The 72089-nt window shown below is 36.8% G+C and overlaps 1 protein-coding gene across 1 annotated transcript; it reads left to right on the forward strand.

Moving 5' to 3' along the window:
* Positions 1–42593: 42593 nt before the first annotated feature.
* On the forward strand, positions 42594–49893 carry LOC145568882 (uncharacterized). Its single transcript, XM_081628259.1, has 5 exons — positions 42594–42647; positions 45417–45947; positions 47197–48432; positions 48509–48579; positions 49529–49893. Exons 1-5 carry the CDS (start codon positions 42612–42614, stop codon positions 49800–49802), a joined length of 2148 nt encoding a protein of 715 aa, XP_081484385.1. The 5' UTR covers positions 42594–42611; the 3' UTR covers positions 49803–49893.
* Positions 49894–72089: the final 22196 nt, after the last annotated feature.

Consider the following 72089-nt stretch of genomic DNA (forward strand, 5'->3'; position numbering starts at 1 on the left):
AATGAGGAGAAAAATTCTCCTAATTGGTGTAAGTGCTCTTATTAGGCATTTTGGGGTGAGGATTGAAGGAAGTATCCTCGATCAAGCATAACAATTACTAAATATAAAATAAGATTAATTATGGAAATTATTAATTCGGTTATTTTAGGGGTCGTAGTGTTTTGCTAGAAACCAACTACGGTCTATAAGCGTATTGTGTAATGGGCTTGCTACTAATTATATCTGAATCCTATAAGGTCATACATATAAACTCGGGTTGGGTCGTATATACACTAAGCCCAAAATGGAGCATGGTGATGGGTGTAGACATCTACTTTTGGCCTCCTGTCCCGACTGGAAGTGTTATGACAATAAATAAAATCATTTTTGTGTTGGATCAACGTGAAGGATACTTATGAACTAGTGATTAAGTCATAAAAATACAAAACAACTAACCTAACCCAAAACGAAATGAACCAAAGTCCAATTAACTAAGCCCGATCAATAATTAGGTTTAAACCCAAAGTTAAAACCTAATTTTGATGGACTTAGGGGCGCCTAGGTAAAAAATTGAAGCTACCGTAGGAAAATTCGCGCCATCGCAACAAGTCGTGCTGGTCTGACATGCGCAACTCATTTGGTTTTGCGTGACACCAGCGGAGCCTCCAGTGATGTGCTCATGGAAGATTAAGAATTTCATAAATATACTGAATCGAATCTTACCATAATATCGCACTCATGAATATTAGTTGCGCTGCCCCTAGCAGAGCATCCAAATCACTTGCGCGCAGCAGGCGCACGCAACCCTCTGAGATGCGCATGCCACCTGCTGCACCAGGATGCTCAAAACCCTAAAAGGCATTCATTCCTTATAAATAGGGGCTTAATACGAAGCTTAAAGACACAGAAATTAACCTAAAAAGCTGGCAGGAACTTTGTGAACCTGTGTACTACCAACCCTCTTGTCCTAAACACTCACCCCTCTTATTACTTGTCCTTACGGTGGAGGTTCCCGAACAAGAAGGAGTCCATAAGTGTTCTAAATGAAGATCTAGCAAAGAAAAGTGGTTAGTTTCCCGAGCACTTAAATAAATCACCCTTTTTTTTATTTGTTTAAATAACTTTAATCAATTAATTAGTGTTGTTTGATCACTTTAAATAAACTTTTAATTAATGGACTTAACATAACTTCTTGCGTTAATCAAGATTAGAACTGGAATAAATAATTGTTATTTTATCACCTAAGTCATGGCGAATCTTGTTTATTGTTTCTTTTCATGAACTTGAATTAAATAAAGAATAACGACTTTGTAATGTAATTCCTACGTGATTAGTGCTTGTAAATAAAATCAACTAACTTAGTTTTAGGTATCACGTTTTATGTATTGTTTGGTGATGAAATTGTGAAAAAGGAAGAGTTAGTAGAGGCCGCACTAGGGCTAGAATAACGATTCCCCCCTAAAAGGAACGTTATTTTAGTACCCTCGCTCCCGAAATCATTTTGGTACAAGTAGAACAATTTGGGCATGGGTAAACTTATGATTCATGCTAAATATCCATTGAACTCTACTTGGGAGAAAGGCATGAATGAGGTTTATGAGTTTTCCTAAAACTCATTGGCGACTCCTTACTAGTTTCTTACGAAAAAGCGTAATGATAGGATCAACTCTTATTCAAGGTCCCCCAAACAGTCAGGAATTCAAATCCTAATACACCCTAATAAGTGTAAAATCCTAGGCTTTTAAAGGGCCATGAGCATAAAAGAGAAGGATCCCCTACGACGGGCACACCCTCCTTACAGTTCCACTGGGGACTTAGAGGTTACAAGATTAGTTTTTAGTTATGGTCCAAGGTTTCCAACACTAGATTGCCTATGGGTTATAACGGAAAATAACTTGGATAATCTCTAGTTAGTGTGCGAGACTTGAATGCATAATATCTTCCTTTTTCACGAAAGTGAAAACTAAACACGCAACATTGCATCATGCATAATCATAGCACTCTATAACCCTTGGGGATTGGCTCATTGACTAGGGGGTGCCAACACTAGGCTTCTATCTCGAAATCAATAACAATCATCCCATCCATATGTCTAACAAAATGTTGGGAGGACTATACCATGAGTTAACACGTTGAGTGATTGATTTGTGCATCGTTTCTTAATATATGGTACCTTTGGAGACCCAAGCTTCCACTTTAGAAAAGCATTATGTGGATCAATGGCTTTATAGTATGCTTACATGATTACATGACTATTTGTGATGTGCTTAGGATAGCTTTCTAATTTTGATTTAGGTTCCCGATTGCGAAGTTGTCCTTTCGTAATTTTGAGTCCCATTCGAAGAATATCATAAAAAGTAATATAAAACAAATCGTAAAAAATAAGAGACACAAAAAAAATTGTTCGACAAAAGAAAAACTGCACGAACAGGTGGCCCGCGTAACTCACTTAGTTGCGCGACCACACCCAGTGCAAGAACCAGGGCAGCGCGCGCCATCCATGCGCAACCTAGTCTCTTGCGCGCGCCTTCTGTTACGAGACCACTTTGATTCTTCGTAGACAATTGGCTCGTGCAAATAATATCATCATTATTAATGAATTGTTAAAAGGTGATGTTATCCTTTCGAATGTATTTTGTGTCTTTTTCTTCTTCTTCTTTTTCTAAAAAATAAACAAGCGTATCGATTTTCTTAACTCTTTGCACTTCCTTTAGGGCTGGTTTCCAAGATTGGGAACGAAGAATCCCGGGCGCTCGCATTCTACGTTTACCATCAAACAATTAACCTCTTTCAAACCATCTCCCTTTGAAAACTCATTCTAGTCCAACAACAATGTCAACCATAGAACAACTCCAAGAAGAAATTGTTTGCATGAGAGAGGAGAAGGCTCAAGAGGCTGAAGAGAGGAGAATCAAGAAACTAGAAAAAACTAAGAGGAAAAATGCCGAGGCTTTGGCTTTGCAACAAAAGATGGATGAATTATCCATACGAGTGAAGTTGTTAGAGAAGCTTGTTCTTCGTGCTACAATGGGAAATAATTACTTTGACGCAGAAAAGTTTGCTCCTCTTATAGGACTCACTTTACCAGAAAAGTTCGTAGCTACGGACTTACCAATATTCTAGGTGACCAATAATCCAAAGAACCATTTATTTAATGAGTTTTACTGGCACCATGGCTTTAAAGAGAGTTGATCCTAAGCTTTATGCTTTGACATTTTCTTAGTCTCTAGACCCAACCGCGAGAGAGTGGTATTATGGGCTAGATGCCAAATTCAAAAGCACATGGGAAGATGTAGTCCCGGATTTCATTACCCAATACGAGAGTAACGTAGAGTTCAAATCAACTTTACATGAACTTAAAATGCTTAAGCAAGGTGACGACCTTTTTGCTTTCTATGGTAGATGGCGAGAAAAGGCGGCCCATCTTGCTCAAAGGCCACCAGAACTAGAATGGGTACAAATATTCATTGACAATTGTCATGAAAAGTACAACAAACTTCTACGCTACCTTGTTTCAGACACTTTTCAAAAGGTCTATTCTGTGGCTACTAGGATTGAAGATGACCTTGCTAAAGAAAAGGCAAATAAGCCTCATCATCATCAACCTAAGAATAACTACAAAAAGGGGAATGATAACTGTAGGGAATATTTCAAGCATCCCACACTTGAGCCCTACTGTGATCATTCACTTAAGCATGGTGGCGCCCAAAGGGAAGGAAACTAGAGCAAAAGAGTCGCCAACAAGTTTTAGGAACTTGTAAACCGTTCACAGGGGAAGGTTACACCCCGTCACGATCCATGAGATTTCTAACTCCACAGTGATCTAGAGCCATGACTGGATATTCGGGCATGAAGGTACAAATCCAACCTAAAAGAGATTGAACCTGCCCTAAAAATAGGCCTCTACTTTATTCTTCTCATATTCATGTGCGCTTTATAACTAACATACAATCAATATATTAATCCTAAACCTGTTTAATCTATGTTGATTGAATATTAATGCACAAACAAAACTATTATTGGCGATCACTTGAATTAAGATCACATTAACCTAAACAAGATTATTAATTATCTTATTAAGCGTGATTACAAGTACAAGTTCCCTCAATCCTGCAAGGGAGGGCGTGATCAAGCAATAACATAATAATATCAAGCAACATAATAATATTGATAAATCATTATCATAATAATAATATTCTCATCAAAGCATAATAATATTAGCAAGATCCTAGGCATGATACTAACAAGATTAATAACAAATCCTAGCATGTCACTAAACAATAAAGATCAAATCTTTATCCTTAACATGATACTAACATGATAGAAGAAATAGAAAGCAACCTATGCATAATGCAGTGAACAACATCCTAACATGATACAAGGAATTAATATAAAATAAGGAACATGATTTCTATATCAAAAGAATAATTAAGCAATCAAATTACTTACTTTGATGACTCGTACCTCTTTCTATCAAAACAATACACACGTTAGTAACTTCAAGGAAAATATTAAATCAAACAATTAATTTAAATAATTAAAATAGGGATTTGGGACCAAACCCTTAGAAATTATCAACCTTTCATGTTTAGGGCGAAGGCAACTTCGTGCTTGGCTAGGTGTGTCTAGAACTCGTGAATGCGGTATTGTGTTTGAAAAGGGAAGGCTTAGAAAGAGGGAGAAAGAATAAGCTATTGCTTAAGAGAGAAGAGAAAGATGATTGTTGATTATTGTGAATGATTGTTGATGATTAAAAACGGGGAAATACGACCCTATTTATAGAGAAAATAGCCCAGAAACGATAAAAAAAAAGACCGAATCCCATTAGGAGTAAAACTGCCTCTGTCGCAAAACGACAGAGTCCAGCGCGATGCAACAGACCTGTCGCTGTGCGACAGGCTTGTCGTTCAGCGCCAGCTTTGTCGTTCCGCGCCGATTCACGTGTTTTCTTATAAACTTGCACGGAATCCTTAATCTAATTAAATTAGACTAACAATGTCCGTACTTATCTTTCAAAATCAGATTTAATCTTTTGAAAAAACACTTGTTTTAATCCAAATAGAATTCTTTATTTTCATAAAAAATATAATTATTATTCCTCATTTCATTAGAACTCAAAACAACCTTCTAGATTATTCTAGAAGATTAAAATCAATCCTAATAATTTTAGGAATATTAATTAATGGGTCCTCCACTAGATCATTGGGCCATAAAACCATTTCAGGCCCAATTTAGTATTTTTGCCATAACTTCCTCATTATTCATCGGAATTGGGTTTATAATATATCGTTGGAAAGCTCTTTTTGAGCCCAATGCAACTACACTATTAATGGACCCTTATCATGAAACAAACCAAATTGGACTGGACATTTTCATAAATAAAGTACATTTTCGAAAATAAAAAGAAGAGTTATTTTTATTAAAACAACCGTATCACAAGACTTTTCACACTTTCACCTCATTCGATAATCAAATGACGTGAAAGGTACTCATCACTGGGTTTGGTTTTGGGGATACACAATTAGGTGTCTACAGAAGCCCCCACTTTGACTGAGTTTGGAGAACCGCATGTTTCAAAAACGAAAGTCAAAGTAGCGATAGGGACAGAGAATGATTCAGAACGTTCTGCGATCCTAAATCATTCTTGTAATGCCGATACCTGCAAACTATCATTAGTTAAACATATAAAAGAGTCGAGAAATGCGTATCTTGCACTGTCGAGCACACGTCTCCGGGGTAACCGATTTTTTTGCTGCATTTTTGTTGTGACGATCTTCCTCAAGCCAGAGGACATCGCCTGAAGACCGCTCTGCTTGTAGTTGCCTTCAATTTTCGCTGTGACAGTCTTCCACATCTTAGGGAACACTATCGAAGATTACTCTGCTTGTAGCATTCTTCTGCCGTTTTGTGACCATCTTCCGCAAGCCAGGGAACATAGTCGAAGATAACTTTGCTTGTAGCCATCTTCCGCTTTTATGACAACTTCCGTCTTCGAAGGTGATTCTGTTTGTAGTCATCTTCAGTTGTTTGTGACAACCCTCCACATAATAGGGAACGATGTCGAAAACTATTCTGCTTGTAACGATCCTCAGTTTTGCGTGATAACTTTCTTAGGAAAGTTATAGAATATCACTGCTTGTTGATCCTCAGTTTGCTGGTGCTTTGTTGGAATGCTTGCTGTGCTGATGCTTTGGGGGTGATGACAATCCTCTCTTCTTTAGGACTAGTTGCCAACATAACTCTTGAGTGATGTACGACAATCCGATTTAAGGAAAGTTATCAATGCCACGTAACAGTCCATCCTAGGAAATGTTGCCACGATGAAGCGAAAATTCGTATCTCGAAAATTTTGCCAAAGTCCAATTTTGGGAAAAGTTGCCAATGCTTCGTAACAATCTGTCATAAGAACCTTGCTATGATCGACAATCCACGTCTTGGATTATAACTCTTGAAAGCAATCCACCTTGGAAATTTGCCAATGTTATACGACAATCCTTTCGGGAAAATATTGCCACAATTGACAATCCGCGTCTTGGAACATTTTGCAAAAAAGAGTCGATCGACAATCCCCTTCAGGAAAACTTGCCACTTACCGAAACGAATGACAATCCACGTAAGGGAACCTTTGCCGAAATCTTAAGATGAATAGAGACCTACGACAATCCTTTGGGAAATTTTGCCATGGGGAATTGGGTGTATGACAATCCAATCTCGGATAAATTGCTGAGGTTTCTATGAATATATGACAATCCGAACTTGGAAAAATTTGCCAAACAGAGAAGGAGTTCGAAAATCCACGCTTGGAAACTTTGCCAGAGGTGACAATCCAATCTTGGAAAAATTGTCGTTGAAGAAGATGTACGACAATCCACTCTTGGAAATATTGTCAGTTTGAGATGACAATTCAAACTTGGAAAATTGTCGTATAGGTGATGTGCTTGCTTTTGGACCAATGCCTCGGTGCTTGTAATGAGCCAATGTTTAGGCGCTTAAGCTAAGTGAGATGATCGTCGTCAGGCCGATCACTGATTGTGATTGTAATCGAGTCGACTACTAATCATGTCAATTTGCTTACAAGTGCTAACTGGCATACCAAGGAAGCCAATCAATCAATATGACCGTCGTCAGGCCGATCATCAATCAAATATGATTGCAATCAGGCTGACTCCAGTTGATTTGCTAAGTTGTTTGCGTCCTTTTGCTTCAAATTTTTTGTAAAGGTTACTCGTCCATCGGGGACTTAGTGTAACTGCATCTATATTTTGGACTATAGGAATTTGCTCATGTTTTTATGGTTGACCTAAGGTTTAGTGTACTTAACTCTTGTGTGACTTAATGTGTTTTGACACATGTGTTAGACTCAACTCGATGTGATATGACACGACATGACTCAATGTGCATGACTTGTGTGCATTGTAATGTGATTGTGCGACTCGAAAATCCAAAAAAGCAAAAATTTTCCGTCATTTTTGTGGAGGGTACCGACTTTCTCCCAAAAAAGAAAGACACAAAAAAGAACTGAAATGAGTGTTTGAGTGTTTGAGGTGCATGTTGAATGTATGTGTCGACGGTGTATCTCATAGTGCAAGGATTAATTCATCCTAGGCTATCTCAATTGTTGACTCGATGATGAAAGTATTTGGGTAACTTAGGCGCAGAGGCTAAGTACTTCATACTTTGTGATGCAATGATGTTTATGAGTGATTTTGATATGGCAAGGCATGCTTCAATGTTGTGTTAAGATTTCATGACAAAGGGTTCCTAAGGGAAGGATTATTTGTCATCTATTTGTGATGTGTGTGAAAGTGACGCTAAAGTTAGGCCGCAAAGGCTAATGGTGTGGAAATATATTGAAAAGAGTCAAATAATGGTGACCCTTAGGCTGGGTAGGCTAATGATGTAAGGATAAAGCCCCCAAGTCTAGCTCTAAGTGGATAGGGATGAACATTGGAGATCCCTTGATATGATTATGTATGAATGTGAATGTGAATGAATGCATTTTTATTACGGCCGCACCCCAATGTGAGGTTGCCTACGTTTCCGTTAGGAATCAGGCCAAATGTAGCTCTAGCCGAACCTGGCACTAGTATTTGTATACCTCAAAGAGGTCTTTTAAGGGTTGTAACGTGATTAGGCTAAAGGTTTAAAGAAGAAGGGGATAAAGGCTCAAGAGCCTAGATAAGCCCCCAAGGTGTGCGACCTTGCATTTGAATCTTTATATCTGTATGCTCAAGATTTCTCACTTTAAAATTCTCTTTTGTTCATATTTTTGCCCTCTTTTTTTGGTTTCATCATTTTTTTTTATTTTGATAAGTGTGGGCAATCCCGATCATGCGGTCTATCACTCACTTGGCATCCATGTTTCTCAGGCACGGTACCAAGCACTCGATAAGAGACGCAATCTAAGACGTGTTCTCATCAAAGATATGTTTATATCAATGCCATTGGAATACTTTCCCTTTTGTACAATTTTATTATTTTTTGCTTTTTTGAATTTTTGAGATCTAGGTAAAATCACCCAAGCTTTTGTATTTAGAATTTGCATAAGTTGCACACTATCCCATCGCAAGGTTAGGTAAATGTGGGTTGAAAAAAGAAAGATCTATCATTAGACGAGGCTCAAAGTGGTTTATCAAGAAACGATTTATACTTTTAAAGGGTGAAAGTGATATGATATGGCTACAAGGGTGCCTCGAATCATTAGTATACCTTGTGCTTAGTTCGGCATGGATTTTTTTTAATGCAATGCGATGATCATATGCAAGAAAAGAAATGCTCATTTTATTAAAGGAAAAGGAAAAACCTATGGAATAAACATAAGGAAAACAGAAGGTGCCTATGCTAGACTTATTGGGGAAGGGAAAATCAAAAAGAAGAAAAGAAGTCACGAAATCTTGTTGTTGAAGCTCGTCTTGTGTCTTTTGCTTTATCATCACCTGGTCTTCTTTCTAGCTAGAGGCAATGGGATCTTGTTTGCTTCTATGAGATCTTGAATGAGATTTTGAAATTTGTAACATTCATCCGTGGTATGACCATTTCCTCGATGGTACTTGCAATAAGAGTTGGGATTCTATCTCGAAGATCGTCTTTCCGGAGTTAGATCTTCAATAGGGCCAATAGGTTTGATTAATCCTCGATCGTGGAGACGATCGAAAGCAACATCATAGGTCATTCCAATGGGTGTGAATTCCCTTTTAGGTTTCTTTTTAGATCCTTGATTATCCATGGCTAAGACGTCGTTAAGGTCAAAGGTACTAACATTGTTACTAGAGTAGGTGTTTTCGGAAGAAGAAGGATTGTCGTTCTTCTTTCCTTTCCAGCCGTTGTTATTACTATTGTTAGTAGCTTTCTGTTTTGCAAGGTCATCTTCAATGTCAATGCCAATGTCATAGACAGCCTTGAAAGTATTCAAGTTGTGTTGATATTTCAAGTGCTTTGAATACTTTTCTTGGAGGTTCTTGATGAACATCCTTACAGACTCCTTTTCAGTAGGAACCTCTACCATATTAGTGGAAGTCTCCCTCCACTTGTTGAAGAAAAAGGTAAATCCTTCGTTTTCTTTTTGCTTTAACATCTCAAGTTGTCTATGGTCCGTGTCGACTTGGATGTTGCATTTATATCTATCTATGAAAGCGTTTATTATGGCATCCTAAGAAGAGGTCTCCTTCTTTTCAAGGGAAATTTCAAGGGAAAAGAACCATTGTTGACAAACGGTTTCTAAAGATACTGAAAACAACAAGTGGAAAGCCTTCTTATTAATTCCCTTAATATTCATTATAGTTTCGAAAGCTCTCAAATGGAAGTAAGGGTTGTCTATTGGCTTGAATTTAGGGATGTCATTGGCATTGACCTTCGGCGGAAGAAGTTCCTTATCCACCGACACCCCTTGTGAGCTAATCCCCTGGAACTTATGGTCATTGGAGAGCTTGCCCAAGCTTTCCTCCATTCGCTCCATTTGTTGTTGTTTCGCAGGGTCATTAACTTGAAGAGCAAGGGTCTTCATCATCTCGGTCAGACTAGCAAGGTTTTGCCTAAGCTCATCAACTTCTTGTTGGGTTACCATTAGTATGAACTTTTTTCTGTGTCTGATGGGCTTATCGAAAAGTAGGACTTGAACAAAGGTGTTGTCCTTGATTAAGTGACCTTCTATTCTTGACCAAGTACTGTGAAAAAGGGAGTCATGGATGTTTATTATTAATTATCTGACTCTAACTCGGTCCAACATGCATATAAAAGATCATGGAAGAATGAGGAGAATGATATGTATGGAGAAAATATGTAAGAAGAAGGAAAGTGAATGTAGAAAGTGTTTAAGAAGGAAAGTGTGAGATATGTATGGAAAGGTGATGTAGATGGAGAGATATGGAAAAATTAGGAATAGAGTGGACCCAAACTCAAATGACGGAAAGAACGACTCATGCATGAACCTAAGACATGGTCATGGTGTTAAAAGAGTATGTGCAAAGTGTGTGAATACTTGTGAGTGTAAGTGATATGTTCGAGACTCATGTCATGACCATGCGACTAGACTATGTGACTAGACTCAAACAAAGACTAAGTTAAGACTTGTGTAAGACCATAGGGCTATGTGCTTAGACTCAATTAAGGACTAAATACGGTCTTTATCATTAATAAACTAATTAATTAGACTCGGTGTGAGGACTCAATCAGAAAACTGGACCATCACTCAATCGATGGAACTGTCGCGATGCGTCAGCTCTATTGCAGTGTGACATTGCTGTCGCGTTGCGCTGGACACTAGCGTGTCGCGCCACAGGCCAAACTTCGGCGTCACTGCTGAAACATTAGTCTGGGTCTGTTTCCAGAGTTCTACCTTAGAGAAAAATCCTACAGACATACTAAGTCAGGTTCGATCAATTTATTTAGACTTTAAAAACTCATATTAATCGATTAATTAATTAAGCAAAGTCCTTTAGTCATTAATTAGTTTATTTAGACTCAAACACAAGTCAAACAAACGGTTAGTGTAAATATGCACAAACAAGAGATGCCTCAAGTAAGCACAATATGATGCAATGAGTTTGCAACCTAACAATGGCTCTAGTTCTCTAAAGTTCAAGGACAAGGGTTAGTAAAAAAGGGTCCATGGTTATGAGTCCGGATGCACCATGCGGAAGCCTTACCTTTGGAAGGGTTAGCACGTATGGATGGGACCCCACAAGTTAAACTTGCTTCCATGGTTTGGTGAATTCACAAACTCGGATGTACCCATCGTTGCCATGAGCGTTCGATTGGGTAGATGGAGCGTGAATTCCTAGAGGGTTATGGCCATATGTAGAACACATATGGGTTCAGAAAAGTGAGAAAAACTCAATTAGGAAGTAGAATCGAGCAAGCAGTACTAGAACTGGTCAAAGCAAGAAGGTAGATTTCTGGCTCGGTATTGGAAGAACTTAGCGCGAGACAACAGAGCCTGTCGCAAGACGATGACTCTTTCGCCACGCGACATTGCTGCCGCACTGCGACGGGCACTGTTTTCTCAGCGCCAGTTCCTACATGCCTCAGCAGCTTTCTGTTCTTAGAATTTTCCAGTGTTTCGTAGCGTTATTTCGATCCTAGTTGTGAAAGATATTTCCCAAATTTCCTACATGTAAAAATCCTATGTTTTTGACGCATTACGGATGGTCTATCCAATGCGGACCTTTTTAATGCTTATGCCAATAATGTCAATCAAAATTACGCACATGAATATTTAGAACGTTTTGAGTCTCATCCACTCATTCTAAATCATTGCCAAAATAAATTTTAGGAATTAAAATAGAAATCCTCCCTTGTAGAGTCGCCAAAAAACTGTAGGGAATATTTCAAGCATCCCACACTTGAGCCCCACTGTGGTCATACACTTAAGCATGGTGGCGTCCAAAGGGAAGGAAGCTAGAGCAAAAGAGTCGCCAACAAGTTTTAGGAACTCGTAAACCGTTCATAGGGGAAGGTTACACCCCTTCACGATCCATGAGATCGCTAACTCCACAGTGATCTAGAACCATGACTGGATATTCGGGGATGAAGGTACAAATCAAACCTAAAAGAGATTGAACCTGCCCTAAAAATAGGCCTCTTTTTTATTCTTCTCATATTCATGTGCGCTTTCTGACTAACATACAATCAATATATTAATCCTAAACCTGTTTAATCTATGTTGGTTGAATATTAATGCACGAACAAAACTGTTATTGGCGATCACTTGAATTAAAATCACATTAACCTAAACAAGATTATTAATTATCTTATTAAGCGTGATTACAAGTACAAGTTCCCTTTAATCCTGCAAGGGAGGGCGTGATCAAGCAATAACATAATAATATCAAGCAACATAATAATATTTATAAATCATCATCATAATAATAATATTCTCATCAAAGCATAATAATATTAGTGTAGGGAATATTTCAAGCATTATCCCAAACTTGAACCCCACTGTGATCATACACTTAAGCATGGTGGCGTCCAAAGGGAAGGAAGCTAGAGAAAAAGAGTCGCCAACAAGTTTTAGGAACTTGTAAACCGTTCACAGGGTGAAGGTTACACCCTTAACGATCTAGGAGATCGTCAACTCCAATAGGTCTGGAACCATGACTGGTGTTCGGGGATGAAGGTACAAATCCAAACTAAAAGAGATTGAACCTGCCCTAATAATAGGCCTCTACTTTATTCTTCTCGTATTCATGTGCGCTTTCTGACTAACATGAAATCATTAGATTAACCCTAAACCTGTTTAATCTATGTCGGTTGAATATTAATGCACAAATAAAACTATTATTGGCGATCACTTGAATTATAATCAAATTAACCTTAAATAAGATTATTAACTATCTTATTAAGCGTGATTACAAGTACACATTCCCTTTAAACATGCATAAAAGGCATGATCAAGCAACAAAAACAATAATAAAGTATATCAAGCAACATAATAATAATAAAAATAATAATAATCATTATAACAATCATAATAATCATAATTGAAATAATCATGTTAAAAATAAAGCATAATATTATTAGCAAGATCCTAGGCATGATACTAACAAGATTAATAACAAACCCTAACATGTCACTAAACAATAAAAATCAAAGCTTTAGCCCTAACATGATACTAGCATGATATTAGGAAAGAAAATAGGAAGCATCCTAGTAATCATAATTGATATAAGCAAATCACCCTAAATATCATACTAAGGAAAGCATCCTAACACGATACTAGGAACCAAAATAACAATCTTAACATGATTTCTATATCATAAGATCAATTAAACAATTAAAGCACTTACTTGGATGCCTCGTACCTCTTTCTAATAACAAAATACACACGCTAGTAACTTTAAGGAAAATAATAAATCAAACAATTAAATCAAATAATGGAAATAGAGATTAGGGACCAAACCCTCAGAAATATCAAACCTTTCACGTCTAGGGCAAATGCAACTTCGAACTGGGCTAGGTGTGTCTAGAGCTAATGTATGAGGAATTTTGTAAGAGGGAAGGTTTAGAAAAAGAATAGAGAGAGAGAAAGCTTCTAGCTTTAGAGAGAGAAAGTATCAAGAAATTCTTGATGAGAGTTGGTTGTGGATGACTGAAAAAAGGGGAGATATGACCTCTATTTATAGGAAAAAAGATAGTCGAAGAATAAGAAAAGAATCCGAATTCGAATCGAAATAAAACTCGTCGGTCAGCAGTTTTTGCGAATTTTGTTTTTATCATAACTTTTGATCTAGAAGGCCAAATAAGTCACATAATATGTCGTTGGAAAGCTCTTGAAGTCTAATTTCCAAAACAATTAGAATCAGATTAAAATATTTTGTAGATAAAAAGATATGGCCGAAATAGTGGGACAGTGTCAGTTTTGGATAGAGTTTCGTATTCCTTTCATATCTTTTTCGTTATAGCTCGGAATTAATAATATAATATATCATTGGAAAGGTAATTTCAAGATCTATCCAACCATATAAGATCTGGATAAAGATTATGAGACACAAAAATAATATATGACTGTCTTTGAACATCTTTAAATTCGAATAGAATTAGGACTTAAAAAAGGAAAGTTTTAAAAAAGGAAAGTTTTTATTCAATTTCAAATTCTATGATCTTATCTTTTCAAAAAGGATAATTAAAGTCTTTTAGAAACTTATGGAAGCTTCTAATTAAATCCTAATTAGTTTAGGAATAGGATTAAACCTTTGGACCCTCCACATGATCATTGGGTCGTAGGTAAAATCCGGTTTGGGCCCGGTTTAGTATTTTAGCCATAACTTCCTCATTATTCATCGGAATTGGACTTATAATATATCGTTGGAAAGGTCTTTTCAAGACCCATCCAACTACACCATTATTGGACCCTTATCATGGACCAAAATAAACTGGACTGGACGTTTTCATAAATAGAGTAAGAAAAGAAATATTTTTGAAAACAAAAAGAGAGATATTTTAATAAAAACAACCACATCACTAGACTTTCCACACTTTCACCTCGTTCGATAATCAAATGACGTGAAAGGTATTCATCACCGGGTTTGGTTTTGGGGAAACACATTTGGGTGTCTACAATTAGCAAGATCCTAGGCATGATACTAACAAGATTAATAACAAATCCTAGCATGTCACTAAACAATAAAGATCAAATCTTTATCCTTAGCACGATACTAACATGATAGAAGAAATAGAAAGCAACCTAAGCATAATACTAGAAAGCAATAAAAAACATCCTAACATGATACAAGGAATTAATATAAAATAAGGAACATGATTTCTATAACAAAAGAATAATTAAGCAATCTAATTACTTACTTTGATGCCTCGTACCTCTTTCTATCAAAACAATACACACGTTAGTAACTTCAAGGAAAATATTAAATCAAACAATTAATTTAAATAATTGAAATAGGGATTTGGGACCAAACCCTCAGAAATTATCAATCTTTCACGTCTAGGGCGAAGGCAACTTCGAGCTTGACTAGGTGTGTCTAGAACTCGTGAATGCGGTATTGTGTTTGAAAAGGGAAGGCTTAGAAAGAGAGAGAAAGAATAAGCTATTGCTTGAGAGAGAAGAGAAAGATGATTATTGATTATTGTGAATGATTGTTGATGATTAAAAACGGGGAAATACGACCCTATTTATAAAGAAAATAGCCCGAAAACTATCAGAAAAAGACCGAATCCCATTAGGAGTAAAGCTGCCTCTGTCGCAGAACGACAGAGTCCAGCGCGATGCAACAGACCTGTCGCTGTGCGACAGGCTTGTCATTCAGCGCCAGCTTTGTCGTTCTGTGCCGATTCACGCGTTTTCTTAAAATCTTGCACGGAATCCTTAATCTAATTAAATTAGACAAACAATGTCCGTACTTATCTTTAAAAATCAGATTTAATCTTTTGAAAAAACACTTGTTTTAATCCAAATAGAATTCTTTATGTTCATAAAAGATATAATTATTATTCCTCATCTCATTAGAACTCAAAACAACCTTCTAGATTATTTTAGAAGATTAAAATCAATCCTAATAATTTTAGGAATATTAATTAATGGGCCCTCCACTGGATCATTGGGCCATAAAACCATTTCAGGCCCAATTTAGTATTTTGGTCATAACTTCCTCATTATTCATCGGAATTAGGTTTATAATATATTGTTGGAAAGCTCTTTTCGAGCCCAATCCAACAACACTATTAATGGACCCTTATCATGGAACAAAACAAATTGGACTGGACATTTTCATAAATAAAGTATATTTTCAAAAATAGAAAGAAGAGTTATTTTTATTAAAACAACCGCATCACAAGACTTTTCACACTTTCACCTCATTCGATAATCAAATGACGTGAAAGGTACTCATCATTGGGTTTGGTTTTGGGGAGACACAATTAGGTGTCTACAATAACACTTCATCCTCTATTGACGTATTTACGACTTCCACGCAATATAATAATAATGACCCTCGAAAAAGGTGGTTAAGAGAAAGAAGATTTACGCAATTTCCTGTGAGCTATAAAGAGTTACTAGAAAAACTAAGTGAAAAAGGATTGCTCACACCAACAGGGCCAACGCCAATCCCTTCCCCGGAAAAGAGAAATCCTCAAAGGGATGGCAATGCCTATTATGCTTTGTCCTAAAACACAAAATTCAAGATTTAGTAGACGATGGGAAAGCTCCCACGCCTTAACCCAATAACAACGTTTCCCCATTAGGAATATTTCACATTGATGAGGACCATATGAGAAGTGATACATTCGATCCTTTGGATTATATATATCACTCCCATAGGGAAAACTTTAACCACAACACTCATAGAAGAAACTAATTGAGTGTGTGGGTTATGTGACGACGACTTCAAGGACCTATATATCTCTAAGTGTGCCGCCGTCCCACCTCCACCTTGTCTCCAAGACGAAACAAGTGGAGCGCTTGATTAGGATCGTTTCTTGGGGAAGTCATAAGATTTATCGAATCTCTCCTTAGATGAACGATAGCATCAAGCACAACTCATGGAACATCTCGAAATGGAGGCACATTCAAAGCCTCTAGAAGAAAGTTGGTTCATGAACCCCACAACTAGTCCAAACGAGGTAGACCATTTAACTCGTTTTGGGTGAGTTTACCAAGCACAACCAAATGGATCTTCAATTAATCAAAATCAAATTAAAAATCCAATACCACCTCCACCTGAGGTAGAAGATCCAGTAGTCAAACAACTTCGTCAATCTAAGGTGAATGTTAGCATTTGGGAACTTCTAAGTACTTCTAAAGAACATAGGAATTCTCTAATGAATGCTCTGACTGCTTTGTCTGTAAGTACGGACACAACTCCACATGATCTCGTTGTCTTGATTACTAACGAAAAATCCGACAACTCAATCACCTTTACTAATGATAACTTGCCTTTAAAAGACACTACCCACAATAACGCACTATACTTAACTGTGGGGGTGCAAGGGATTCAACATCCCTCTTACTTCAGTTGACAATGGGTCCGTCATGAATGTATGCCCATTACGAACTGTGAAATGTTTAGGCTTTAATCTAGAAAAAAGATTTTCATTCAACAACACAAAGCATTAGGGCCTACCACAATTTAAGGAGATCGGTGTGTGGAACTGGTTAAGGTACCAATTACCACAGGCCCAATACAAAAGATGGTTGAATTTCATGTCATGGACATTAAACCTACATTTAACCTTATTCTTGGACGTCCTTGGATACATAAGCTTGGAGCAATACCATCTTCGCTCCACCAAATGATAGGTTGAACTATAAAGGTCTTCCTATGACTAATACATGCTTATCCTCCCAAAGTCGCAATAAACGATCAATCCCTTTTAGAAATAAACCATGATAATGATGAAGAGGACATGTGGGGATTCGCCACGGAGGAAATTTGCACACTAGAAATGGAGGAAAGCCTTGAGAACCATTCAAGCTTGATCCATATTCCACCCCAATAATAAACAACATCTTGTTTAAGAGTAGTTACTTTCCTGAGATGCCTTTGGAAATAGCAATGAAGAAACCTCTTTTACTTCCTATCCCAAAGAAAAGCTTTTCCTTTAAATTGGGATATAAACCAACCAAAGAGGAACTCTAGTCTCACGATTCTAAGATTAAAGCACGTAGAGACAATAACAAGAAAGGGATAATCTCTTTACTCCCATTCTATAATCAAACCCTTAACGGACAATTCGTTAGGGAGGGAGAAGATTACCTATGCTATTACTTTTTAGAACTATTAATTCTAGAGGGTATCAAGAAGCCTGGATTCGAGATATTCCACGATTGATACTTCTTGAATGGCGACTTCAAAATCCTTCAATCAAAACACCCAACTCTAGGGTGCTATGATAGGTAACCATTTAACCTGCTATTTGGACTAGAGCAAAACCATGTTGCTACAATAGCTAATCAAAATGCCATCCAGGATGAAGCTTTCGACCTAACCTCAATGATTACCCCTTCCAACGAAACTTTCAAGCATGGATGGAGGAAGACTTTCAAGTGGATTAACCATAAAAGTGACAAGCTGGAGCACCATAGGCGAAGGGGAGATGTTCGAAAAATCCGATGATGAGTCTAGTTTAGGTTTTAAGGAAGCTGAAAATTTAGGTCGTGTGGCTATTACTAAGTCTTTATTTTCTAGTTCTAAGGACAAGGATCCCAAAAAGGATTCTTCTCTTGATGTACTTTATTTTGATTTCAATAATATGAGCTCTATTTTTTAGTATATGCCTTCTCTTGAATCTTTTGAATACTATAATAATCAATCCAATGAAGATGATAACATTAACAAACTGGTTAAATTAATGAATGAACAAGAACAAAAGAATCCTGTAATTGAAGAAACTGAAACAGTCAATATAGGAACTAATGAAAACAAGAAAGAAGTGAAATTGGCTTAACCTTAAATTTGGATGAGCGATCAATCCTGATATCGACGCTTAAAGAATTTGAAGACGTGTTTGCTTGGTCATACAAGGACATGCTTGGAATAGATAGTGAAATTGCGGAACATACAATTCCCTTGAACCCTACCTCTAAACCAGTAGAACAAAAACTTCGACGAATGAAACTTGACGTCGCTTTGAAAATAAAAGAAGAAGTTCAAAAACAATTAGACGCAGGTTTCATTCGCGTATGTAATTACCCAGAATGGGTAGCGAACATCGTCCAATTCCCTAAAAAGGATGGACGAGTTCGCATGTGTGTTGACTTTAGGGACCTTAACAAGGCTAGTCCCAAAGACGATTTCCCTTTACCTCTAATTGACATATTGGTAGATAGCACGGCTGAACATGCGATGTTATCCTTATATGGATGGTTACGTAGGTTACGACCAAACTCTAATGGCAAAAGAAGATGAAGAAAAATCATGCTTTTTTACCCCTTAGGGTACGTATTGCTATACAGTCATGCCATTTGGTCTCAAAAATACAGGAGCTACATACCAAAGAACGGCTACGACTCTCTTGCACGATATGATGCATAAAGAAATAGAAGTATATGTGGATGACATGATCGTGAAGTCTGAAGATAGAATGGGACACATAAAATCTTTACACAAATTCTTCACTCGTATAAAAGAATATAAAATGATATTAAACCCACAAAAATGCGCCTTCGGAGTAACTTCCGTCAAGTTACTCAGATACGTAGTAAGCACACATGGCATTGAGATCGATCCTTCTAAGATAAAGGCAATTGTTGATATGCCTCCCCCTCAAACAGAAAAACAAATTAGGGGGTTCCTTGGCAAGTTACACATGGCATTAGTCGATTCATCAATAAATTGAAAATAACTTGTGAGCCAATATTCAAAAAATTGAAAAAGGAAGAAAAACATGAATGGGACGATCAATGCCAAGAGGCCTTTGAGAAAGTCAAAGACTATCTCAAAAGTCCGCCAGCTTTAGCACCACTAGTACCCAAACTACCTCTTAGACTATACATCACTGTTATAGATACGGCCACAAGAGCCATACTAGCACAAGAGGTAGAAAAAGTAGAACGTGCAATATACTATATAAGTAAAAAAATTCATTCAATACGAAACAAAATATAGCACCTTGGAAAAAACAAGCTTAGCATTAGTGTGGGCAACTAAAAAAAATTGCGACATTACATGATTCCCCACACAACTCATGTGATTTCACAACATAATCCGATAAAGTATTTGTTTGAACAACCACCCATACAAGGAAGAATATCCAAGTGGTTGGTGATGTTGGCTGAATTTGAATTGAAATATATTCCTGTAAAGTCAATAAAAGGAAAAGTAATATCCGATTTTTTGGCTCAACACCCCATTCAAACAAGTCATGCAGAAACTACTCATTTTCCGGATGAGGAGATCCTCATGACACAAGATGACAAATGGGTAATGTACTTTGACGGTGCATCCAATAAAAAAGGGTGTGGTGTAGGAGTGTTACTCATAAGTCCAGAAGGAGCACATACTCTAATCTCTGCCAAACTAGACTTTAAGGCTACTAATAATGCCGCGGAATGTGAAGCGTGCATTATTAGATTAGAAGCAACAGCTAGCATAGGTGTGCAAAAATTAGAGGTATATGGAGATTTCAGCTTAATATTAAATCACATACTCAAAAAATGGAAAATCAAAAACCCCACAATGATATTATACCAAGCACACCTAGAGCAACTCATCGAACACTTTGATTATATTGACTTCAAATACCTCCCAAGGGATGAGAATCAATTTGCCGATGCGCTAGCAAAATTAGCCTCAATGATCAACATTCCTAATCACTTAAATATGATGCCATTATGCGTTGACAGAAGAGACGAACCAGCATATTGCAACGCAATAGAGGAAATAAATGACATTAAAGGAGAAAATCCTTAGTATGATCATATCCTCCAATATATTACTCATGGCACATATCCTGCAAATACTTCATCAAAAGACCAGCGTGCTTTGAGAACGGTCGCAACCCAATTTGGGTTAGTAAATGGTCAATTATGCAAGAAGGGACCTAATTGTCAAAGCCTATTGTGTATAGACCAACCCAAATCCACACGCCTTATGGAGGATACTCACAAAGGCGTTTGTGGACCTTACATGAATGGAAAAATGCTTGCTAAGATAATCTCATGACAAGGGTACTTTTGGTCCACAATGGAACATGATTGCATTCAATATGTCAAGAAATGTCCGGAGTGTCAAATGTTCGCTAATTTACAACACTTTCCACCATCCGAACTATATAATCTCACTTCTCCTTGGCCTTTTTCGACTGGGAATTGACATAGTTGGTAAAATTTCTCCAATAGGAACAGGTAGACACGAGTACATATTAGTAGCCATCGACTACTTTACCAAGATGAACGAGTCTGCCTCTTACGTTGACATCACTTCTAAACATGTCGCAAAGTTTCTCGAACAAAACATATTTTGTAGATATGGAGTTCCACATGAACTAATTAGTGACCAGGGATCTCAATTCAAAGCGGAATTGAGACCCTCTTAGCTCGTTATAAAGTAAAACATCATCATTCATCCCCATATCGACCCCAAATGAATGGAGCAGTAGAATCGGGAAATAAAAATATAACAGTCATTATTAAAAAAATGGCGGAAATTACAAAGACTGACTGAACAAACTACTCTTCGCTCTATGGGGTTATAGGATATCCATACGAACATCAATAGGAGTAACAACATACTCCTTAGTTTTCGGCATGGACGCAGTTCAACTGGAAATACCATACCTACGCATCATACTCGAAATTAAGCTACCGAAAGCCGAATGGGTATGAGCCAGGTATGAAGAGCTTTTATTTCTCGATGAACGACGATTAAAAGCTTTGCATCATGTACAAGTCTACCAACAACGCATTGTGCGACACTTTAACAAACGGGTATGACCCCGTAACATTAAAGAAGGTGACTTTGTATTAAAAAAGGTTAGGGGTCTACCAATTGATCCAACAGGAAAATTCAAACCTAATTGGATAGGACCATACTGTGTAATCGAAATCTTATCAGGAGGAGCCGTTCGATTAATGGATATTGGTGGTGATGAAATCCGTAAACTAATAAACATTGATTGACTTAAAAAATATTACGTATAAAAATCCGGATAAACTCGTTCATGCATAATTCACAATCGTGTGTCTTAGCATTCAAATAAAAGATTCTAAGTGTTCTGAACTTTGCCGAATCACACGGTAAAATTTACAACACCTGGGGGGGGGGGGGATAACCACAAAATATGTCATTCAAAGTGTTCAGATTTTTTCGAACCTCACGAAAAACTCTTCACACTTGGGGGGTAATAATAATAATGATTAAAAAAAATTAAACACTCATAGCACAGGTGTCGCACGCAACTAAAAAGGTTGCGCATGGACGTCGCGCACAACCAAATGAGTTGCGCGCGATAGGCACGCGCAACCTTGGACGTTGCGCGGGCCACCTGATGACGAACTGCAACCCAAAAATTTTACGCTTGAATAAAATTTTGATTTTTACTAGCGATAAAATAAGGGTGTATTCAACATTACATATACTCGTAAAACAATAAATTAAACTTTTATTTAAATTGTTAAACAAAGTTTAATCAATTTTTCATTTAATTTCTACAATTAGGATTAAAGAAAAATAATTAAAAAAAAATAATACTTTTTCGCAAAAGAACTACGCAAGACCTGATTTCGTAATACGAATATGTAGGCAATACTTTTGATTCGGTCATATAAATAAAACAACTCTTTTTTATTCCAAACATAATATTCGAAAAAACATCGTAGAACTAGATAATAAATAATATAAAAAAACTAGCAGTGATTACACTTTATTCAAAAGAAAAAACTATCATATTATTGTGTAACATACACCCTAAGGTTTTACTATGTCCTTGTAGGGAATATTTCAAGCATCCCACACCTGAGCCCCACTGTGATCATATACTTAAGCATGGGGCGTCCAAAGGGAAGGAAGCTAGAGCAAAAGAGTTGCCAACAAGTTTTAGGAATTTGTAAACCGTTCATAGGGTGAAGGTTACACCTCTTCACGATCCATGAGATCACCAACTCCATAGTGACCATGACTGGATATTCGGGGATGAAGGTACAAATCCAACCTAAAAGAGATTGAACCTGCCCTAAATAGGCCTCTACTTTATTCTTCTCATATTCATGTGCGCTTTCTGACTAACATACAAACAATATATTAATCCTAAACCTGTTTAATCTATGTTGGTTGAATATTAATGCACAAACAAATCTATTATTGGCGATCACTTGAATTAAATCATATTAGCCTAAATAAAATTATTAATTATCTTATTAAGCGTGATTTCAAGTACAAATTTCCTTTAAACTTGTAGGAGAGGGCGTGATCAAGCAATAACAATAATATCAAGGAACATAATATTATTGATACAACAAATCATCATCTTCATAATAATCTCATCAAAGAATAATAATATTAGCAAGATCCTAGGCATGATACTAACATGATTAATAACAAATCCTATCATGTCACGTACTAAACAATAAAGATCGAAGCTTTAGCCCTAACATGATATTAACATGATATAAGAAATAGGAAGCAACCTAATCATGATACTAGAAAGCAATAAATAACATCCTAACATGATACTAGGAATTAATATAATCTAAGCATGCTTTCTAAGGAAATAAAGCAATAAAACTACTTACTTTGTTGCCTCGTAAATCTTTCTATCAAAACAATACACACGTTAGTAACTTCAATAAAAATATTAAATCAAACAATTAATTTAAATAATTGAAATAGGAATTTGGGACCAACCCTCAGAAATTATCAACCTTTCACGTCTAGGGCGAAGGCAACTTCGAGCTTGGCTAGGTGTGCCTAAATCTTGTGATGGACGAACGGTGTTTGAAAAGGGAAGGCTTAGAAAGAGAAAGAAATAATAAGCTTCTAGCTTTAAGATAGAGAGAATAGAATAGAAAGATGATTGTTGATGATTGAAAATGGGGAAATACGACCTTATTTATAGAGAAAAAACGACCAAAAACCATTAGAAAAAAGTTAGAATACGAATCAGAATAAAATTCCTTTCGACGCGGCAAGATAAAAAGCATCGCGGCGTGGTAAAAATAGTTTTTTGCGGATTTTGTTTTTATCATAACTTTTGATCCAGAAGTCCAAATAAGGAATATAATATGTCGTTGGAAAGCTTTTGAAGTATACTTTTCAAGAAAATTAGAATCAGATTAAAATCATTTTTAGAATAAAAGACATGGCCGAAATAGTGGAAGGGTGTCAATTTTTTGGATAGAGTTTCGTATTTCTTTCATATCTTTTTCGTTATTGCTCGGAATTAATACTATAATATATCATTGGAAAGATAATTTCAGGATATATCCAACCATAAAAGATTTGGATAAAAATTATGAGTCACGAAAATAATAAGTGATCATCTTTGAACGTCTTTCATTTCGAATAGAATTAGGACTTTCAAAAAGAGGAGTTTTACTTAATTTCAAATTCTTTAATCTTATCTTTTCAAAAAGGATAATTAAGATCTTTTAGAAACTCATAGAAGTTTCTAATTAATCCTAATTGTTTTAGGAATATAATTAAGATTAATGGACCCTCCACATGATCATTGGGCCGCACATCAAACTCGTTTAGACCCAATTTAGTATTTTGACCATAACTTCCTCGTTATAACTCGGAATTGGGCTTATAATATATCGTTGGAAAGGTATTTTCAAACCCCATCCAACTACATACTTATTGGACCCAGATTATGGACCATACTAAAGTTTATTGGACGTTTTTCATGAATATAATACGAAATGAATGATTTTCGAAAACAAAAATTAATTATTTTTATTAAAACATTTTAGATTACAGAAGAATTCACGAGACTCTTCAACATTTCACCTTACTCGATATCAATGATGTGAAAGGTACTCATCACTGGGTTTGGTTTTTGGGGAAACACAATTAGGTGTCTACAGTGCTCAATCGTCACAATCGAAAGAGGAGTAGTTTCCATCGCAATGTTTTCGGCAACCTTAGAGCTTTCTCCTTCCACCTTCTTTTTGACCCATGCATTGTTCTTCAATTTAGGAATAGGAGCCCTTGCAACCCTTTTTCCCTTGTCTTTAGAGTTCAAAGGAGCCTTCTTGTAGGGATTTGATGAAGGTTCCTTGATCTTTATGCCTTGTTGCGTAGGTTTATGAGCAACCTTTCTTTTGGGTTCTCTTGCACGAGCCTTAGGTGATGTGGAGAAGTCCAATTTTCTTCTCACTCCTTTGTTTTGGCCATTAGGAAGAGTAGTGGTGGCCGATTGCATCAAAGGCTTGGGTGGATTGCGAGCCAAGGCGGCTTAATTTTGTTGACGAGCCTTGTTTAATTCTTCCTTGTCGGCCGCATTCATCCAAGCCTTGTAAAAGGACGATAACACTATGCTCGCTGTGGGATTTTGTACCACCCACTTAGGATGACTAGACCAATACTCCATCCAATGAGGAATTCTTTTGGCTCTAAAACTCACATCCTTGGGAGCATCACAATCCTGTGGAGGAATGATTTGCTTCATCCCGTATTGTCTCATTACCCTGCAAGGAAAAATATAAGTAGTACTCAAAAGGCCTAAAAGCCGGATATAGGGACAATTGAAACTATTCCTAATCATATTACTATTCCCAATCATACTACTTATTGTCTCATAGCCAAACTAAAAAAAAAAAGAGAAAAAATTACCTTGCGACGTTATAACAGTAGGTGGCGCGCGCAAGACAAACTGTTGCGCGCCCCACCTGTGCGCATCCTGGAAGATTGCGCTGGTCATCCCAACGCAACTCTCAGAGTTACACTGGTTAACGAATCGAAAAAAAACGTACATGTAAAAGGAGTGGACTTCCCGTGAAATCGTTCTCGTTTGGATCTCCTCTAAGACAGTTCGAGCAAAGTATGGTTTCCGCCAAAGCCAATGAAGTGGGTGAATGACATCCCTCTATTTGCTCCACTATGGACACCATTGAATAATCTCTGTACTCTTTGCCTGTCCTAAATAAACAATTAACAACAAGACAAAAACACAAAGCACGAATTTTAAATCGTTGTTTAGTCAAGTTGTCACGAGGGGCGACGAAGTGTTCGATAAATTGAATCAAATTCATACCTTCCTTTGTCTCAATTTTGGCCATATCATTGTCATTCAAGCTAAAAAATCGCTGAAATGTAGGTTTCGAATCTTACAAGTTAGGGGTATAAGTCACGGGAAGAGTATTTGCAAAGAAGCCTATTAGAGCCTAAAACTCACCGGGTAATGGGACAATTTCATCATCTTTAAAAAGAAAAAGATGATGGTTTGAGTCCCAATGATTAACTGCAACATGAAGAAAATCAAAATTTATATTGAGTTGGATATAGCTTAATAGGGGATTAAGGTGGTATATTTTAAAAGCCAATTTATTAGAAAGTGAATTGACCCATTGTTTCAAACGTTGCTCAAAAGTTTTCACCATTATTAAAAAAAAACAGAGAAGATAAAAAAAGAGAGAGAGAGAGCAATAATTTTCTTTGTATTAACGAATGAATGTGAGATGATCAAAATCCTATACGAAACTGCACTTAAATAGACCAAAACGGTACAATTTTTCGGCAATTTTCACCCAAAGAAAAGTTCACCCGCAGGTGGCATGCGTATCTCATGAGTTAGCGCACCAGTCGCGCGTAACCAATTCACATGCTTACAACCTATTCTGTCGCGACATGTTTTTCGGGTTAATTACGTATTTCGGACTACAGAATAACGGGAATATCAACGAGATCTTATGACTAATCCATACGCTTGACTTTTTGTCATTGTTTCCTTTCTTTTTTTTTCATTATTTCCCTTCCTTTTTATTTTCTTTTCTTTTTCTTTCCCTTTTCTTTTGCGTAGTACTTTTATTTTTTTCACCTTTCTTTCCCTTTGTTTTTATTTTCATTTTTGGAAAAGTTGTCTCTTTCTTTATTTTATTTTTTCGAGGGGGGTTAGTCGGGAACCCTTTCCCTCCCTCAGAAAATTTTTCCCTCAAAAATTTTTTTTCACTTTCTTTTTTTAAAATAACACTTATGGAAATAAAAATAAAATACGATATATACAAAAAATGTCATATGTACAACAATCGTATAAAATAAAATAATAAATAAACATATACATTTTCCATAAGGCATAAGAGAAAAAAAGAAGGGAGTCAAGGTGCTCGGCGGCTCCCAGAAGGCTGTTGTACATCCTGCAAAACCCGAAACAAAGATTAATACACGTACGTGTAATAACTTTGATAAAAAGACAAACAAAACTTACGCGACCATCTGATGATCATGGCATGACAAAGCCACGAAGGCTCTCTAATAAGCATCTCGGAAAGCACATATAGTCTTCACCATGCCGTTCACGGTCTCTCGCGAAACCTGTTCCTAAAAAACAAGGACAATTATAAAAAATTGTATATGATATATAAAAAAGAAAAATATACATGTAAGGAATAAAACATATCGACTCAACCGTCTCTGGTACAAATGGTATGCCCTCATCCTCCGCTTCCGGAAGAATCTCGCAAATTACCGACCCAAAAGCAGTAGTATACGTGACATCCGCCGAAGGAGGCACCCAACCACCCAGCTCGACCCGCTAAAAATAAAAAAAGAAGTCAAGTTCTAAACCATAAATCAAAATATAAAGAAAAAGAAAAGTACTAACTGGAACGAAAGCAAGAAAAGGAGTTAGCTTGGATGTAATGAATGTCGGGTAAGATGCGCCCGGCAGTACCAGCTACTCCGCTGGATAACCAAGGATTGCCTGAGCTCGATCCTCGGTAGACTGCAAGTCCGGATGCAGCATCCAGATCTAAGAGTCCGTAGGAACTAAAAGCTCCTCGGACGAAAACTGCCAGATGACACGCTCGCCTAAAATCCAAACATCCGTCCGCTAAAGCACGAGGAGTCCCTGATAAAAAGCCCGAAAACGGCAACGAACTGCACCTGCCCGGATGGCCTCAGGGACCCCAACGATCAAACTCCATGGACGGAGATCAATCTATGAGAACACAACCACATAAAAACATCACTTGAGAAAATATATATAATAAAAAAAGATGTGTTGTCAAAATTATACTCACCGACGCACGAGTCGCCGAAAGAATCCTTTGGCGAAAGTCGCCGGCTATAGTAGCTCGCTTCTTCTTTATTGTGTCCAAGTGATGACCGATAGGGAAACGAGCCTCCCCGAGTATCCCGGGGGCTAAGAAAGGCTGGTACGAGTATCCCCAAGCTTAAAAAGATAATACAACATGACCAAAAGAGCCATAAAAAGAAAATAAACAAAGGAAAAAATGAAATAAACACGTACCTCGAAAATACGACCATTCCATGAAATGGAGATCCGAGGCACCTCAGTAGCTGCCACAGAATCCATCACCCTAGTCACCTTGCCCATAGCTGTAAGCATACGGGCATACAACAGCTCCGCCCAACTCAAGTTACCTACTTGCCCCAAATCACTAAGGAAAATAAGTAATCCGATGGCAAAACGCTCTCCCCGATCACTCAGGCTAGTGATGGAAAGAACGTGGGCAATGTATATCCGAGCCAACTACACAGGAGTACACTACCGATCAACCTCGTTGGTCGACAGCTCGTTGGCATGAACCAAGTACGGACAAAACTGCGCATACATGTGAAGGGCCACCACAAGACGGTCTCCCACGAGGTCATGCAGTCTTTCGTCTCACCCCTTCACAGCCTCTATAACCACGAGTTCGCCTCCGAAAGGAAAACTCGTGACCATAGAGAAATCGTAAGGGGTAACCGTCATCTCCCCCCACGGGAAGTGAAAAGTGTTGGTGGAATCCCACCAAAACTTCAACAACCCGCGAAGGAAAGCTGACGACGTAGGTTGACTCAATAAATCCCGAAGGGCTTCCAACTGGTGGCTAATCCCCGAAAGCTCCACCACCTTCTTCACCACCGCGGGTAATCTCTCGAAACGACCTCTCAAGTCATCCGAGCCATATAGACGCATGCTAGGCTCGTTCTAAAAAATATATATATAAAGAAAATACGGTTGTGACTTTTCAAAAAAGAAAAAGAGGAAAAGAGAGAAATGATAAAAATGGAGGCGCTAAGGAACTCACTATGCCGCGCCAACACCGAATCGAAACGTCATGGTCTGGGTCCCATTTAAGGATATGAGGGTCTAAGTTGGGAGGAGCCTCCCAAACCACATCCTCGTGGCGACGTCGGTCAGCTCCGACGCGTCGCTCCTGAACCTCCTCATGGGGACGCGTCACCCTCTTTCGAGGGCGAACTGCCTCGTTAGGCACCGATCCTCCTAGATCCTCCTTGGCATCGACAAATGGAGGGGAGTCCATACTATAATCGTTAGAATTTTTACACAAATAGGTAATTTTTTTCTAAAAAACTAATATACGAGTTCTAGACCCATTTCAACATCATAACGACTGCCGAAAGGACAAAACACAAAAATCGAATGCCACCCATTCTTGGGGGCTACGGTACCTGCAGTTAAACTCAATAAATGGGGGCTTGTAACACCCACAAAGCCATCCTATAACAGTTTCAACTAAAGCATTCTAGAGATTATTTCCATAAATCTCAAAGAATTAACTATTTCTAGATGAATAACAATCATACAAACGTAATTATCATCTACTAGACAATTTTGAAGTTCAAACATGGCAAAAAAAAAACAAAACATATACTTCGCGCCATTTTTCGGATTCAAAATTTCCCAAATATGATTCATGAAAGTAATTGCAGGCGTAACACTATAAGTTACTTCATCATCGACAAGTATAACCAAATGAGCAAGCAAGAAACAGCAAATTCGAGCTAAAAATAAAATAAAGTACCAAGAACAAACTCAAATGAAGACATGCTCATACAAGGTTCAATACTCAACCATTTTTCATGAAATTTGTTGCAAAACACTCCTTAAACATAGAATAACAACATGGAGTAAGCAATTTTACAAAAAATAAACCGAATAAAAAACCCCCAAATTCAAAATCTAGGGTTCTTCGGTTCAAATTTCCCCAAATATGACCAAAAAACAAACAAAAATAAGTGAAATACTTACTTTGGATTATGGCAAATACAAATGAGGGATGAGATCTACTTCCTTTAGCCTCGAAAATCAAGAAAAAACGAGCTTTGTAGAGAGAGAAAGGGGCGAAAATGGCGAAGGGAGGAGAGAGAATGGTGAAATGAAAATCGCGCTCAACGATTTCATTTTTGCTGATTTAAATGTCACGCTCAACTCAATCTATTGCGCGTGACAGCCCAGCGCAACTCAGAAACTTGCGCACGCCTCGCCAGTGCGATCCACTGAGTTGCGCGCGGATATTGGTCACTTAAAAGATCGGTGCTTAGATTTCGATCCGTCTTGATTTATTTTGACTGTTTTTTTTACGTTATTAGACGTAATAACGCGCGAATTATCGAAATCCTTTATATTGCTTTGCATTTTGTAGTTTATTTTCTTCTTCGTTAGTTTTTTTTTTTTTTTGCATCATCCTGCATGCACACCATGCTTTGTGCTTGCCCTAAGCATACGTTTTGGGCGATTTTCGTGAGCCTGTCCTAAAACATTCCGTAGTGGTGCTTTACATAAAAGCTCCCATAGACAGGTTTGTCATTTTACTGTACTAACTTTAGAAATGTCCCGTTTTTTTTTTCGTCCACAGCAAAAAGAATGGCGTATCGAATAGCGTAAAATTGTATGGCACAGGTGTTGCGTAAAATTGCACCCTTTTCCCAGCAACGTGATCTACCTCCCTTAACAAAAACGATAAAACTGGCGCGTCGAACCATCGAGAACAGACAGTTCTCGATTGGAAGCAAATACGGTAGTTAGTGAGCTTACTGGCTTACCGGACAGTTAAGGTGTCCGTCTACCCCTGTATAAAGAGCGAACAGAGCAAAGTCGCACCTATTTAGAGATGTGCCCCCAGTCCTGAGACACGTGTTTTCATCTTGTGGACAAAATTGCTGAGAAAGTTAACGATTTTCTCCTCTCTCACTGAATTTGGATATATGCCTCCTATAGACACCTAAAAATGTCTCCCCGAAACCAAACCCAATGATGAAAAACCTTTCACCGCAGTTATTGGTCGGTTTGAGTCTTTAACCTTTAGAGTGCTTAAATCCATATTAATTCCCAATACATTTCATAAACCAATCCAATTCCTAGCTCATTTCCCTAAACTATAACTTACTTTCCATGTTTCGTGTCTACATCACAAAACCGAGAGAAACTGATTTTTTGGACCTATAATTTTGATCCAATTATTAATTGGTTGAATAGGCCTTGAAATAAGCTTTCCAATGATATATCATAAGCCCAATTTCGATTTAAAATGAAGAAGATATGAGCCAAACACTAAACTCGTCCCAAAACCGACACCCTTTCACTAAAACGGCCATATCTTTAAATCTAGAAATTTTTTTGACCTGATTTTAATTGAATTGGAAATTAGACTTGATAAACTTTCTAATGATATATTATACGCCTTATTCCGAGTTACGGATCAAAAGTTATCATAGTTTAAAAAACGCGTAAAAAATTGGAATTACCGCGCAACAACTGAATTGCTGCATCACGACAATTGCTGACGTGTCACGGTGTCTGGTATCGTGTCGCGGTACACATACTGTGACACGGTGCTTTCCCGTGTCTATTCCGCATTTTTTCTCTCGCGCTTATGAACCTGGACACGTTTTTGGGCAAACTGTACACCGCAACACGGTGTGCTATACCATGCCACGGTGGACTAGTGTCGTGTCACGATACATATACCGTGACACGGTGCTTTCACGTGTCTTCTCCATGTTTTCTTTATGCGCTTTATGAATCTGGACGTTTTTTTGGGCCGAAATGTGGACCGCGACACGACGCTCTATGCCGCATCACGGTGGACAGTGCCGTGACACGATGCCTAATTAGGGTTTTTTCTACAGCTCTTATTTCTTCTAGGGTTACATGCACCCCCCTACTCGTCTCCTCTATAAATACAAACCTGATTTCCTCAGTTTCGGGGCACTAAAAAATCATTCTCTTTCCTCTACACCAACAATCATTTTATTCTCTCTCTCTCTCTTGCTTTAGCCTAAACCCTAGCCACCTTATTCTTCCATAATACTTCCCCTAGGCACTCCAAGGAGTCCATACTTGACTCGAGGTTCCGTCCTTAAACCAAGGCGTGAAAGGCAGAATTAACTGAGGGTTTGGACCAAATCAACTCTACTTTTATTTAATTTAATTTCAATTTGATTTAATTTTTTATTGAAGTTACTAACAATTTATTTGTGATATAGCAATTTAAAGGAGCGCGCGAAATGTGAGTAATCAATTAATTAATTACTTATTTTAGTTTAATATTGCTAGTATCATGATTAGGTTAATTTATATTTGATTTGACTAACGTTATTATGTTAAATTGCTTCCAATATTAATGTTTATTCTATTGTTATTATTGTTCATCATATTGCATGTTTAAAGGGAATATGTAATTGAAAATCACGACTAATAAGATAATTTGGACAACTGATTTAGGATCCTTTTTAATATTGTTGTTTAATTAAGTGATCACACTATTTTAGAATTATATGTTGCATTAATATTCAACCAAGTTAGCCTAATATTAGTTTGGAGCAAATTGAATCTTTGTTTGCAGGCTTTTGAGATCGCATGAAATACTTTTCATTATAAGAATCGAGTAGAGGCCAATACGGGCGAATATGACTCCATGACTCACTTCGTACCATCATCCCCGATCGTCCTTTTCGTGGTTTCGAACCATATGGAGTTAGTAATCTCATGGATTATGAATGGGGTGTAACCTTCACGGGTCAATCGTTGTTGCCTATCGTTGTCCCTTTATTCGTGGTTGCCTTAGATGATCCGTGAACGGTTTACAAGTTCCTTAAAAACTTGTTGGCGGCTCCTTACATTCCTCATTCCTAATCGTATATGTTAATTCCCACTTCCTAAGAGTGCCAAACATACTCACACATGCTTAACATAGGCGCGCTTCAAACGACGCCTACAATTTGGCGACTCCACTAGGGAGGATTCTTGGTTATTTATCGATTTGAGTGATAGGTATTTAATTAAGATGAGCGGATGAGACTTGAAAGATTCTTGAATTGTATTCCGATGATTAAATTGGCATTTTTGCTTTTCATAGACGTTTTAACATCGTTTTTAGGTTTCCCCGTAGGAAAAATTGAATAACCTAATTGCGAACAAAGAAAACAGAGGCACCAAGCAGATTTCCTGACTGTCGTGTCACGGTGCAAAATGTCGTGACACGACGTTGTAAGGAGGGTGTGCCCATCGTAGGGGATCCTTCTCCTTAAATGCCCATGGCCCTTTAAAAGCCTAGGACTTTACACTTGTTAGGGTGTATTAGGATTTGAATTCCTGACTGTTTGGGGAACCTTGAATTAGAATTGACTCTATCATTACGCTTTTTTGTAAGAAACAAGTAGGAGTCGCCAATGAGTTTTAGGAAAACTCATAAACCTCGTTCATGCCTTTGTCCCAAGTAGAATTCAAGGGATATTTAGCACGAATCGTAAGTTTACCCATGCCCAAATTGGTCTACATGTACCAGAAATGAGTTCGGGAGCAAGGGTACTAAAATAACGTTCCTTTTAGGGGGGGGGGGAATCGTTATTCTAGCCCTAGTGCGGTATTATGGTAAGATTCAATTTTATATTTTTATGAAATTCTGAATCTTTCGCAAGCGTATCACTAGATGTTGCGCTGGGTGTCACGCGCAACCTTGTGAGTTGCGCGCGCCAGACCAGCGCGACTCATTGAGATGCGCGCGGATTTTCCTGCGACAACATTGATTTTTAACCTAGGCGCCTATAAATCCGTCATAATTAGGTTTTAACCTCATGCTTAAGCCTAATTATGATCGAGCTTAGTTAGTTTGGAACTTAATTCATTTTGTTTTGGGTTAGGCTAGTTATTTCGCATTCTTACGACTTAATCAGTTGTCCATAAGCATTTTTCACATTGATCCAACACAAAGATGGTTTTATTTATCGTCATAGCACTTCCTGTCGGGACAGGATGCCAAAAGTAGATCTCTACAGGCGTTCTATACGGTGACATGGTGCTTCCTGCCGCGTCAAGGCAGCTTGTACCGCGACACAGTACAGTTCGCCGTGTCACGGTGCCTAGGGAATAAGTCAAGTCAGCTGTTGTTTAGTCTTCCGTGCTAATTTGGTCCTCGCGTCAATCATTTTGGTTATTGTTCATATGTCTAGCCATACGATCATACCACGAGTCTTATAACATCACTTAATCACCGACGAGTCAAGTATAGTCCACACACTTTCTTTATTTTTCGACTCGAGTCGTGCACCATGTCGTTTATGATCGTATACTAGGTTCATGCACCTCTTTTTTCCGTCATAAAAATGAGTGGATCGGAGTTTGTCTTACCCGTTTTCAAATGTCTATCTTTCCCTTTTCCTTTCTCGATTTCGATCAGTGCGTCAAACCATTAATTGAATTTATTTTATTTCACAGTACTTGGTCAAGGAGCAGGGATAGATTAATACTGTTCAAGTCATTACCGCAACAATCTCTTAGGTCTAAGAGGCGTTCAAAGAAAACTTTGCCATCTCCGCATTACTTATCACCTTCAAACTACTTTCAGTTCGTTCCAATGGCCACTAAGGAAGATATTGAGAACATCAAAAAATCTATCAAGGCACTGTCTGCCATGATGAAAACCCTTACCACTAGGTTCACTACCATGGAACAAAACAAGGTCACTGTTGCTACCCTTGACAAATTGAAAGAACAGATGAGCAAGATTTTTGAGGATTTCACCTATGTGGAATAGCCTCCCACTCCTTTGAATATGAAGGACAGACTCCCTGAAAAGTTCTCCACTGCTGATATTCCAAAATTCAAGCCTACTTACAATCCAGTATTCCATTTGAAGGCGTTCTCTGCAACCATGGCTCTCAAGGGATTGGACGTAACACTCTTCCCTACAGTGTTCCCTCTCTCCTTAGAACGTGCTTGCCAACAATGGTTTTATTCCCTAGATGCCAAGCATACTGCAACTTAGCAAGATGTCACTGACAGTTTCATGAATCGTTACAAGTGTAACATTCAAACCAAAACTTCTGAACGTGAACTCTCCATTCTCAAACAGAAAGAGAATGAAGGCTTCACCGTTTATCTGAACAGGTGGAGGGAAACAGCTGCACTCTTGGTAAATCCTCCGAAAGAAAGAGAGATGGTTCGCCTCTTCATCCAAAATCTAACTCACAAGTATAGGGAACATCTCAAATTTCTTCCACTGAGCACTTTCAAAGTTGTATACGACATTGGAATCAATATCGAGGACGAGATAATAAAGACTGCTAGTAGTAAAAATAATAAACTTGGAAAAAAAAAAGAACGATCTTCCTTCTTCTTCGTCTTCTAAGCACGAAAATACTACCAACAATATAAGCCAAGTTGATCTCAATGAAGTGTTAGCTCTTAATGCTCCATTGCCCAAGAAAAAGAGAACTTACACCCCTTTAGGAATGACTTATGATGCGACCTTTGAACGCCTTTACGGTTAAGGCTTGATTACGCCTGTTGGGCCATTTTCAGAGCCAAAACCTGAAGAAAGGAGCGCCAAGTGGAATCCCAATTCCCATTGCAAGTTCCATCAAGGCAGGGGCCACACTACCGAGCAATGTTGGAATTTGAAGGACATCATTCAAGACTTGGTGGATGCAAACAAACTTCCTGTCCCTCCAGGCGGCAAGAAGTAATGAACACAAGGCGCAAAGCAGATCCTTCGTGCAAGATTTCTTTTTTTTTTTTATCATTCATCTCCATTCCCCCATTCATGTCTAGCATAGGTTTTCCATTTCGAATTTCTATATGTTTCATGTGTTTCGTTCACCTTTGCCATTAATAAAATGAGCATATTTCCTTTACATCTCGATCATAGCATTTTTTCACTTATTCAAAAAAAAAAAAAAATCAATTGCCAAACCAAACACAAGGTACATCAATGACTTGAGGAACCTATGCAACTCATTCATTCCCTATTAACCATTCAATCACATATCCATTTATTCATCAACCACTTTGAGCCTCGTCTAACGATTGACCTTATTTATTCAACCTACATTCACCTAACCCTGGGATGGAAAGGTGTGCAATTTGTGTAACATTCAGAAAGCAAGTTCAAATGGAAAAAAAAAAGAATAAGTAAATAAAAAATAATGTCTAAATGCAAGTGTTCCAATGTCTTAGATACGAACACGTCTCGAATTGCGTCTCTCATCGAGTGCTCGGTACCGTGCTTGAGAAACATGAATACTAAGTGAGTGATGGACTGCATGATTTGAGATTGTCTATAGTGATTCAAAAGAATGAAAAAAAAAAGAAAAGAAATTCAAATAAAAAAAAAATATATCAAAAAATAAAACTTGCAAAGTCCAAATTTTCAAATACACAATTGCATATCTTGGGGGCTTCTCTCGGGTCTTGAGCCTTTTACCCCTTTCTTCCTTAAACCATCAGCTTAACCACATTACAACCCTTGAAAGACCTTTTTAAGGAGTATATACACTTGTGCAAAGTTCTGTTAGAGCTACGTTCGGCCTGATTCCTAACGGATACATAGGCAACCTCACATGAGGTGCGGCCACATTCATACTCACATTCATATCCACACATGATCGAGTCATTTCTAATGTTTATCTCTACCCATATAGAGCTAGACTTGGGGCTTGAACCCACGTCACTTAGCTTACCTAGCCTAAAGAGTCACCATCTCGACTCTTCTCACATCTTTTTCCATCACCATAGCCTTTGCAGCCTCACCTTAGTATCACTTTCACATACTTCTTTCACACATACATAATCATATCATCCTTCCCTTAGGAACCCTTTATCATGAAATCTTGTTCCCTACCGTGCATGCTTCATCATCTTTCAAGACAACATTCAACAGAAGAAACATTGTATACTTGCTTAGCTTCCTGACCTGAGCAATGTTCATTTCACGCATCGGATAATGTGCTTAGCAACATTTATATATCAATGATTTGTAATCATACAAGCAAATCGTGCTTAGCTCCTTGACCTAAGCAACGTCGTTATGCAATACTCAACAATCACTTCATCTATATACGTGCTTAGCTTCCAGACCTAAGTGACGTTCAAGATCATTTCTTTACACCATATATGATACTTAGCTCCATGACCTTAGTTCATTCATCTATTGTGTCACATGATGTAGTTGTCCTTAGCCTCTTGGCCTAAGAACATTCATCATGCATACAATATCTTCAAGATAAGCAATTCAATGCGACAAATAGAATATTCATGTTATTTACCTTGCTTTTATCTATTTGCTCGACAAGGAAGTTTAAAAATTCTTCCCCTTTTTCATGTCTTTTCTTTTGGAGAAATTCAAAAACTTTTGCAAAAATTTTCTCAACGAGGGAAGTTCAAAAACAAAACTTTTTTTTTTTCACGTCTTTCTTTTTCGGGAGAAATTCAATACCCTCCACTCATGACAAAAATGACGGAAATTCCACTCATGACAAAAATGACGGAAATTTTTTGCTTTTGCATATCATTTGCTTGTATCTGCACACACACTCAAATCATACAAGTACACACACAATCACAAGTCATACACATGTCATGTCATGTCAAGTCAAGTTTGGTCAAGTCAATCATAGTCTATATGAGTCCCTTGGCAAATTTTATTTTGCAGGTCCTATCTACATCCCACATTCGGGGATAAGCGAACCATCTACAGCCCATATTCGAGGACAAGCGAACCATCTATAGCCCACGTTCGGGGACAAGCGAACCTCTACAGCCCACGTTCGGGGACAATCGAACCATCTACAGCCCACGTTCGGGGACAAGCGAACCTTTACAGCCCACGTTCGGGGACAAGCGAACCATCAGCAGCCCACGTTCGGGGACAAGCGAACCATCATCATTTTTCAAATATTTAGTGATCATCTCCCAGGCGAAGACGATTCACGACGCAATGTTCTCGATACACAGAGACTTGCAATCTCATCATCAGACAAGTTTTTCCTCAAGCATGGAAAATTGTCGGTCGTTGCCACCTCTCAAGGCGAAGAAGTCAACGATTATATCACAACAATCTTCATTCGATGGATTTCTTCAAGCATAGAAAGCTACCAAATTCATTTTCCACCGATACACTGGTGTCAGATACTATCGAACATATTTGCCACCGATACACTATTGTCAGATAAGCATTCCATCCCTTTACTCTTTTATTTGTGGAACTAACATTTTTCTGCAGGTATCGGCGTATAAAGAGTGATTTAGGATCCCAGAACGTCTTAAATCATTCTCCATTCCTATTGACTAATTTGACTATCGTTTTCGAAACTATCGTTTCTACAAACTCAGTCAAAGTGGGGGCTTCTGTAGACACCTAAAAATGACTCCCCGAAACCAAACCTGATGATGAACAACCTTTCACCGCCATTATGGGTCCGGTTGAGTATTTAACCTTTGGAGTGCTTAAATCCATATTCATTCCCAATACATTTCATAAACCAATCCAATTCCTAGCTCATTTCCCTAAACCATAACTTACTTTCCACTTTTCGTGTCCACATCACAAAACCCAGAGAAACTGATTTTGTGGCCCTATAATTTTGATCCAATTATTATTTGGTTGGATACGCCTTGAAATAAGATTTCCAACGATATATCATAAGCCCAATTCCGATTTAAAACGAAGAAGATATGAGCCAAACACTAAACTCGGCCCAAAATTGACACCCTTTCACTAAAACGACCATATCTTAAAATCTACAAATTATTTTGACCTGATTCTAATTAAGTTGGAAAGTAAACTTGATAAAACTTGATAAGATTTCCAATGATATATTATATGCCTTATTCCGAGTTACGGATCAAAAGTTATCATAGCTTTAAATATGCGTAAAAAACTGGAAATACCGCGCAACAACTAAATTGTCGCGTCACGGCAATTGCTGACGTGTCACGGTGCCTGGTACCGTGACACGGTATTCTGCACTGTGTTGCGGTACACATACTGTGACACGGTGCTTTCCCGTGTCTATTTCGCATTTTTTCTCACGCGCTTATGAACCTGGACGCATTTATAGGCAAACTATACACCGCGACACGGTGTGCTATATCGTGCCACGGTGGACTAGTGCCTTGTCACGGTATACATATCGTGGAACGGTGCTTTCACGTGTCTTCTCTGTGTTTTCTTTAAGTGCTTTATGAATCTGGACGTTTTTTTGGGCCGAATTATGCACCGCGACACGGCGCTCTATGCCGCGCCATGGTGGACAATGCCGTGACACGGTGCCCAATTAGGATTTTTTCTGCAGCTCTTATTTCTTCTAGGGTTACATGCATCCCCTTGCTCGTCTCCTCTATAAATACAAACCTGATTTCCTTAGTTTCAAGGCACCAAAAAATCATTCTCTCTCCTCTACACCAACAATCATTTTATTCTCTCTCTTTCTCTCTCTCTCTCTCTCTCTCGCTTTAGCATAAACCCTAGCCACCTTATTCTTCCATAATACTTCCCCTAAGCACTCCAAGGAGTCTATACTTGACCCGAGGTTCCGTCCTTAAACCAAGGCGTGAAAGGTAGAATTAATTGGGGGTTTGGACCAAATCAATTCTACTTTTATTTAATTTAATTTCAATTTGATTTATATTTTTATTGAAGTTACTAACAATTTATTCATAATATAGCAATTTAAAGGAGCGCGCGAAATGTGAGTAATTAATTAATTAATTACTTATTTTAGTTTAATATTGCGAGTATCATGATTAGGTTAATTTATATTTGATTTGACTAACGTTATTATGGTTAAATTGCTTCCAATATTAATGTTAATTCTATTGTTATTATTTTTCATCATATTGCATGTTTAAAGGGAATATGTAATTGAAAATTATGACTTATAAGATAATTTGGACAATCGGTTTAGGATCCTTTTTAATATTGTTGTTTAATTAAGTGATCACACTATTTTAGAATTATATGTTGCATTAATATTCAACCAATTTAGCCTAATATTAGTTTGGAGCAAATTGAATCATTGTTTGCATGCTTTTGAGATCGCAGGAAATACTTTTCATTATAAGAATCAAGTAGAGGCTAATACGGGAGAATGTGACTCCATGACTCACTTCGTACCATCATCCCCGATCCTCCTTTTGTGGTTCCGAACCATATGGAGTTAGTAATCTCATGGATTGTGAATGGGGTGTAACCTTCACGGGTTAATTGTTGTTGCCTATCATTGTCCCTTTATTTGTGGTTGCCTTAATTGATCCGTGAACAGTTTACAAGTTCCTTAAAAACCTGTTCGTTGGCGGCTCCCTACTTTCTTATCCCTAATTGTACATGTCAATTCCCACTTCCTCAGAGTGCCAAGCATATTCACACATGCTTAACGTAGGCGCACTTCAAACAATGCCTACACCTCCAGTCTTGAAACATGTATTTCTATCTTGTGGACCTCAAATATTTTGTTTTGGCAAGAGCGTGTCAAGACTTCTATTCACGTGTTAGGCTCCGAACGCCGAAACAGCTCTCATTTTATCATCTTTTACTTTGTTAAAATCATGGACTAATTAAAGTTTTAATGACATATCGAGGGACTTTAGATCAACGTGCCATATTGAGAGGATATCATCCTCTTTACTCATTATTAAACCGATATCTTCTCATGACATGACATCACCCAGGACAACTTTACTTGTAAAAGCGTTCTGCACTTGCAAAGGATCAATCTAGATTCTTTAGCGCTTTAAGACTAGAAAGTTTTTATTTATTTTCAACCAATAATCTCATGGTGACACATTTTACTAAAACATAAAAAAATAAAAAATAAATAAGAAATAAAAAAAGCCCCTCTTTAACATGTTATTAGAAATCGGTTACATGGGACCATTTTGAGTGAATGACACCAGATTATTTATAAATAATTCAAATTTGAAATTATTTTGAGCGATTGACCAAAAGTTGAGATTAATTTCACCAAAATTTCCTTGAATAAATGGATATACATTATTATTGAGTATTGTGATAAATGGGTACACATTATTGTTATAAAATGATGAATACAACCAACAAAAATTATCAAAATCACCAACATTTTAAACAAAATGTCATTATTGCCCTTATTAACCCTAACCCATCTTTCTCCACTTTCTTTTTCTATCTCATCAACCACCCCCAAAATCCCCACACACAACCACAACCGTCACCACAGCATAGGCAACCGACATACCAGAAGGCAACGGTTATGTGGTGGCGGCACGAGCAGATGTCGGTGTTGGGTTGTTGAAGGTGACGACATGGTTGGAAATCCGGGGAAGGAGGTAAGTTTAACGATTAGTTTTTTGTTATGAATTTCAGGTTTTTTTTTTTTTTTTTTTAATTCCAATGGCTGGTAATTGTCGCTTAAAATCGGTTGACCATCACCAGTAACCAACGGTCAAAACCGTCTAATCGAAATAGCCAATCGGTTTAAACCGCCGGTAGCCGGTGGCGGTCCACCGATTTTGACCGTCGGTTACCGACCAGTTTTTTTTTGTTTTAAAATACTTATTCTAATTAATTGTTATTATTATTAGAGAATAATTATAATTAATTTTTAATTTTATTATTCTTAGATAATAATTATAATTAACTTTATTATTATTAGATGACTATTATAATTAATTGTTATTATTTTTGGCAGACTGGTGTAGATGGTGGTGGTTGACGCGGTGGTTGTGGGTTGTAGTGGTCGACGTGGTAGCGTGGGTGGTATCGGTGGTGCGAACGGTGGTGGTTGATGTGGTTGTTTTAGAAGTGGTGGATGGAATAAAGTTAGAGAAAGAAAATGGGGAAAGATTTTAGTAAGGGCAATGTTGTCCCTTTGCTTGAAATGTTGGCCGTGCGATAAAATTTGCTAGCGATATTTAGCATACCTTTTTGAGGGATTTAGTATTAGAACTTATAAAACCGTGCAATTGCACGGGTTCTATACTAGTGAAAAAAAAGGATTTTTCACACAAATACCACTGAGTTTTAACAAAATTCATCAAATACCACCAACTTTTTTCAAATTCACCAAATACCACTGACTTTATACAAATTATCACAAAATGCCTAATTTCTTGACAGACGTTAGCCTGCCGTTTGTGTTAGTTTACTAAATTGTCTTTACTTCTTTAATGGCGCCATTTAAAGCATTGCCTCAACCAAAAAAGCACAGTACAGTTCGAAAAACTTGACCCTTGGCTTCATCTTCTCCATTATCGCACTTTCTGTTCTTCAACACACTTAAACCCTTAAAATTGATCAAAAACCTTCAATCTTTTGAAGATTTTAGGCATAGTTGGTGGAGAAAATTACTTTGGCGCTTCAGATTGAACCAGAATCGCAAGATCGCGTCGGTGGCCGGAGGTTTTTGTTGATTGTGACTGAAATTCCAACCAACTCAGGAAGCTGGGTATTCGGAGCTTATACAAGGTAAAATGTTGTTAATCGATCTTCATTTCGAGTTGTGATTATGTGGTTTTTTTTGCGAAATTGAGTTTGGGTTAGGGTTTTTTCAGAAAGTGTGTATTTGCATGTGATGGTGGGTATATTTCGCGAAATTGCTACTCCCTCCGTGTTTTTTTAAGTGTTACACTTACCAAATCCGACCGTGTTTTTATTAAATGTTACACTTCTTTTTTGGCAAAAAAGGTACAATAAAATATTATATCTTTCTCCTCTCATAGTCCCCACTCAAACTCACTACTACTTTTTTATTATATCTCTCCTTTCACATTGATTACTTTTCAATAAACTATTAACTTCATTGTTTTTCTTTTACAAGTTTTTAATACTCCAACAACCCCTCTTATCTCTTATTTTATTTAAGTCACTTAAATTGCCTAAAACTATGTGCCGGTTAAACTGTAACACTTAGACAAAACAAAACACGGAGGGAGTATAGTGTTAGTTTTGCTTTGCTGTGATTTAATGCGAATTGTTGTATGTGTTGATTTTGTTTCGTAGGATGAGTAAAGATTGTCCATTGATGCGGCTTCTCCCCTCCATTGTTGCGGCATTTGAGGTAATAATTTTTCTTTCCTTAATTATTGAATATTAATTTCACATTCTAGTGTTAATCGTTGATTTGATTGTCAGTGTAGTCAATTTAGGGTTCATTTTTGGTGGATTATTGAATAATAATTACTCGAAGAATTTAATGTGACTATTTGAGCCTTGTTTGATGATTGATCCAAATTTCGTTGCTAAAGTGTTGTTGTAGGGTTTGGTTTATAAAGTATAACCCTTTAATGTTTTAATGTTAGGATAAAATCATGAAATAAGCCCTGGTGATGAAACCCATTTCCCCAAGACCCCGAACACTCTTGTTTTCCTTAGTTGAGTTTGAGGAGGACGAGTTTAATTGGCATTGGTACTTAGATTAAGTATATATTTCTGTGCATGCTGAGTTCCAAGAGTTGTGTTGATTCGAGGTGAAGGTGTTTCAATTTTCGTAATTTGTGTTGGTATGACACCTCCTAAAAGTGATTTAATTGAAGCTAAATAGATGTATTGCAAAACAAAAGTATATCATTTATCTAAGTCACCTGCATTATTCATATTTGATTGCTGTAATGTCCATCCTCTCTTTAGTACAATTGCCACTAAAGTTATTGTATTCGTCTTAACCTTTAGAACAAAATTATATTATTGTCTTCCAATATTCCAAATTTTTTATACTAGATATGAAATTGATCTATTATATTTAGGTGAAGGTTCTTTGACTCTGAACAGATGCTATTGAAAGCTTGATGTCCTGATTCAAACAGCTGAAGTGAATATGTCTCGGAAGTGAAGGGACTTGTGTTGAACTTGAAATATTCTACACCGTCATAGTTGAGATAGAATGTTTTTTGGGGCTGGAAATAGGAGGTCTTGTGTAATTTTGTGGTTGAGAACTAGAATAAGTATAAAAAGAGAGGGCTATTGACTATTGTTAGGGATGAGATTGGAATTGAATGTAGGAAATAATGTAGCTTGAGGTGCTTGTTAGTTGTTATGCAAATCTATTTTCTCTTATGAATAAAACAAACAAATGTTAACTGGAAGGTTGGATGGAGAAAAGAGCTGACGAGCCACTAGGACTAATCTATCCACAATCACATTCCAAGTGGCAATCAAACGAGGGTATGAATGTGAGATGCCAGTGAAATGATATGCCGGACTAAGGCTAGGGCTGATATCATTCCCTCTTGGTTTAGTTCCATTAGTCACAGAATGGATAGCGAAGCAAATCACTAGCATCCATAACATCTTAGATAATTATAAGGAGGCTTTTGCTAAAACAACATCTTTGTGTAGTATTTCCTTTTCAACTTCATTGGAAACCTGTTGATCTGATAAGCTGACGTTAAGATACAATTCCCTAAAAATTAAACAACATGAAACTGAAAAAGAAGGGCTCTACAACTCTTCATGTTTTTCCTAGCCTTTTAGGAGATTGTTTATGCTTTTCATGTAACTACTCCAGTCTGTAGGCTTTATCTCATGTATAGTCCTCTTTTGAGCAAAAATTTTGCACCTTCATCAAGCGATTCTAGGGGGTTGTCTAACTCTAGCCAAAAACCAATTCTCAACTTTTTGAATAAAACCTTTTGCAGAAAGCATTTTCTTTAAGATTACACAAATGATTACATGTTAACCTTACTAAATCTGTTATTGGGAGGAATCTGTTAGAATCTATAATATAATTTAGCATGATTTGATTTTCAAACAAACAATTGAACAATCTCGATGCATGCGTGGAATGTATTACTCCTTTATGGAAAAGGTAATTTGTGTTTTTTAGCTTTTGGTTTAACATACCAAGAAAAATTTAAGGGGAAACCTGTAGTCTTCGTCAATAATCTCTTCTTTTATTCACAGATCACTATGAGAAATTCAGAGTTGCATGTTACTTGTAGAGTAGCTGTTAGGCTAGTCACACAACATTCAAGCTACCAACCTCTGTTTATATGTATATTTTTAAATGTTACACTTGCCTTAGTCTGCTAATTTTTTTTTAAAGTGTTACACTTCCAATTTTGATACATTAATACTTCCTCCGTTTCATAGTGTGAGTCTAGTTTAGAATCTTTTGACTATTAAAAATCAGAGGGATTCTTCTAAATTTTTCTTTATATATAAGAAAAACATAGTCATACGCAATCTAGTTTTATTTATCTTGGAAGTACATTATTAATATCTAATTTTTATAATTTTTGCTAGTGTGAGCAGTGTTTGAAAAAGTGCGCCTAAGGCGTGCCTATGAGGCGCAAGGCAATCAGGGAGGCGCACTTCAATCAAAATTTTTAAATGCCCATATAGTGCGCCTCACTTCAAAGAGGCGCACTAAGGCGCGCCTAGGCGCAGCATATTCCCTCTCTCTTTAGTGCGCCTTGAGCTTTTTTATACATTGAATGTGAGATTAAAGATATTTGCAGTTAAAGATTTGCATCGATAATGGGACTAACGTTAAGAAACGGAGAGAGTACCATTTAATATTTTATCTCTCTCAGTACATGGTCCCCACTTTTTTTTATTTAATTTATTTCTCTCCTTTCACATCCATACTTTACATTTTCTTATACCTCAAGGAACCCCATTCTTATTACTTATTACAATAAAGTCCATTAAACCTTAGGTGAAGCATGCAAGATGTACCAACCTAAGGTGTACTTGACGTTTCCTTCATCTTACACATTTTTTTTTAGGAACTTTTAAATAAAGTAGGGAGTAATAGCTTTTATTTCACTAATATTTACATAATTTTGCTTTAATCATCACTCTTAACATTTTGTACATTGTACTTCAGGGGCTAAAGAGTTTGAAGCCTATCCTGAAACTTCTGTATTCTTTGATATGTTCATCTTCAAGTTATGAAGTTTGTCAAGACACTTGTAACAACAGTGCTGCTGAAAATGGTCTCAATCTCAAACCTGAAAATATGATTACTCTCTCCAGTATCTTGTTTAAAGAACTTCATAAAAGGCTACTATCTAGCTCAGATTATGCATCCATGGATCAAGATGTTGGATTGGATGTAACGAAGTGTAATGGGAATGATTCAAGGGAAGAATTGCTTCTGCTTCTAAGATGCTGTGTTCTCTTGGTGAGGTTGCATCCATATGATCAAATGCTTACAGAGCAATTTAAGGCTGCTGTTGCTTTACTGCACAGATTGTCTTATCAAGGGATATTGACTGCAAAAACAAGAGGATCTATCGGGTTTAGTAAACTGAATACTTCTCAGAGTGCTTATGGTAGCTGCACAAAATCTTACTCTCCTGATCTCAAATCCAAATCATCTAACTTGTACATGCGTTTTTTACAACAAATGTTGGAGGTAAATATACAAAACTCTATGATATTCACAAAGCTGTATGAATTGCTAGCTAAGAAGTGGGTTTGTGAAATATGAGCATTTATAATTGATGTTGATTTAGGTGTTTAAGATAGCCAATACTTGTTGACTTTCAATATCTTGTGTTGTCATTCATCGCTTTCAATTTCAGGTTGTCTAAAATACAGAGTACTTTCTTTTGCTGAAAGTTTACTTTGCTGCTCTTACCACCATTAATAATCCTTCTAGTTATCACTCCTTACGCTTCTTTCTATCTGTCATGCTCATTACTTTTATGCATATTGGTGGATTTCATTAATATTAGTTTAAATTGCACTGATAATGTAAATTAACAATATATATTGTATGGATAGTATACTATAAAGTGGCAATTAATATTGAATTGGTGGTTTTAGAATACAAATTGGAAAATTAGACTAAAATGCCTTACAAAATGTTACAAAAGGGATTGATTAGAAGGGACAATTTCTCGGGCAGGAATTTGAAAAAGCTTTTTTTTTTTTTTTTTTTTTTTTTTTTTTTTTTTTTTTTTTTAATACTGTAGTCTGTAGACTGTTCTTGTTTGCTGAATGTATTAGATTACAATTTGTGGATTTTGACCATCATAAATTCTACCAATGAGGCTTTCTCTACGAGTCCTAAGCCTTTATAAAGGAAGAGGTGTTGATAGCACCTTAACATATTTGAGTTGATTTGACAAATTTGAAGTGCTTGATAAGGTGCATTGTAATAACTCAGTCTTCTGATTTTTAAACTGTTAATCATACCATAATTGTATTATCATAAGAACAATCTTCGTGTTATTCCTTATTTAGTTCCAATTTGGAGAACTTTGCCTTTCTGTAAAAAAATTAAATCATGCTTAACATTATGTTTCCATTCCTAAATTTCAAGCTGTCAACCCATACATTCTATTACTATGAAGTATGAATGACTCTGGATATTCCAGATTTTTTGTACAACAATCTATTTTCTGGTTTATGTGCATGCTTATGTTTTATGGAATAATATAAGTGTTCATCTAATTTCATGTACTTTATTTACCATGTAACATTGCTGGTTGGCCAAAGTTATTCTGTCAGAAACTATAATTTATATAAGATGTATGCCCTTTCAGTTTAAGTATACCTCATCATCAACTTGTTGTCCTTGATACTGCCACCCACTTCCCTATCTTACGGTAATGGGTGTTTGCAGCTTCACAGAATCTAAGATGGAGTTCTCTTTTCAGGTTTATTTGGATGAGATTTTTGCAGACAGACCATTCCGAGAGTGTATTGCAATCTCAGACTCTATTTCTTCCACCTGCCAAAATTTGGCTGTGTGGTCTTCTATAAATATTGAGAGTGTTCTTGAAATTAGTGCTGCTCATTTTCTTTTGTCATTTTCTGTAGAAGACGTCCTTCAAACTTTTATTGAAAGTCTAATTTGGACAGAAAAACCTTCTCTTTTTTCTCCTGAAGTGAGCTTGGCTGTGGCATCCTCATTAATTAATCACCCTGTCATGATGTCTGCTCCAATACCTCTCCTTTCACATCTAATATCTTTGGTGTCCGAAGTTATCGGCATATGGGTCAGTCCAGAGAAGGTGGTGCCAGAGTTTAGATGTGTGAATATATATCTATCTACGTTTAATGATTCAGTCAATTTGTACTGTGAACACATGTCTAAGTTGATGACTGGAAATAGCCCAGGGAGGATCGTCCAACGACATTTTGAGTCTCATTTCCACTCAGTGATCTATGATAAAATTAACTTCATGCTCGTTGATTTGGATAATGCATGGAGAGAGCGAAGCACCATGATGTTTAGCATGACAATATCTAGCGTGGCAATTGATGCCATATCTTACATAGAGACAAATATCTATATTGTTGATAAAACTTACAGAGATGATTTGCTCTCCTTTCTTAGCTCATTGATAGCAAGACTTATTTCAGTTGAAGTCGATGAACTTTTATTGCAAAAGTTCAAGGAAATGGCTATGCAAGATTTTTCCCTGCTTGCTTCAATATTAAAATTGATGAGTTGCTCTTTGTTGCAAGCTACTCGCTGCTGTAATGAGAATTTGAGTTGTTTAATATCATTATTAAAGAGAAAAGATGTACTTCCATGTCACAGCTCTCAAGCTGATCTGATGAGTTCCTTTGCACAGTACAATCTCCATTTACCAGTTCAAGTACAACAGTTCATAATTAATGCTTTGAAACCATATGTATCAGAAGACGAAGAATATGAGTTGTTTGTGCATTTTTCTAGCCTTTTATCATTAAGCATAGTGAGTGGATTGCACATATTGGTGTGTGGATGCTTATTTTTTATGCTGGTTCTCGTGAATGCTTTAGCCCTGAGATCATCATCAATTAAATCAGGAACAGAGTCACCTGCATGTGTGTTTTCACAGACCACTGTCATTAGCCCTGCTGAAATTACTCTTAAAACAGGTTTTTCTGATATATCTCGAAAGGTAAATGCATGTTGTTTCTATTAATTGTATTGCTAATATGTGTGTGTATGTATTTTGATCTCCTGAATAATGACAGCTTTGTGTACCACAGAAATCCAGCCTCAGAGTTGCATCAAACTTTCGAAGAGAAAGACGGAAATTGTTCAGGTATATGATCTATGACTTTGTGCCTATTTGAAAAGCTAAACATTTCACTGTTCTGTAATACTTCTGTATAATTTCCCGTAATGATTATGGTTTTACCTTTTGGCTATGAATGTTTGATGAGTTTTTTTGTTTTAAATCATATTTGTTCATAAACTTAATTTAGTAGGCAAAAGCCTATATTAACTAAAATAGTCAGGTCCAGGAATCTCTATTGGGGTGACATTATTAATATAGGGATTAGGGAGTATGTGGGGAAACTTATTTCATAATCACAAAATTGTCAACTCAATGGTCCATGGATGTCTTTTAACCATAAAATTAAAAGGCTATATGACCTTGAAAGGTGTTCCCTGCTTGCACCCTCCTTAAGCTAGATATATAACAGTTTCGGTTGTTTCTCTGTAATTAATCCCTTACACCACTCAATGGTTAAATGATCTCTACAATTAGCAGTTCTGAGCCCAAAGACCAAGTTGTAAACCTTAGCTCAATGTTTGGTGACTTCTCTTTGAATTAGATACTTAAAAGCTTGTGCAAAATAATGTTTTTCTTTCTTACACTGCTTTCATAAGATTAGAAAGATTATCGTATTCCTTCTACCCTCTTCTTCCTTGCTTGTTTTAGAGTTAGAGGGATGTTGATATTTTCTGCATTTCTGTTGTGATTACTATCACCTGTAAATCAAGAAGCAAGTGTAAAATACAGAAGTAAAAGCAATAGAAAGGATTGGCTATGTTCAAAGCCACAATTGTAAGTTTATACACCATTTTCTAATAATGGGAGGAGAAGTGAACATGTAGATGGTACATAGGATTTTAAAAGAGCACATCAATGTCTTGTATCTTTGCTCTCTTTTTTATCCCATTATTTGTAATTTAGTAATTCATTTCACACTGTTAATATTGATTTAATACCTTCTCAGATTAGTTATTTATCTTTCTCTTGTCAGGGACTTGTCAGATGAAGAAACTTGCAATGGGGAAAATTTCCTCAAGTGTTTGACAACGAATCCTAAAGATATTGCTGATTTATCTGATTTTATCGAGTGCAAGCCATGGAGAGACTACAATGCTCGTCTCTTCTCAAAATCTAGAATACAGTGCAGGAGATTGCAAGAATCTGCAAGGCGTTTGCGGCTGAAGAAGATGCAATTTCATAATTCTGTGAAACGTGGAGGCAAAAGGAAGTGTAAAGGAAAGTTGGTAAAAGTACAAAGTATTTAACAGTGAACGTATATAGGTGTGCGTATTTATGTATAAATTTTGGTGTACTGATTTACCAGGCAAACTCCTCTTATGGAAATATACCAGTTGATTCCAGAGCATAAGGTCAAAGTTATGTCCTGTGTGTACCTCAACATCATTATCACCAATTCATCATTGAGAATATTAGGACCGGCTTGCTAATCTAGTGGCGAAGCGATGTAGATAAACAACACTTCATCAAACGATATTTGTAATCCTAACTAAATCCTAGACAAATCTAGTGACAAGTTCAAAATCAATTGAAGGGGACTATATTAGCCTAAGATCAAGTGATCGAAATATCTAGGTTGAAGCCACTTTTGACTAGTGAGGATAATCAATGATTAGTCATACAACTTACTCTTGACTGAACATATTAGGAAGATCTTTCCTTCATGTTGAGAGGTAGCTAAGCTTAGAGCTATGTTCTTAGGCTTAGATATGACATAAGTTTAGAGAGATTTTGGACCCTACATTCACAAAATGTGATAAAATTAAGGTCATGGGCACCTTTTCTTTTTCTATTTTTTATTATTTTTTTTTTACATCAGATGGGCACCTTTTCTGTTTGATAATAATATTAGTCCTTTTAGTGTCTAACTGATATTGTAATCTTTCAAAGTCCACTAATTACTAAGCTTGATCGAATTTTGACTAGTGGACTAAGTATTCATCATTAAACTTACTACTCAGGTCAAGCTGTAAAATTAAGGTGTCTATTGTAAACAAATTTTTTCTTGGTTGAAGATTGAGTTTCATATGTAAGAATTGGATGGTTTGAGTTATTGTATTGGTACTGCGGCGGATTTCGCGGGCGATTGGTATTGTTCGTTGTTACTCGTATGATTGTACCCTTTCTTATATGATTATTGTTCCTCTAAGATGTATCCACAAGAACTTTAGAACGCAAGTCCAACTTTAATGCTAATTAGTTTTGTGCCCCATGCGATGTTCTGCTTGTTTATTGAATTTTAAGATAAAATATTTTATTTAAAATATGTATGTTATTTGAATATTCTACTCATGAAATACCGCTCATAAAGATGTGGGTGGTTAGAAAGAGTATGAGGTGGTAGTTTTTGAAAGTGATGCTAGCTAGTAGTATGGTTAGAGTAATTAGAAGAAATCAGTTTGGAGTTGCACCTATTTTCATATAACACTAAGGGAGCGTTTGGTATCAAATTAGTAAATGTAAGGGAATGGAAACAAATCAGGAGGGGAAAGGGTAATATATAATGTTACCCTTACTAATTGTTTGGTATTACTAAGGAAACGTAAACAATTATAACCAATCCCTTTTCTCTTGTTTGGCATAGATAACTTGGAAACAAATAGCTTTCCTTCTATTTTTTGTTGTCTTGGCTAACTTTTGCTATACATTATACAATGTAGAGCAACACTAATTTACCATAATATATATATATATATATATATATATATTTTGCTTTTTGAACCGATTACCATAATATAACATATGCTAGATACAGGCAAAGTCATATAAATTGTTGATTACAAAAGTTGAAATTCTAGTATCTCAAATAAAAAATAATAATAAAAAAAAAGCATTCAAAAACCATCCAAAACCTTGTTTCTTCATAACAACTTAGGACAACTTTCTACTTCTTCTTAAGAAGATCAATTGCATATTGTTTCTTCATATTAGTTGGTGCTTGATAGAAGATACGAAGCTTATGTTCTTCCGCCATGAGAATTGTAGCAACCTCTAAAGTTTCGAATGGAGAAATTCCATCTAACTTCATCACCTCATCCAAAACCTTGTTCACTTTTTCATCCATCCTTTGCTCTCTTTCTTCCGATTTAGACCATGCACTAGCCATAGTCCCAAGATTAACATTGATATTTTCAAATATCTTCCCAAAATTATTAGAAACATCATGGAGGGAGGCCACCAAATCATCATCATCATTCCTACACAAACTCTTCAAATCTACCTTGTTCTTTCCCTTTACCTTAGCCTCCTTTGCCTTTGTAGAACGTTTTCCGGATTGAGTAGTGGAATCACTTGTGAAAGAATGAATCGTAGAAGCCTTCACTTTTTCCATTTTTGAAGGAGTTGAATGATCATCCTCTATCTTCATGGGACGTTTTTCGGATTGACTTGTAGAAGAATAAGTGTCCGAATGAGTAGAATTCACATCATCTTCTTCATCACTCTCGCTATTCAATGGTTGCTTATCAATTTCTTGATCCATATCTTCTATAGCATCAACAAACGACTCACTTGCATCTCTGGTAGCTTTGTCTTTTGCATAAATTTCTGCTAGAGTGTCATAATGAACGAATGGAACTCCAAACAACCCCTTAGCTTTCTTATGAGTCTGCCGTATAAGAGAGAATACAACAAGATTAATTCACAAGGCAGAATTGTACTGAAAAAGACAGTAGTCTGTATGTGTTGCTAAGCTGCTCATCAGGTTAACATAAGCACCACAAGAATACAGAGGATTCCAGAAATACCAATCTAAAAAGCACAACAAAATATTAATTAATACTGTAAATCATAATGAATGTGCTTAAGTTATACTATAGTTTATTATGTAAGGTTAAGGTCATGTTAAGGGAATAAGGGATACTTGGATCATTAAATTGAATTGATGCAGAAACTAGAAAGAGGGCAGCCATTAGTGAAGAGCTTATTCTGTAGAGTTTTGCCATTATTTTTTTTATTTTTTTTTTTTTATTTTTTGACTTTTGAAGAAATAAAAATTCATCTAAGATCAGTATAATGTATGCATAAGATATGATATTATTATATGCTGTCAATTATTGTTTTTGGGTTTAATGGAGCTAGTAAAATTGAAGTCAACAGTTGTTAAACAAATTGGAAAAGAAAGTTTGGTCAGTCTAGAATATTGGCTAATAAATGCAACTTTCCACAGCAAAAGTTTTACATAGCTTGAGATATAATACTTAGAAAATTAGCCTAATACAAGTATTGTAACACCCCAATAATTCTCCCTTTTTCCAAACCACTTAATTTAAATAAAATAGTGGAGAACCATTGACATGTTACCGCCACGTGTTAAAACGTTAAGGCTTTATCAAATTATTGCAGCGGAAATCCAACTTAAATCTTAAAATAATATAATTTAGAAAACCAATAAGTCAAAGCTTACAAATTGGAACCATAAAGGCCCTTATTAAACCAAACTAATATTTAAAATCCCAAAACATAATTAAATAGTAAAACATAGATAAGTTCAACACAAAGAATGAATACTCTCAATCACACCAATCCCTTGACAATGCGTATGTCAAATCCCCGAACCTCACATCATCAAGCTAACCTGTGCAATACTGCTCCCCAATAATACAAGTGTAATAATTGGATCATCACAGGGTCATTGAAAGGCGAAGGTCATGATCAAAAGAAAACACACACAAAAGCACACAATCAGCAAAGCTGAGTACATATAAGCTACAACGTACAAAACCTAACATGCTCAATTAAAGTAAATAAATATACAAAACGAATTCATTAATCAAGACTCCACACTTAAACAATTCAATTGACTCAACATACTTAGTAACCAATTCCAGACACTTGACTCTTTATATTTAGTTTGATTAATTTAATTTGGAGTAAGCAATAGACGAGGTTGTCCAACCCACCAAATCATTTTGGTCCCAAATGACCATTTAAAATAAAAGTTTAGCGCAATGCAAGAATGGGCGCGACTCCATTCTCACAAAGTTAGTCTAGGATCCCATCTAACTTTCATTATAAAATAAAAATGTAAATACCAAAAGAGAAGAGGACATGTTGATCAAACAAGCCTCGAAAAGCCACGGGCTACCACCGTGTACCCCAACCCATAATTGTCAATACTCTAGAAGTGCACACTTTCCAGAGTTTTATTGCTCATCCTTGTTTCACTTTACGTGATTACAATTTTAATTAATAGTCGACTCATTCAAGTAGACCATACATAACAATCATATACCAATTCACTTTTAATCTTATTTAGGACAATGGTGATCACATCACAAATTGACCTTTAATTTCTTTAAACTTCCAAATTATCCAAAGTTGTTGAACATAGTCAACCCACCTAGCCATTTCGGCTTAATCCACTTTTACTCAACATACTAACAAGTCATGCTTGAGTAATAAATAAAATAATAATAACCTTGTGGAATAATTAATAAATTTATTCCACTTAAACCATTCAACTCCAATCCTTCAATAATCCAAATGTAGTTAATAAACCAATCCAATAAAAATATGCTTGTATCAATATTCCATACAAACAATTAATCCAATATAATTCAACATGCTTGCATCCATAATTCCATACAAACATAATCAATTCACCAAAACATGTCTCATAAATATAAGCACATGAATTAATTAAATGTATAATCAAACAATTTCCATCCAAGTGTTCTCTAAACATAAAACTAAGTTCTTTCTTTTTGGTACCTAAACATGATACTACTTACAACGAAATAAACATGTACGTACCTCGTATAAACAATCCTTTGTGCCACTTTTAATCACTCAAAAGTCTCCTAAGGAATAATCACTTCCTCAAATAAGCCCTTAAAATAGCCGATTACACTACAACAATTCCCGAATCAAGTCTCCTACATAAAGGGACAATAATACTATATTAATTCTCCTTGTATACACAATTTCCAGCAACTTAAATTTACTTTAGACTACTTAAAAAAAATCTGAAAATTATTTTAAAACCCCTAATTAAACTCCTTTTTAATGGGTAATCACACCCTTTCATTAAAATCACAATTATACTACTTTAAATAAAATTCCATCATTTTAAACTAATCAAAAACCCTTTAAAACTCAAGGATAAAATTTAAAGCATAAAAAAAACTTCGTTAAAAATCAAAAACTGCCCGAAAATCATATTTAGAGGCTGAATTTGGCCACGAGAGGGTGGTGCTCACTACCAAAGGTAGTGAGACTTTCTTAAAACATTGTTTTCACATGAAAAACACTACTTTTTTTAATCAAAATCGGATGAGTTCAGAACCTAATCGGGATTAAAACGGGATTAATATTAACGAATGGAAATCTAAGAATTAAAACACGAATTTACGTGTTCAAAATATTCTGGGATTAAGTTAAACTAATCAGTATTTATAATCACCAAAATTTCAAACATCATTACTATAAAAGCCCTAAATCAATTGTTCGTAAAAACCCTAAAATCGTGATTTTCAATAATTAAAAACCCTAGGTTATAAAATTTACAAAATCTGAAAATTATGACATTTATAAATCTGAAATTATAAAGTTTAATCATCAAAATACAATTTGATACTAATTAAATTAATTTCAAACAATAAAATCAAAACCCATAAATCAATAATTATAATTACACAAATTAATAAAACAAAGGAGAAAATAAGACTAACCTTTTGTGTGGGGAAAATTTTGGGGATGTATGGGGTATTTATAGGGGAAAGAGTTGTAGGGTAAGTAGGAGTATTGGGCCTCATAAAATTAATGGGCCAATTAGGTAAATAAAATGGACTAGGCTTTGTTTGTATGGCATAGATTGTAGAATGAAAACTCATAAAATAATTTTCAACCCAAATTAATAATTTGAAACTTTTTAAAATAAAATCCGGAAAAATACAAATAAATATTATAAATAAAATAAATTTTTCATTTATAAAATATTTAAAAATACGGGGGATTACAAGTATGAACACATACGGAGTAACTAAAAAGAAACTGGATATTACTGCTGCAATGGGGACCATATCACCAGTGACCTCAAATGAGATTAGATTAGCTTAGCTAAGCAATTAGAATTAGTAGCATATAATAGCCAAAAAAAAGGAGTGAATATTGTCCAAAATTGGATAGCTAGTTATTACTGGTAGGAAAGTGCAGTGCAGTGGTAATATAAACATAGGTCCATGTTAAATGACCTCGGGTATGACCAAATGTACATGCTTCCATGAGATGTAAGGTAGTTAGTGACCTAATCAATTGCTCAAAAAACTTGTTCTGCAACCTTTACAGTTAGCTTACCTTTTACCCACAACAATGCAATTAACAACCCACCTTTAATATAAAATTTGACTCAAGGGAGTGGGGGCAGCAGAAGGGAAAGGGGAAGCGGCAAGGTAGCAACAAAAGACCACTGGTCTGTTATAGAATTAGCAGCAAGGAGGTAGAAGGGAAGGGGGAAACAACCCTCAAATCACACCATGAGAAATGTACAGCAGCAGTATATCACTATATCTACATTATAGCATGAGTAGATAATACAGAAGCAGAGGACAGAACAAAAAATTGCATCAGAATAGAACAAAAAAAAATGCAATTCATACCTTTACCTATCTGTCGAACACCGACTTATCTACTTGTAGAATCTTCTTCTCAGCATCCCATCCAAATCCTGAGGTGGATAACATTTCCGCCAATGCACTATATTTCTCCGACCAATGCTTGATCCTCGACTCAATGTGGGGAACCGCTCTCAAGCCGCAATTAGGAAGTACACCATTAATCATCTCTTCCAACTTATTCATGTAACCATTCTTAAACCCATTCTCACACTTCTACTTCAGATCGCAACTCAACTCATGCAAATATCTTATTAGAACCGCATCTTCTTCATACGTCCAATACCTTTTATTTTTACCTCTGCCTCGATTACTTGCCTCACCCTTAGCTTGACTAGCATCAATCTGAAAAAATTGCCGATTAAAAAGCATATTAAAACTGAACAGAACAAATTACAAGGCTGATTATAATAGAACATATCATACATAACAGATTATAAGGCATATTAGACAAAACTGAACATAACATATTATGAGGCATATCATACTTTTTGTGTTATTGACCATGTCTACCTCTCACCCTCCAATCGTTAAACATATCTTGGGCTAATGTGTTTCTAAAATTGGTCCAATGATCTGAAGTAGCAACACTTGTAATAAATTCCCTCTCATCATCAGAATCACTCTCGGAATCATCATCGGATTCATTCAATTCATCTTCTTTTATATCATCCGTAGGCATGAATTTTCTAACTAAATTATGCAATAAGCAACAAGCCATCACAATACGTCCATGACTTTGAATATGGAAAAATCAAGGACTTTTAAGTATACTCCATCTTCCTTTAAGTAGGCCAAAACATCTCTCAATCTCATTTCGCGCCCTAGCATGTTTCATGTTATAGAATTCCTCGGCACTTTCAGGTTGTCGATCCGTCCATTCTTTAAAATGGTATCTTTGACCTCTATATGGAGCAAGAAAACCCTCACAATTCGTATACCCCGCATCAACCAAATAATAATTACCTTCAAAAAAAAAAACCTTCACTTACCTCACAAAAACTAACAAAACATATATACTCACAAAAAAAAGACCTTCACTTACCTCGAGGTACCCTAAAACCGTTTGGTCCAGAAAGAGCATTTCGAAGTACACGCATATCATGGGTCGAACCTTCCCAACCAGGAAGAACATAAATAAATTGCATATTAGGTGCACAAACACCCAATACATTCACAGCAATCGTTCCTTTTCTTGTTCTATACTTTGGTCGTTCTTGTGAAGGCACATTTACATTAATGTAAGTCCCATCTAGTGCCCCTAAACAATTCTACAAAAGTAGGAAAAAATATTACTTACAAACAAGCAAAAATAAGAAAATCCTAGCAAAATTTAAGGGCTTTGAAAATACCGATACCTTGAAGGATTTCCACCTTTCATCTTCACAATCATCAGATATTGGTGTGGGATTGTAAAGTAGTAGTTCATGCAACTTGAGAAAAGCCCTTAGACAAAGGTGAAATTGTCGGCTCACGGTTTCACCACTTCTAAAGAAGTATTGTCCAATAGACCTATTCTTCTTATGATGAGCCAACGTGTATAAAAACATGGCTACTATCTCTTGAAGCGACATGTCGAGCCATTGTACAAGAAACACAGAAAATAAATGGCAATTGAACCTGATAAACGGCAAAACAATAGTTATATCAATCTCTAGTTATTTGAACAAATATTGTCAACCAGATCATGAAGAGTAAACTAGTCAAGAAACAAGCAAAATTAAGCAAAATAGTAGCAGCAACAAAGATATGTTTAGCATGAAAACAACTAAAGTAGAGAGTGCTCTAAGGGGTGAAACTTGGTAACAAATTTGTGAAACGGGCAAGGATACACAGTTTGCTACCTAGTTTTGTAAAAATAGTTCAGAAATGTACTATTCTACCAATATGCATGTAGCAATTCGCACGTTTCAGAACAAAATGTAGGTTAGGAACAATGCATAAATCACATAAGAAGTAGAAAATGATGAAACAACTGAAAAGCATACCATCAATCATCAATAGCAAGTACGGGTAATTAAATTGGAGTAAGTAATCAATCATCAATAGCATAACATAAAATGCATTCATTCCTAGCAAGTAATCAATAGTCGAACAACGAACCTATAGCAAAAACTTGCAGAAGAGATAGCAATACTAACATGCAGCAACTAATTAATTGATAAAAAAAATCAAAAAATTTGGAGCAAGGATTTCGAGAATCAACAAATTCTTACAAAATCAATAGAAATCGCAGCTTACATACACCATTAAACCACAATGATGATAATTCATAGCTTAAAACAATAACATTCGAAACTGAAACTTGAAGTAATTACAATAATACAATAAAAAATCAACTCCAACAAACATCAAAAACCTAAATCAAATATTGCAATTGAACACGCAAGTAAAAAATTAAAACCAAAAACGCAAAAATTGATACTACATGAACCTTAGAAATTGAATGAGAGAAATGAAATAGTAAACCTGTGATAATTTCTGAAGATTTGCAGTAGAAAATTGAAAATTTAGGAGCAAGATCTGGAGAATTGCAGCTTTCCTTGTAGAATCGTCGAACAATTTGTGGTTTCGATCGATCAAAGTTGAGGGTTTTTTTGGGGGAGAACTGTCGTATGAGAGGAGAGAGAAGAGATAGAGGAAAGAAACGGGATTTGTTTCCCTAAATTTTACACTGGAAACAAAGTGGTGGAATGGGTTAGAGGAAGGAAACGGTTTCTATTACTTAACTCATCAACCAAACATTTACTAACGGAAACGGTAACCCGATTCCGTTTCCAGCCCTATAAAAAGCCCATACCAAACACCCTCTAAATAATTCATGTAACACTAAATAATCCATGTAACTCTGACCGAGTAACCCCTGTAACACTGACGAAATAACCCCTATAATGCTAACCAACTAAACCATAACATTGATCGATTAAACCCTAAAACACTGACGGAGTAACCCCTATAACACTAACTAAGTAACGTATGCAACACTAATTAAGTAACCCTCACTATTTCCTCAAAAAAAAAAAAAAAAAAACCCTTAATATGGCTAGCCACCTATAAAAGTTTGTGATTTTTGAAAGTTATAATTTAACATTTTTTATTTTTGAATAAAATCATACGCGGTAATTTAAAGAAAGCAAATATTAATGTACAAAGCTGGGTTTAGCATAGAAGTATAATGTAGGGCTGCTGAACTCAGAAGAAGTAATAATGTACAACTAAAAAGAACGATTGTCTACATCTGTGATCTCTTTTTAGTTTTTTTGAACATCTAGAAGAAGGCTGGTTGCATGTTAAGACTTAAGAGAACGATTATATATAATAATAGGTCTTTTTGATTTTTTCTTTTTTTAACCTCTTTGGATCTGCCATTTTTATAGAAATATTGGTACATTATAGAAAATAAAATTCTAAACCAAATTTTTTTTAAATAACTATTTTATCCTACTAAATCTATCCTAACAAACTTTATTGAAAGTAAAACTCTAAAATAACTTTTTATTTTTTTATTTTTTTAATCTTAAAGTTATCCAACATTTTTATCTTGGGAAAAATTGACAAAAATAATCCCAACTTTTTCCCGTTCGCACAAAATAATCCCAACTTTGGATTATTTTTAAATAATCCGAACTTTGGGGGTCATTCGCTTTAAACAGTGCCAACCGGTCACCTAACCCGTAATAATAGGTTACGTGAAACTTGTCACCACGTGATTTGTTAAAATTTTAAAAAAAAAGAAAATCGAAAAAAAAGCTAAAAATAATTAAAAGAATTTAAGAAACCCAGCCCAACCACGACCACCCTCCCTTCCACCACACACCAACCCGATTTCGGCGCCGGCGCTTTCTGCCACTACCACCTATCACGCCCAAACCCTCCATCCCTCGTACCGGCGCCGGTGCTTCCTTCCCCTACTCCTAAATCACCTAACCCTCACTGTAGGCGTCTACATTAAGCATTTGTGAATATGTGTGGCACTCATAGGAAGTGGGAATTGACATATACGATTAGGGACAAATAAAGTAGGGAGCCGCCAACAAGTTTTTAAGGAACTTGAAAACCGTTCACGGATCATAAAAGGTATCCACGATAAAGGGACAACGAAAGGCAACAACGATTGACCCGTGAAGGTTACACCCCATTCATAATCCATGAGATTACTTACTCCATATGGTTTGGAACCACGGAAGGAGGATCGGGATGGTACGAAGTGAGTCATGGAGACACATTCGCCCGTATTGGTCTCTACTCGATTCTTATAGTGAAAAGTAATTCCTGCGATCTCAAAGACATGCTAACAAAGATTCAATTTGATCCAAACTAACATTAGGCTAAATTGGTTGAATATTAATAAAACACATAATTCTAAAATATCGTGATCACTTGATTAAACAACAAGATTAAAAAGGAACCTAAACCGGTTTTTCAAATTATCTTATTAGGCGTGATTTTCGATTACATATTCCCTTGAAACATGCAATATAGTGATCATAATAAATATAGTAAAAATCAACATTAATATTGGAAGCAATTTAGTAATAATATTGTTAGTCAAATCAAATATAAATAACCTAATCATGATACTAGCAATAAAGAATAAAAATAAGAGTAATTAAGTGATTAATTATGCATTTTCCGCGTTTCCTTGAATTGCTACATCACGAATAAACTGTTAGTAACTTCAATAAATAATAAATTAAATTGAAACAATTAAATTAAAAAGTAGAGTTGATTTGGTCCAAACCCTCACTTAATTCTACATTTCACGCCTTAGTTTAAGGACGGAACCTCAGGTGTTGTATGGACTCCTTGGAGTGCTTAAGGAAGGAATGATGGAAGAATAAGGTGGCTAGGGTTTAGGCTAAAGTAAGAGAGAAAGAGAGAAGAGAATGATTGTTGGTGTAGAGGGAGAGAGAATGATTTTGGTGCCCCGAACTGCAGAAATGAGGCTCGTATTTATAGAGGAAATGAGTAGGGGATCACACGGAACCCTAGAAAAGATAAAAACCCTAATTTGGGGCACTGTGACACTGCATGTGTCTTCCACGACACGGCAATGGGTACCGTGACACGGTACAAGTTACCGTGTCGCAGTGCGCAATTTTTCCCTAAATACGTGTAAACTGACAAAGCGCGTGAAAATTGTACGCGGAGAGCACACAGACAAATTCTGTGTCACGGTATGTGTACCGTGACACGGCAAAGGACACCGCGACACGGCATTGTCCACCATGGCGTGACACATGGCGCCATGTCACGGTGCAAAACCTACCCAAAATTCCGTCCAGATTCATAAACGCGTGAGAAAAAATGCGGAATAGACAGGGGAAAGCACCGTGTCACGGTTCCAGGCACCATGACACATCAGCGATTGCCGTGACGCGGCAATTTAGGTGTTGCGCAGTAATTCCAGTTTTTTTACGAGTTTTTAAAACTATGATAACTTTTGATTCGTAACTCAGAATAAGGCATATAATATATCGTTGGAAAGCTTATCAAGTCTACTTTCCAACCCAATTAGAATCAAGTCAAAATAATTTGTAGATTTTAATTAGATATGTCCGTTTTAGTGAAAAGGTGTCGGTTTTGGGCCGAGTTTAGTTTTTGGCTCATATCTTCTTCGTTTTAAATTAGAATTGGGCTTATGATATATCGTTGGAAATCTTTTTGAAAAGCCTATACAACCAAATAATAAATGGATCAAAATTATATAGCCACAAAATCAGATTAGCTCGGTTTTGTGATGTGGACACGGATAGTGGAAAGTATGTTATGGTTTAGGGAAATGAGCTAGGAATTGGATTGGTTTATGAAATGTATTGGGAATGAATATGGATTTAAGCACTCCAAAGGTTAAATACTCAACCCAACCAATAATGGTGGTGAAAGGTTGTTCATCATCGGGTTTGGTTTCGGGGAGACATTTTTAGGTGTCTACAAAAGCCCCCACTTTGATTGAGTTTGTAGAAACGTCAGTTTTGAAAACGATAGTCAAAGTAGTCGATAGGGACGGAGAATAATTTAAGACATTCTGCGATCCTAAATCACTCTTTATACGCCGATACCTACAGAAAAATGTTAGTTCCATAGATAAAAGAGTAAAGGGATAGAATGGTTATGTGACACCATTGTATCGGCGTCAAATATGTTCGATATATCTGACACCAGTGTATCGGTGTCAAATTAGTTTGGTAGCTTTCTAAGGTTGAACAAATCCACCGAATGAAGATTGTTGTGATATAATCGCTGACTTCTTCGCCTTGAGAAGTGGCAACGACCGACAATATTCCATGCTTGAGGAAAAACATGTCTGATGATGAGATTGCAAGTCTCTGTGTATCGAGAACCTTGCGTCCTGAATCGTCTTCGCTTGGGAGATGATCACTAAAAATGACGATGGTTCGATTGTCCCCGAACGTGGGCTGTAGTTGGTTCGATTATCCCTGAACGTGGGCTATAGTTGGTTCGATTGTCCCCGAACGTGGGCTGTAAATGGTTCGATTGTCCCCGAACGTGGGCTGTAGATGGTTCGCTTGTCCCCGAACGTGGGCTGTAAATGGTTCGCTTGTCCCCGAACGTAGGCTGTAAATGAGACCTGCAAAATGAAATTTGCTAAAGGACTATTATATACTGTGATTGACTTGACCAACTAACTTGACCAAGCTTGACTTGACATTACATGACATGCGTATGACTTATGATTGTGTGTGTATAGTGAGTGTGTGCACAGACACAAGCAATCGACAATGCAAAAAGCAAAAATTTTCCGTCATTTTTGTCATGATTGGAGGATACCGACTTTTTCCCGAAAAAGAAAGACGTGAACAAAAGTTTTGTTTTCAATTTTCCCACGATGAAAAAATTTTGAAAAAGTTTTTGAACTTCCCTAAAAGAAAAATATGAAAAAAGAAAAGATGTTTAAAATTTCCTTGTCGAGCAAATAGAGAAGAGCGAGGTAAATCGCATGGATATTCTGTTCGTCAAATTGAATTGCTCATCTTGTAAGTAATGTATGCATAATGAATATTCGTAGGCCAGGAGGCCAAGGACAATTACATCATGTGACATGATTAATGAATGTACTTGGGTCATGGAGCTAAGCATCATATATAGTGTAAAGAAACAATCTTGAATGTCACTTAGGTCTGGAAGCTAAGTACGTATATAGATGAAGTGATTACTGAGTATTGCATAATGAACGTATCTTAGGTCAAGGAGCTAAGCACGATATGCTTTGTATGATCACAGATCATTGATATATAAATGTTTCTAGACACATTATGCGATGCGTGAAACAATGAATATTGCTTAGGTCAGGAAGCTAAGCAAGTATATAATGTTTCTTCTAATGAATGTTGTCTTGAAAGATAATGAAGCATGTGTGGCAGGGAAACAAGATTTCATGATAAAGGGTTCCTAAGGGAAAGATGATATGGCTATGTATGTGTGAAAGAAGTGTGTGAATGTGATACTAAGACTGGCTGTAAAGGCTGTGGTGATGGAAATAGATGTGAGAAGAGTCAAAGATGATGACTCTTTAGGCTGGGTAAGCTAAGTGATGTGGGTTCAAGCCCCCATGTCTAGCTCTATATGGGTAAGGATAAGCATTGGAAATGACTCGATCATGTGTGCATATGAATATGAATGTGAGTGTGAGTATGAATGTGGTCGCACCTCATTGTGAGGTTGCCTACGTATCCAGTAGGAATTAGGCTGAACGTAACTCTAACCGAACTTTGTGCATTTGAAAATTTGGACTTTGCAAGTTTTATTTTTCATATATTTTTTTTGTTTTGAATTTATTTTTCATGCGGTCCATCACTCTCTTAGCATTCATGTTTCTCAAGCACGGTACCAAATACTCAATGAGAGACGCAATTCGAGACGTGTTCGTATCTAAAACATTGGAACACTTGCCTTTAGACATTGTTTTTTATTTACTTATTCTTTTTTTTTATTTGACCTTGCTTTCTGAATGTTACACAAATTGCACACTTTCCCATTTCAGGTTTAGGTGAATGTAGGTTGAAGAAATGAAGGCCAAACGTTAAACGAGGCTCAAAATGGTTTGTGTTGAGAAATGGAGTGTATGTTTGAATGGTTAGTGGAAAAAATGGGTTGCAAAGGTGTCTCATATCATTGGTGTACCTTGTGTTTGGTTCGGAAATTGATTTTTTTTTTTTTTTTTTTTTTTTTTTTTTTTTTTTGTGAAAATGATCGAGATGTAAAGAATACTCAATTTATTGATGAGAATGGTGAATAAGTGTAGGGAATATTTCAAGCCATCCCACACTTGAGCCCTACTGTGATCATACACTTAAGCATGGTAGCGTCCAAAGGGAAGGAAGCTAGAGAAAAAGAGTCGCCAACAAGTTTTAGGAACTTGTAAACCGTTCACAAGGTGAAGATTATGCCCCTTAACGATCCATGAGATCGTCAACTCCAAAAGGTCTTGAACCAAATAGGGTTCGGGGATGAAGGTACAATTCCAACCTAAAAGAGATTGAAGCTGCCCTAAAAAGACCTCTACTTCATTCTTCTCGTATTCATGTGCGCTTTCTGACTAACATGCAATCATAGGATTAACCCTAAACCTGTTTATCTATGTTGGTCGAATTTAATGCACAAATAAAACCATTATTGGCGATCACTTGAATTATAATCATATTAGCCCTAAAAAAAGTATGAATTATCTTATTAAGTGTGATTACAAGTAAAAATTCCCTTTAAACATGCATAAAAGGCGTGATCAAGCAATAACAATAAATAATATATATCAAGCAACATAATAATAATCATCAAAATCATAATTATCATAATCATGTTAAAGCATAATATTAATAGCAAGATACTAGGCATGATACTAACAAGATTAATAACAAACCCTAGCATGTCACTAAACAATAAAAAATGAAAGCTTTAGCTTAACATGATACTAACATGATAATAGAAAAGATCAAAAGGCACCCTAAACATGATACTAGAAAGCAATAGAAACATCCTAACATGATACTAGGAATTAAACAAATTTAAACATGCTTCCTACAAGATTAGAGCAATGAGACTACACACTTTAATGCCTCGTGTCTCTTTCTAACAACAAAATACACACGTTAGTAACTTTAAGGAAAAGTATAAAATTAAACAATTAAATTAAATGAAGATTAAAAAGAGTTTAGACTGGATTTGGGACCAAACCCTCAGAAAAGTATTAACCTTTCACGTCTAGGGCGAAGGCAACTTCGAACTTGGCTAGGTGTTTCTAGATCTCGTGTATGCGGAATTGTGTTTGTGAAAAGCTAGAGAGATGAGAGCTTAGAGAGAATTTAGAGAATAGATTAACTGTTGATGAGAATTGATGATTGTTGATGATTGTAGATGAATAAAAACGGAGGTTCATGACCCTATTTATAAGAAAACAGTCCGCAAATAGGTAGGATTTGATAAGGAATAAAACTCCACGCTGTCGCCGCAAAACCAAACTTGTCGCTTGGCGACAAGGTCTGTTGCGTGGTGACAAGGCTTGTGTAGCGACAGGCCTGTCGTTTGGCGACAACCTGGATTCCTATGTGCTTTCAAACACGGAGTCCACTTATCAATCAAAATTTACTCGTAAAGCCCGTATGAAAAATGAAATCGTATTTTTCATAAAATAATATTTTATTCCAAGTAAAACTTATCAAAATCTAATTATTAATTGTAATTTTATTAGGACTTATAAGAACCTTCTAGAGAATTTTAGAAGACTATAATTAATTCTAATAACTTTAGGAATAATAATTAACATTGGGCCCTCCTCTAGATCATCGGGCCGCATGTAAAGATCAACCGGGCCCAGTTTAGTATTTTGGCCATAACTTCCTCATTATTCATCGGAATTGGGCTTATAATATATCGTTGGAAAGCTCTTTGCAAGCCCCATCCAACTACACTATTATTGGACCCTTGTCGTGGACCAAATTAAACTAGATTGGCTATTTTCATAAAATAGAGTTATTTTTCGAAAACAGAAAGAAAGAATTTTTAATAAAAACCAACCGCAACACTTGACCTTTCACACTTTCACCTTGTTCGATTATCATTCGACGCGAAAAGTATTCATCTCTGGGTTTGGTTTTGGGGAGACACAAATGGGTGTCTATAGAAGCCCCCACTTTGACTGAGTTTGGAGAAACGCAAGTTTCGAAAACGAAAGTCAAAGTAGCGATAGGGACGGAGACTGATTCAGAATGTTCTGCAATCCCAAATCATTCTTGTAACGCCGATACCTGCAAACTAGCGTTAGTTAAACAGATAAGAGAGTTAAGAAACGCATATCTTGCACCGTCGAGCACACGTCTTTGGAGGTAACCGATTTGTTGTTGCATTGTTGTTGTGACAACCTTCCACCAACTAGGGAATGCCATCTTGCCGTTGTTGATGTTGTGGTCATGCTTTGTCGCCGTTGATGTTCACTCGTCTCTGAACAAAAGAGCTTCTTTTTCAGGAATGTTCACTCGTCTCTGAACGAAGGAGCTTCTTTTTGAGGAATGTTCACTCGTCTCTGAACAATGGAGATTTTTCAGGATGCCCACGCGTCTCTGAACAAAATAGCTTGAAATGAAATGTCCACGCGTCTCTGAACAAAAGAGCTTGAATAGGATGCCCACGCGTCTCTGAGCAACAGAGCTTGAAAAGAAATGTCCACGCGTCTCTGAACAAAAGAGCTTGAAAAGAAATGTCCACGCGTCTCTGAACAAAAGAGCTTTGATGATACTTGAATGTTTGTTGCGATAATATTTTGAAGAAAATTACCGAAGACCAACGCTTGTCGATCTTTTAAAGTTCGCTTGAACTTTGCTTCCGTTATGCCAGTAAGTTGGCGCTTTTGCTGCTTGTGAACCATTATGTCGGTGCCTCTGTTGTTTATGAACCTGTATGTCGGTGTCTTGCGATGAGCCAATGTTTAGGCGCTTTAAGCGAAGTGAGACGATCTTTTTACCAGGTCGATCACTTGATTTAATCGTAATCGAGCCGATCATCATGTCAAGTTGCTTATAGGGGCTAACTGGCGTACCACGGAACCCGAAACTGCTGAAAGAGGTTGAAATAATTGCTCTGAGTGGTTGAGCATTCTGTCGCAGCTGCAATGCCTCTGGCGCCGCGATTTGGCTATGTCGCCAGACGCTGGGATCTAGCGCCAGGCGCTGAAATCTGTTGCCAGACGGTAGATGTTGTCGTCTGGCGTTGGAGTAGGGTCTTCCCTATTCTGCCCTTGCTGCCGCTAGGATGCACCTGTATTTATCTTTGACTATAGGACTTTGCTAATTTCTTTAATTATTTTAGGGTTGACCTAAGGTTTAATGTCGCTTGACTCATTGACTTGACACGACCCAAGGTATAAACTTGACTCGTTGTGATTGACTCGAGGTTGACTCGACTCAAAATGACACGTGTGACTCATGACCCGTGTGTGCATTGTATTGTGAAAAGTAAAAATTTTCCGTCATTTTTGTGGAGGGTACCGACTTTCTCCCGAAAAAGAAAGACGCGAAAAAGAATCGAAGTGAAGTTTTTGAAGGTGCATGTTGAATGAGCTTAATCCGTTAATGTTTTCTCTCACAGTACAAGGATTGTAACATCTTAGAATATCCTAGTTGACTTAATGATGAAAGTATTTAGGTAGCTTAGGCGCGGAGGCTAAGTATGTCATACTTTGTGATGCAATGAGGATTGATCTTGATTTTGACATGACAAGGCATGCTTCAGCATTGTGTTAAGATTTCATGACAAAGGGTTTCTATGGGAAAGACTATTTGGTCATGTATCTGTGTAGTGTGTGAAAGTGATACTAAAGTTAGGCCGCAAGGGCTAAGTGTGTGGAAAAATATATTGAAAAGAGTCAAATGGTGGTGACTCTTAGGCTAGGTAGGCTAATAATGTAAGGATCAAGCCCCCAAGTCTAGCTCTAAATGGAAAAGGATGGGCATTGGAGATCCTTTGATATAATCATGGTGTGAGTGTGTGAATATGAATGCATGTTTATTACAGCCGCACCTCGGTGTGAGGTTGCCTACGTATCCGTTATGAATCAGGTCGAACGTAGCTTTAGCCGAACCTCGCACAAGTGTGTATACCTCAAAAAGGTCTTTTGAAGGGTTGTAACGTGGTTAGGCTAAAGGTTTGAAGAAGAAATGGATAAAGGCTCAACACCCTAGGTAAGCCCCCAAGGTGTGCAACCTTGCTTTTGAATCTTTGTATTTTTATGCTTGAGTGTTTTAACTCTTTATATTTTTCTCTCTCTTTTTGCTTTATCGCTTTTTCAAATTCAAATCTCTTTTTTATAAGCGTGGGAAATCCCGATCATGCGGTCTATCACTCACTTGGCATTCATGTTTCTCAGGCACGGTACCGAGCACTCGATAAGAGACACAATCTGAGACGTGTTCATATCAAAGACATTGGAACACTTGCCCTTTTGTACACTTTTATCATTTTTTTTAATTTTTTGAAATTACTCAAGCTTTTATTCTTTGAAAAATTGCATAAGTAGCACACTATCCCACTCCAAGGTTAGGTAGATGTAGGTTGAAGAAAGCAAGGTCTATCGTTAGACGAGGCTCAAAGGGGTTTATCAAAAAAGGATTGAATATTTGAAGGGTGAAAGGTGATATGACGTGGCTACAAGGGGTGCCTCAAATCATTGGTATACCTTGTGCTTAGTTTGACATGGATTATTTTTTTTTTTTTTTTTAATGTAATGCAATGCAATGTTATGTAATGATCACATGAAAGGAAACAAATGCTCATTTTATTAAAGGGAGAAAAGAAACATACAAAATAAAAAAAATCTAGGGAAGAAGGTGCCTATTGCTAGACTTATTGGGGAAAGGAAAAAAGAAATAGAAAAAAGCGGTCATGAAATCTTGTCGTTGACGCTCGCCTCTTGTCTTGTGTCGTTTGCTTCAACATCACCCAGTCTTTTCGCTAGCTAGTGGCAATGGGATCTTGTTTGCTTCTATGAGATCTTGAATGAGATTTTGAACCTGTAGCATTCATTGGCGGTATGACCATTTCCTTGATGGTACTTGCAATAGGAATTGGGATCCCATCTTGAAGAACGCTTTTCTGGCATTGGATCCTCGGTAGGGCCAATGGGTTTGATTAATCCTCGATCGTAGAGACGATCGAAAGCAGCATCGTAGGTCATTCCAATGGGTGTGAACTCTCTCCTGGGTTTCTTTTTATATCTTTGATTATCCATAGCTAAGACACCGTTATTAACATTGTTACTAGAGTGGGCGTTTCCAGAAGAAGAAGGATTGTCGTTCTTCTTTCCTTTACAGCCACTGTTGTTATCGTTACTAATCCTAGCCTTCTTGTCGCGCGGAAGAATATGAAGGAAACTTGAATCAATGAGGTCTTGAACACGATCTTTGAGAGCGAGACATACTTTGGTGGTGTGACCACGACCTCTATGGTATCGGCAAACAGATTTTGGGTCCCAATTGGGATACCATTTTTCAAGCGGAGGGTCTTGACTGGGACCAATGGGGCGAATGTGACCTTGATCGTGGAGATAGTAAAAAGCTTCATTGTAAGTCATTCCTATTGGTGTGTATTCTTCAATGGTCCGTTTTGTCCGTGGCTTAGGAGCATTGAGTTCTTCATAAGATCCTTGGTGAGACTTTTGTTCAACAACCATCATTCGATTTGCTAATACTTCTACCACATTCAAGAGCATGGCAATGACATCTTGCAGTTTTCGAACGTCTTCTTTTAGACTTGACGAGTCATCCCTGATATTATCTAAGAAAATACTTTCATCCTCCTCAATCATGGCCACTTTATCAAGAAAGGCTATATAAGCTGTCTCGATCATGGGCTTACCTACAGGTGTGATAAGGAGTGAAGGATCGAAGGATGTTTGATCTTCTGCGATGGCTAGAATCTCGGAAGTTTTATTGTCATTAATCAGATCTTGAATATCTTCTTTGAGTTTCTAACACTCCTCAGTGTCGTGACCCTTTCCTTGGTGATATTTGCAGTGCTTATTAGGATCCCACTTGGGTGGCCTGGCTTCTGGAACTGGATCTTTGATAGGCCCTATGGGCATGACTAGTTCTTTTTGGTGTAGTTTTTCGAAAGCTGTTTCATAACTCAAACCAAGTGGAGTGAACACTCTTTTCGACCTTTGGATTCGTGGTTTGGAGGTGATCGTAGCATGTACTTCACTAATGGGAGAGGAAGAAGAAGGATGGTCGTTCTTCTTTCCTCTAGCACTATTATCTTTCAGAAGGTCATCTTCAATGTCAATGCCTATATTATACACAGCCTTGAAGTATTCAAGATATTTTAAGTGCTTTGCATATTTTTATTGAAGATTCTTGATGAACATCCTCACAGATTCTTTCTCGGTAGGAACCTTAACCATATTAGCAGAAGTTTCCCTCCATTTGTTGAAGAAAGAAGTGAACCCTTCGTTTTCTTTTTGTTTTAACATCTCAAGTTGTCTATGGTCTGTTTCGTCTTGAATGTTGCACTTATATCTATCTATGAAAGCGTTTGTTATTGACTTCTAACTAGAGGTTTTCTCTTTATCAAGAGAAAAGTATCATTGCTGACAAACAGTTTCTAAAGATAGAGAAAACACATAATAAAAAGCTTTCTTATCTATTCCCTTAATATTCATTACAATTTCAAAGGCTCTTAAATGAAAATAAAGGTTATCCATTGCCTTGAATTTCGGGATGTCGTTGGCATTGAACTTCTGCGGAAGAAGATCCTTGTCCACCGAGACCCCTTATGAGCTAATGTCCTGGAATCTATAGTCATAGGATAATCTGCTCAAACTTTCCTGGATGAGCTCCATTTGCTGTTGTCTCACATGGTCATTGATTTGGAGAGTCAGATTCTTCAACATTTCAGCCATGTTAGCCACTTGTCCCTTGAGTTCGTTGACGTCTTCCTGACTTGCCATTATCTTCTTAGCTTTCCTTTTTCGATCGATTGGCTTATCGAAAAGTTGAACTTTAATAAAGGTGTTGTCTTTGATTAATCGTCCTTCTCTCCTTTACCAAGTACTGTGGAAAGGGAAATTAAGGGATATTCATTGTTAATTATTTGACTCAACTTTATTCAATATGCAATGGATAGAAAAAGGTAGGAAGAATGAATATTGTGACATGGGGAAAGCGTGTATAGAATGGAAAGATGATGTAGATGGAGAGATATGAAAAAATTAGGAATAGAATGTACCCCCAACTCAAATGACGGAAAAAACCGACTCATGCAGGAACCTAAGCCATGGTCATGGTGACTATATAAAGTGAGTGCTAACACTAATGAGTGTACGTCACATGTTAAGGCTCTTGTGTAAGACCATGAGGCTAGATTATGTGACTAGACTGAATTAAGGACTTAACAAAGGTACTGTTTATTAATAAAATAATCGAACTGATTAGCAAACTATTTAATTAGACTCGTCGTGATGACTCGAGTAAGAATCTGGACTGTCGCCGGAACAACAGAACTGTCGCCAAAGTTTGAAGCTTGTCACCAAACGACAAATTTGTCGCCAGGCGACAAACAGTAAACTGCGGCGCCACAATCTGGGACTGTTTCTAGTAAGTTTTCTCTAAAGGGACATGCCTACAGTCGTACTAAGTCAGATTGATTGCTTTATTAGTCTTTAATTAGTCAAATTAATTAATTAGTTAGACAAAGTCCTTTTTAGTCATTAATTGGTTTATTTAGACTTAACACAATTCAAACAAACGGTTAGCACATATAGTGTATGCACAAGCAAAGAATGCACAAATAGTTCAAATAGTCACAATATGATGCAATGAGTTTGCAACCTAACCATGGCTCTAGTTCTCTAAAGTTCAAGGATATGGGTTAGTCAAAGAGGGTCCATGGTTATGAGTCCGGATGCATCGCGCG

The sequence above is a fragment of the Chenopodium album genome, chromosome 11 (genome assembly GCF_948465745.1).
Source record: "Chenopodium album chromosome 11, dcCheAlbu1.1, whole genome shotgun sequence".
NCBI classification, from domain to species: Eukaryota; Viridiplantae; Streptophyta; class Magnoliopsida; order Caryophyllales; family Amaranthaceae; genus Chenopodium; species Chenopodium album.

Bases quoted from the DNA above. Each gene is read 5' to 3' on its own strand.
- LOC145568882 (XM_081628259.1), top strand. From the start codon at position 42,612: ATGCGGCTTCTCCCCTCCATTGTTGCGGCATTTGAG. The intron at 45,948-47,196 runs GTAAATATACAA...TTCTCTTTTCAG, and splicing joins TTTTACAACAAATGTTGGAG to GTTTATTTGGATGAGATTTT. The intron at 48,433-48,508 runs GTAAATGCATGT...GAATAATGACAG, and splicing joins TTTCTGATATATCTCGAAAG to CTTTGTGTACCACAGAAATC.